Here is a 72,089-nt window from a genome sequence, read left to right as displayed (position 1 = left end):
AGGGTGAACAGCTGTTGAAGTGAAGCTGCTACAAAAAAAAAAAAAAGATCTCACGGGTTTTGACGTTCAGAATGGCAACTTGATGCAACATGGTCAAGTTCACTCCGAGTCTTGTGCTGTAGAAACGGTAAATCATTATACGTGTAGATGTGTAATTAATTTACCTTTAATCATTCCTCATTCCATGCACACTTTTAAAAATTATGTGAAATAAACCTGCACATCTGAAATTAAATACGTCATACCAACTTCTATGGGAGGATAGTTGGAGCTCATGAGTAGAGAACAGTACATATAATGGACACCATGTTTTCCACGTCTCTGTCTATTTCAGTCGGGCTGTAACTCCAAGACAATCCCTCACAACTCTCAATGCAAACTAATATCTGTCGTGGTGCCTTTAGAATCCGGGTTGAAAAACGATGGAGGACCATAAATGAAGCCACAAACCCTGCTTCTCAGTGTTTTGTTTTGGTTTAACAGGTCAGAGTTTGATAGTAATATGAATGGAACTTGGACATAGCTATGTTGTCCCAAAAGTGGCTGCATTAGTGGTGAGGAAAACATCTATTTTGTTTGGCTTTGTCCAGTGGTTTCAGTTAAAGAAACCAGGAATACATTGCATAAGTAAACTGGTATGATTCTTTAAGAAACCCAAAACATTTTAATATGATAATGCATCATGCTATACACCATTTCACATCATGCTCAGCAATAGTTTGAAATAGATAACACCCAGAAAGTGAATCCAACTAATCTTTTCTTAATAGAAGCATCGGTGTTTTCTTCCACCAACAACTGGTAATGACAGAATCCTGTGCTATGGCTAATCGAAAGGTTAGGTTATCCCTTATTCATCTGGGAGTTGTCATTGAAACACAAGCTCTCCATCTCAATGTATGCTCCTCTACTAATGTTTGGTAATATAAGCGTACAGATGAGCACAGATCTTAAATAATATTTCAGAAGAAAGGTAAATCATTATCTTAACAATTCTTTTCCATCATAACTGTTTTACAAATATTCAAAAACCTTCGAAAATATTCAGACTGTCAACTTTGAAAGCCATGTCCATTAACAAGTTAGCATTGGTTTTCATTTTTTACTTCAAAAGAAAGAAACAATGAAGCACCCATAACTGAATATTGCTACACATTTAGCCTACCTTAGTTATATTGTAATTTTAAGGCCACAAGTGAAAGCCTGCAGAAGTAATCACGTCTACAATTCTGCACTCCACAGGGATCAAGGAGCTCCACAAGTGCGTTTCCCACAATTCCTCAAATAAACAGTTTTTTTCAACATTCTGGCTGTTTCCTTAAAAAAAAATCACAACGTTCAAAACCTCACGATTCAGATCTATTATTAAACACGGATGCAAGAAATATTGCGTGTAATTCTAAATGGTTTGTCATTTCCATAAAGTGTATTTCACGAACATGATACGAGATCAGTCGTGCGACCTTTTGACCAGACAACCTAGAACCTGTATTATCACTTATTGTTGTCTGAATTTCTTGTTGATAAGGTTGTAGCTGTGTTGGTATTGTAAAAGAAAAGACTGATTTATTTTTATTCCCTTAAGACATGATTTGTCCTTTGAAGAACGATGTTAAGAGATAGTTTTCTTTGTCTTCATAAGTCTAAAATATACAGACAGTTTTTTTATAATATGTGAAAACAGATATTAAGGTATAAATTGCTCTTAGTTAGGTGTGATTAACTGAAAATATCAGTTTGATGGATGAGCTATACTCGTGTTATATTTGCGAACTAATTTCTAAAGCCAGCTATTTTAATGATGAATTATATCTCCTAAAATTATATATCAATTTATGTTTCATAAACGTAATGACGTTTGTTTGTTTTTGTTTTTCGAATTTCACACAAGGCTAGCCGTCCCTAATTTTGCAGTGTAAGACTAGAGGGAAGGCAGCTAGTTATTATCACTCACCGCTAATTCTTGGGCTACTCTTTTACCAACGAATAGTGGGATTAACCGTCACATTATAACACACCCACGACTGAAAGGATGAGCATGTTTGGTGCGACCGGGCTTCGAACCCGCGACCCTCGGATTACGAGTCGAATGCTTTAATCCACCTGGCCATGCTGAGCCAAATTATTTTGATGTTGTTGTTTTAAATTAAGCACAAAGCTACACCAGCGCTATCTGCGCTAACCGTCCCTAATTTAGCAGTGTAAGACTAGAGGGAAGGCAGCTAACCATCACCACTCACTGCCAACTCTTGGGCTACTCTTTTACCAACGAATAGTGGGATTGACCGTCACATTATAACGCTTCCACAACTGAAAGGACGAGCATGTTTGGTGCGACGTGGATTCAAACCCTCGACCCTTAGATTACGAGTTGAACGTTTTAACCCACGCAGGACCAATAACGTTTGTAAATGGTTTAATTACTTCTCATTCGGCATGACTACTCACATGCTTCAAGCTCATAAAAAATGTATTTTATTTTGAAATGTTGTGGTGTGGCGTAGACAAAATGAAACGAACTGAAGCACTGGCAGGAATATATGTTGTTTAGATTACATGAAACCAATTGAAACACATTGGCAGATATCTATGTGGTGTACACTATATGAAACTAAATGAAACACATTAACAGATATCTATGTGGTGTACACTATATGAAACTAAATGAAACACATTAACAGATATCTATGTGGTGTACACTATATGAAACTAAATGAAACACATTAACAGATATCTATGTGGTGTACACTATATGGAACCAGTTGATACACATTGACAGATATCTATGTGGTGTACACTATATGAAACTAAATGAAACACATAAACAGATATCTATGTGGTGTACACTATATGGAACCAGTTGATACACATTGACAGATATCTATGTGGTGTACACTAAATGAAACCAGTTGATACACATTAACAGATATCTATGTGGTGTACCTGTAAAATAAATACTTCCTTATTTACAAAACACATTGCTCTGCTCACCACGAGTATCGAAACCCGGTTTCTGACAGCGTGTCTGCAGACGTACCACTGTGCTACTAGGGGACACCTTTCTGTCAATAATACAAGTTAAACAACTGTTGTTTTTTTTAAAACACCAGTTTTTATAATACCTTAGTTGTTAGTGTTATACAGTGTCTGATATATTGTTGAAAATTTAGCTATGTGCAACGTTAAACCTAAACAACCGAGTTGTTGACTACAGAACACAGTTTCTTTTCAAACCCTGAACAAGTAAAGTAATAATGAACTCATTATGTTATTTTAAAGTGTCATCTTCTCAGATGATTTCGTGCTCGTGCGAGTAGATTTTTATGTATATATCGTATTGTTATTGTTTGCTTTCGATCAATGATTGAATATTTTAAATACAATTTTAGAGCTTTTAATTTAATAAAACACGAGAAAAAATAAACAATTTTTTCACTTAAGACTTATATCGAAATTCAAACTTATTATAAATTTATTACTGAAATTAGATAAAAAAATAATGTTGACTGAAAGACGTCAGGAAATTTATTTTACCTAACGTTTTACGTGGAAAAACACGGGTTTCAAGCGCAGCCTGTATAAATTGTGTACAACTGGGAAAACTAATAACGTTATTCTTTCAAATAATTGTAAACGCTTTTTCTGGGTTATTAGATGAATCGTAAAAAATTGTATAGAACTCCATGAACACCTATAACTTATAAAATTGTCACCTGTTATGAACCGAGACAAATTACTGACAGTAAGTTCATTCTTAAACTTATTTATTCTTGTTTACTGTTGGGGCTAGATAACTGTCATGGCTGTGTTCTTGTTTATTGTAGGGACTAGGTCAGTTTCATGACTGTATTCTTGTTTTCTGTAGGGGTAGATAAGTTTCATGGCTATTTTAGTGTTTTATGTAGGGCTAGATCAGTTTCATGGCTGTATTCTTGTTTTATGAAGGAATATATCAATTTCATGGCTGTCTTCTTGTTTACTGTACGGACTAGATCCGTTTCATGGGTGTTTTCTTGTTTTCTGTAGGGACTAGAGCAGTTTCATGGCTGTGTTCTTGTTTATTGTAGGGACTAGGTCAGTTTCATGACTGTATTCTTGTTTTCTGTAGGGGTACATAAGTTTCATGGCTATTTTAGTGTTTTATGTAGGGCTAGATCAGTTTCATGGCTGTATTCTTGTTTTATGAAGGAGTAGATCAGTTTCATGGCTGTATTCTAGTTTTCTGGAGTGGTAGATCAGTTTTGTGACTTTATTCTAGTTTTCTGTGGGGGCTAGATCAGTTTCATGGCTGTATTCTTGTTTGCTGTAGGTGCTAGATCAGTTTCATTGCTGTATTCTTGTTTTATGTAGGGGTAGATCACTTTCATGAGTTTATTCTAGTTTTCTGTAGGGGCTGGATCAGTTTCATAGCTGTATTCTTGTTTACTGTAGGGGTAGATCAGTTTCATGGTTGTATTCTTGTTTTATGTAGGGGTAGATCACTTTCATGAGTTTATTCTAGTTTTCTGTAGGGGCTGGATCAGTTTCATAGCTGTATTCTTGTTTACTGTAGGGGTATATCAGTTTCATGGCTGTATTCTTGTTTACTGTAGAGGCTAGATCAGTTTCATGGCTATATTCTAGTTTTCTGCAGTGGTAGATCAGTTTCATGACTTTATTCTAGTTTTCTGTGGGGGGCTAGCTCAGTTTCATAGCTGTATTCTTGTTTTCTGTAGGGGTAGATCAGTTTCATGGCTTTTAACTGAAGGGTTAGATCAGTTTCATTACTGTTCTCTTGTTTTCTGTAGGGTTAGATCAGTTTCTTTAATGAAACGGTTTTTTTAGTTTACCTGATACTGGTGAGAATAATGGTTGTTGTTTTTACTGTAGATACTTTGGTTTTCGTAACCATATGTATGTCCAATGCTAAACTTAAAATTTCTCAACTTTTCTATGAAAATATACAAGTTACACCTCAATTTTGAACTGAAATATGGCAGAAGCTGGAAGTGGGTGAGGTTTTGATATTTTAGAATATTCATAAAAAAATTCTTAGTGAAAGTAAAGAATAATAAATAATAATATATCAAGTACACCATTTCTCCTATATCCAATACTAACGAGACCTTTTACATATTACCAAAGCGTTTCAGATGAGACAATATTTATAGTATCAAATTGTTTGAACAACGTATTCAGGGTGAACTAGATTTAAGTTAAGAAAATATAATATTCATCAACTTTATTTAAATCACTAAAGGCCCGGTATGGTCAGGTTGTTAAAGCTCTCGATTCGTAATCAGAGGGTCGCGGTTTCGATTCCTTGTTACACCAAACATACTCGCTCTTTCAGCCAAGGGGCACTATGCTGTGACAGTCAATCCCACTATTCGTTGGTAAAAGAGTAGCCGAAGTGTTGGCGGTGGGTGGTGATGACTAGCTGCCTTTCCTATAGTTTTACACTGCCAAATTAGGGACGGCTAGCGCAGATAGTCCTCGTGTAGCTTTGCGCGAAATAAAAAACAAACAAAAACAATTAAATCACATTAGGATTCGGTAAATTTTTAAACGTTAATGTATTTTTATTAGCTTAACATTGAATTATTTATTGCAATTATTTATTACCGTTTTTACTTGCTCAATATTCAGCAGAACCAGTGAACCGTCAAAACGAGGCTTTTGGAGGCAGGCTGAGATACAAGAAACGTGTCGATTGTTGGGACACTTTTTATACCATCAATTATTAAGTGACAAATTATTTCGATGTAGTTACTAAACATTACCCAACAAAAAGAAGTGAGAGGCCTTTGTAGTTCTATTCTAAGAAACTTTGAAGCATGGATAATTGAAACACTTTACTTCACCTCCTATGGAGATACTGTCACCCCCCAACAGAGAAAATAAATCTTCCCAACTGAAAACATATTGTTAACGAGTTAAACGAGAACGGAGTGATATAATGATCTTCTTTGAATGGAAGGTAGAGAAAGGACAATTTATAAGAGCTATAAAACATCCTTTCATGTTCGTCTTTAGCATCATAAATCAAGAAAATAGAAAGTAATAAACTGAGATAATCAAATGCTGTTAAAAACATAACTAGACAACTGAATTAGTTGCTTATCACTAAACGCGATTCTATTACTTTACGAATATTACATTTGTTACCACATAGTTCCACCCCTACACCAGTGGATCAAAGATAAGTCTGAAGGTTCATAAAACTAAAATTTTGGCTTGGCTTTGATATTCATTGCAGGTGGCCCGGCACGGCCAAGCGTGTTAAGGCGTGTGACTCGTAATCCGAGGGTCGCGGGTTCGAATCCCCGTAACACCAAACATGCTCGCTCTCTCAGCCATGAGGACGTTATAATGTGATGGTCAATCCCACTGTTCGTTGGTAAAAGAGTAGCCCAAGAGTTGGCGGTGGGCAGTGATGACTAGCTGTCTTCCCTCGAGTCTTACACTGCTAAATTAGGGACGGCTAGCGCAGATAGCTCTCGAGTAGCTTTGCGCGAAACTCCAAACAAACAAAAATCGTTGCAGGTATAGACAGATTGCCCATTGCGTAACTTTCCACTTAACAACAACAACGAGATAATAATAAGTTGTCGTATAAAACAGTTATCACAGATCACAAAATATATCAAGTTTAGCACTGTTTTGATTTTTGTTGCAAAAAAAATAAAGAAATTCTTTGTCAGATTTTTGAAGTGTGAAGTGTATTGTTTGCTTGTTTCAGAATTTCGCGCAAAGCTACACAAGGGCTAACTGCGCTAACCGTCCCTAATTTAGCAGTGTAAGACTACAGGAAAGGCAGCTAGTCATCACCACCCACCGCCAACTCTTGGGCTACTCTTATACCAATGAATAATGTGATTGATCGTCATGTTATAACGCCCCCACGGCTGAAAGGGCTGGCATGTTTTTGTTTCCTGTAGGGGTTCATCAGTTTCATGGCTGTATTTTTGTTTACTGTTGGAGCTTATTTTATACGTAACAGGTTTATCTCACATGTTTACAGAAATATTCGGAGATTATTTTATATGTAACAAGTGTATCTTTCCTGCCTAAAATAATATCCGGAGGCTGCTTTATAAGTATCAAGGTACGTTGTATATTCAATATGCGGTTTCAATATTATTTTAAAGGCTAGTTTTAGATATAAGATTCGAACAAAGAAACTGGGAGATAACCGTTAATTCTTTAAATATTTTGTTTATTTTTATTTATTTTGTTTTTATTTTGTTAATTGAAGTGAAAATATGTTATTTATGATTTTTTTCTTTATTTCTAATGTTTCTTCGCTTCAGTGTTTTGTCATAAACTTAACAATGTAGATATTAGTTTTGTAAACTATTCTATTTTTGGCTTGTTTTAATAAACTAAATAATATAAATAGTAGTTTTGTAAACTATTATATTTTTGGCTTTTTTTAATAAACTAAGTAATATAGATAGTAGTTTTGTAAACTATTATATTTTTGGCTAAATAATATAAATAGTAGTTTTGTAAACTATTTTTTTAATAAACTAAGTAATATAGATAGTACTTTTGTAAACTATTATATTTTTTGTAAACTATTATATTTTTGGCTTTTTTTAATAAACTAAGTAATATAGATAGTAGTTTTATAAACTATTATATTTTTGCCTTTTTTAAATAAACTAAGTAATATAGATAGTAGTTTTGTAAACTTGTATTTTTTGGCTTGTTTTGATAAACTGAATAATATACAGAGCAATTTTGTAAACTATTACATTTGAAATAAAAAACAAAAAAGTTAGACAGTAATTACACTACTTTTGTCAAAGTTCTAAGGAACAATTTATGGCATGTATAATATTTAAGGGTTTTAGTAATTATTTTGGTTTTCCTAGATCTATTTCTGCAGTGTGTTTCCTAAGGCAGATATTTGTTTTAAAGTAACCAACAGTGGCGTTCAATCAATAAAGATATAAACTGGAAAGTAAAAACAGTGTCTGCCTGTTAATGTTGGAAAACAGCAAGTTCTAACGACAGCAGCCTGAGGAAATATGATTGTCTTCGCAAACTTCCGGAAGTTGATTGTAATCTTGGTTTATTGCAAACACACGGATAAATTGTACTTCCAAGTTTTACTGTTAAAATGATTTATGTTTTATTGCCGTTTCGTACAGTCTGAGCAAAAAAATAATAATGGAGCTAGTGCCAGGGAAGGCACCACTTTTGTTGTTGTTTCATACTTGCTTGTCCTGATTGGAGCCCAGAAATAAACAAATAACAACATTTGCAACTCGAAATTTTTTTCATTATTATGTTGTTGTTATCCTTAAATCTACTGCTGGAGTCATTAAAAGAAAGACATTTAATATATTTAAATATTGCGGTTAAACAGCCGTGACAATATGATAATAACTCGTACTTATCTCGATAGGCGTCACGTTGTCCGCATTGGATAAGAAATACATTCTTACCCTCTAAGACAATTCTTTAATTTCAATTTCAAATGTTATTCTTTTTTCTCAGCCATATCGTGAGGTTTTATTAATTGTATATGAATCTCGTTCTACGCAACATGTGTTAGATAGTCTCGTGGTATCTTTGAAGTAAGTCCTTTCTCAGTCATAAATGTATTTTGTTCTTTCTTCTCTGATAACAACTCCAAGTTTGTTAGTTTTAGGAATGAAAGAAAAATCAAATAATAGATGATTTAAAAACTTGTCTTCATTTATAAAGAAACATCCTGTCTCTTGAGTTTGCAAGTTAACTATGTTTGTTTTTTTTTAAAACAGCTTTTCTGATAAACGTCTAGTTGTGAGGTTTAAGGTCCGAGGAAAGATTGGAAGAATTCGTTAGGACTTTAGACACTATATCACTGTCTTGATATTTAGACATAGATGACCACATCGCTGCATTCAAATGGAGGTAGTTGGTTAGAAAGAACTGTGGACAGGTCATAAGTGGATACGCGATAGACATAATAGAATATTCTGGTGGAATTGACATGTGTTTGTTGGTATGGAATTAAGCACAAAGCTATACAATGGACTATCAGCGCTCTGCTCACCACGGGTATCGAACCCGGTTTCCAGCAATGTGAGTCCACAGATATTTCGCTGTGACATTGTGAAGGAGCGTAAATGATACCGTAGTTTAGCGTTTGTAAGTCAGTAAACTTATTGGGGAAATGATAATAGACACTAGATATTTAGAAATTTCAAATTAATGTATTGATGTGCAGATAGGAACTTCTTCATTACTTGCTCAACACTTTAACCTTCGCACAAAGAAAGGAAATGTCACTCTTTCGTTTACAGTGGGAACATCAGCATCTATTGATGATAGCCGCCGTTTGAAGGCTAAACTGAGCTTTTAACTCAAAATTGAACATTCTGTAGCAGACAGCACAAACATCGAACATTCACTAACTCTGAAACATTAGCTTGAAATTATTCAGGTATCGCTTTGTGCGTGTGTGTTTTATTGTTGTTGTTTTAGACGTAATTACTAGACTAAGACAGGAAATGCTCCAATGTTTTTCTTCGTGTATGAAGTTGAACGACATCTAGTGGAGATATGCCATACTTTTAACAGAGTGAGTTTTTTTTACAAAAGTTCCCAGAAATGTTCAATGCTTTTAGTTAAGAGGAATCTGATTAGAACATATTTATGTTACCATGTTCTAACTTTTCAAATCTGTTCCAATATTTTGGACTACTTTCGTCATGTATTTCGAGCAATAACTCGGTTTTATTTCAATATTTCTAGAATTTAGAGAACTTTGTAAGGGTCTGTCGGGTAGTGGCTCTAAGTTTTCATATTTGTATAGAAGAGGTGATGATTTAGTTTTGGGTACACCAAATGCTGTTGTGAACCACGAGTTGTGTGTATAGTTTATAATTTATTTTTACATATGTGCTTTTGGCAACATTGGTCCATGCCGAGCATGCGTACTCTGTAACAGGTATTATGTATGTTTTGTTTATTTTAATAACTTTTATTACTGGTTTTTCTCTGTTGTTTTATCCTTCAGTTCAAATTTAGTTTATACATTTGGTGCACGTAAATGTCGAGTTGTAGGTTAAACCTAAAACTGTTGCTAATGTGACAGCCTAGAGATGTTTGTTTTGTAACTTGGATGGTGTTTATTGTTTTTAGTTGATTTGATAACTTGGATGGTGTTTATTGTTTTCAGCTGATTTGATAACTTGGATGGTGTTTATTTGTTTTAGCTGATTTGATAACTTGGATGGTGTTTATTTTTTTAGCTGATTTGATAACTTGGATGGTGTTTATTGTTTTTAGCTGATTTGGTAAATTGGATAGTGTTTATTGTTTTAAATTGCTTTGATAACTTTGATGGTGTTTATTGTTCTTAGTTGATTTGGTGAACTTGGATTGTTGAGGCAAACGTAAAACACAGGCGTTTCAAGCTCATTCAAAACACACAGTTATCCAAATATGAACAATTAAAACACACAATGATCCAGACACGAACAATTAAAACACACAATGATCCATACATGAACAACCAAAAAACACAATGATCCAGACATGAACAACCAAACCACACAATGATCCAGATATGAACAACTAAACCACACAATGATCCAGACATGAACTGTTATCTTTATAACAGAGTAAACGAACACTTACTAAGCTAAGAACAACGTACCACGACATACAAGCTCTCTTCCTTACAAAAGGTACTCAGCAATTGTTTGAAAGGTTAAGAGTACCTTTTAATTTTTAATTAAACTTTCAGATTTTTGGAAGCAAACGTTCTAGAGTGCTATTTCTCTTAGAGTTTCCAAATAAACTACAGACATGTAGTTGATCAGAGGCGTATATTCAGTAAAAAAAATAAACATCGCTGTCAGATACATTCTCTAGACGTGTGTGTGTGTGAATATAAAGATAATCGATTTATGTTTTGTGTAACAATTCTTTTCTACTGTTCTAATTGTCCTTTGGCACATGACTTTCTAGCGAATCATTACTAATGTATTTAACCAATGTTGAAAGTTTTTGCAACACGTAATTACAAAATAAAAAGCAATAAGAAAGAAATAATTTAAAAGTGAAATAACACAATATTCTCTATTTATAAGTGTTAATGATGTACATTTAATAAAGCGAATTTCTTGGAAACATACAACCCGGTCACCACCAAACTAATAATTGGGTGTACTTTATTCAGGACGTATTATTTGTTTGTTTCTTGAATTTCACTCAAAGCAACACGAGAGCTATCTGCACTATCCGTCCCTAATTTAGCAGTGTAAGACTAGATGGAAGTCATCATCACCCACCGCCAACTCTTGGGCTACTCTTTTATAATGAATAGTGGGATTGATCGTCACATTTTAACGCCCCAGTGGCTGAAATGGCGAGCATGTTTGGTAAGACGAGGATTTGAGCCCGCGATCCTCAGATTACGAGTCGAGCTCCCTAACCACCCGGCCACGCCGGGCTGTAGGCTGTACTGACTGTCAGAAAAGTGTGATGTATTATTTTAGGCCCAGCTAAGCCTCTTCATTTTGTTCCTCAGTCTAACAACGTCCGCTGACTATCAAATATTATTTTGAGCGCTCTCTGGCGACTGCCGACATTGAGAAGTGTTGCTACCGAGTGGGTGGACGGCACTCCTAAACTTCGTGACAACTAGGTGGTTTGTTTCGGAAACAATTAGCGACAGAGTTTCGGTTCCTGGCTGGTTGGACAACCTCCATGACTTAACTGAATGGACGTTATTCGTCTGAAAACCTATCAAAATGGTAAGCAGGCGTGGTTTTGGCAAGCCTCTGAAACTTTATTTTTATGAAACCACATCTTAAATAAGAATAGTTATTGTATTAGAAGACACAGCACATACTGTAAAGTGCATTGTACCATAGCTTTTACAACACGTTTCAAGACCAGTTTAAAACCTACTAAGTGTATTAGAAGAATCTAACAGGAGTAAAAAGCCCGCCAACAAGAAGAAATAATAATTGAATGTCTAGTTACTTTATCATAACAGAGACGTTTTTATTTTTTAAACTTTATATTCCACTGTTAACCAACGTTTGCAGGTAGGCCTAAACTCGCAAGTGAACTACGCTTAACATAATATGGAAAATAGATTTGTCAGTTAAAGCATCGATCACTAAAAACACATCAATTAAAGTGCGTTATTCTTAACTGTTTACTCGTTTTCAGACATTCGCACAAAGTTGATACACGAATTAACTGTCTCTAATTTTGAACTGAATTACGCCACATTTCGTTAGTCTTAAATAGACAACTGAAATTTATATTAAGAAAACAAATAGCGTCTTTCAATGTAATTTTCAAGTTATTAGTGAGGTCTTTAAGCCTTACCGCTTGAACAAATGTTATTAATATTTATGAATTAAATTTGGGCACCACTTATATTCTCCCTTTTGTTTTATAATGGTTGTTGTAGTTCTCATATATAATGAACAGAACAGCGGTTTCAAGATAAACATGATATCAAGATAACATAAGAGAGATGGCGCCACAATAGTTCAAGTGTCGTTAATTCTGGGTAGGTAGTAAGTGAAATCTTTGCTTAGGGTTTATCCACAATTCTTAGTGAGAATATAAAATACGTATTAGATGTTTTAAAATTTAATAAAACAAGTATGTATCTAAATTCAGTATTTTCGTTGTTGGCCCAGCATGGCCATGTGGTTAAAGCACTCGACTCGTAATCAGAGGGTCGCGGGTTCAAATCTCCGTCACACTAAACATACTCGCCCTTTCAAGGGTGGGGCATCATAATGTTACGGTCAGTCTCACTATTCGTCGGTAAAAGAGTAGCCCAAGAGTTGGCGGTGGGTGGTGATGACTAGTTGCCTTTCCTCTAGCCTTACACTGCTAAATTAAGGACGGCATTGCCCGAAATTCAAACTAACTTTTCTTTGTTTTTATACATGTGTATTCCTGAAGGGGGAAGATAGAGTAGCATTTAACTTACAAACAGAAATGTAAAGGATACATTTACATAAACAAGTTTGAATGAAGTCAAATGTTTTTTTTTCTCAATTTAGTAGTTTCGTTTTTAATTTACTTGCACATTAAGTATATTTTATTATCAGTTACAGATTTGACAGTAAGGAATATTCGTTTTTAAAGTAAGTATGACATATCTGAGGGCCTGGCATGGCCACGTGGATTAAGGCGTTCGACTCGTAATCCGAGAGTCGCGGATTCGAATCCCCCTCGGACCAAACATGCTCATCCTTTCAGCTGTGGGGGCGTTATAATGTGCAGTCAATCCCACTATTCGTTGGCAAAAGAGTTGCCCAAGAGTTGAGAGTGGGTGGTGATGACTAGCTGTCTTCCCTCTAGTCTTACGCTGTTAAATTAGGGACGATTAGCGCAGATAGACCTCGTGTAGCTTTGGGCGAAATTCAAAAAGAAACAAACAATGGCGTATGGATCCCTGGCGTCATCATATTCAAGTACACACGTTTCAACAGTGACGAAGATTTCATAAGTATTAAAGTCAACAGTCTAACATTGTATTCGATATTTAGAATTGACCGTAGTTACTTATGTATGAACGTACGAATCTGTGTGAGTTGATATATCACACTATGTAACACAAATTTTGTTCCTGGATGGTATGTGTTATTTCTTAATTGCTTATCTTGTAAAAGTACAGAAAATGTTCAGTATTACCTTCAAACTTTGCTTTTGTGACCTGGATAGTGAAATTTAGAAATTAACCTATTTTCTATGTAAAAACGGACAAATTTGTACATTTTCATTTACATAAGGTGTGAATAAAACAACATATGAATCAAGATTTACATGTATTTGTACTAAAGTTATACAAAAACGTTTAGAAATGAGTAGTTTTTTGAGATTTCATGTTTTCGTTAGACGCTCTTTGTTTCGAATTACAGGCAATTCCAATTGCCTCACACAGACTGGATACATTGTGGCAGAAGCAGAGCCCATTTTGACGAGTGAGAAGCTTGTAAAATGTCTGTAGCACTTTCCCTAACTTGCGACTTGCACATTTTCATCTAATAAAACCCACTCCTTAAGCTTAGATGTCAAAAGCTCGGTATTCGACTTTGTTAGACTAAGATCTCTGATCAAGTCATTGAGGTCTCTTTGGTTGGGGTAGTATGGGTTTCTCTCACCAGCTGTGCCTCTGAAATTGTAATCTAGATCTTTATCTCTTCTGATTTGCTACTCTCTTCTGAGGATGGCTGCTTTCTCTCTGGCGGAGTAGGTACAGGGAGCTCAGGGCAGTGTGCCAATGGGGCGATGGATAATGGAAGGTCCGGATACATGATAGCAGATGTATTCTTACCAGCTCGACGTTTGGACGGGCCCACCATGCAGAAGTACAGTTGTTTGAGCGGTCAGTGGGTTCACGCCAAATTATTGGAATAGTGAACTTCATGGCTCTCTTTTTCCCCTCTGTACCATCCTGCAAATAAGCAAAATAAAATTGTTATTATGAAGAATAAATTTATTTCATCCACAACTAATGTGAAGAGATTCATACAAAATATTTTATATGTTATATTTTTTCTATACTATTGGAAATTTTTAAAAATTAAAATATATTTAAATTTTAAAAGGTCTAAAATTTGTATAATATAAAACCTTGCTATTCAAGCAAGCAAAAATTGTACATCTTACTTTCTAGAGTTTTTTTTGCAGTGCTTGCAAATAAAATGAGGTGCCCAGGGTTTGTCTTGATCCCCGACAGACATGTTGAAATATGTCTTGTAGGCTTCACACATTTTAACAGATGCAATCACAGAGTACTATTTCGCTCTTGTCTTGATAAACTGGCCACATACATAGCAGAATACATTTGGAGAACGCTTGCAGCTTCTTGATACCATCTGTGATAAAATCAGATAGGTCTATGTGTTCACTTAGGCAGCTAGAACTAAACTGAAGTGGTGAGTGGTGAGCCCCTGTATATATATTACTATGGAAAGTTCTAGAAAATTCTAAAAAGTTCTTGAAAATTCTCGTAAGTTCTACAACATTCTTGAAAGTTCGTGGAAATTCTGGTAAGTTCCTGAAAATTCTCTATCAGCTACTCAGCACTGAATCTACCTGGAATGTTCTGAAAAGTGGGTAAATTTGAAAAGTTCATTACTCAGGTCAAAAGCAAAGTTTGAAAAAAAATAGGTCTCTTCCATTTACGTTAGGCAGAAGCAATTGTGAAATAACACATTCTACCCAGGAACAAAAAAATGTAAAAAATGTGTTACATAGTGTTATTTATGGCTGAACAGAAAATAAGAAACGAATTAATCAACTATTTTTAAAATGTGATATACCTTATGCAAAATATTTGCATAACATTAAAACTGTCTGTAAAAATAACGACTAAATACATAAAGAGATATATCAGGGTACTTGTTCACATTAGGACTGTTTGATTTTATAAATAAAATTTCTTCTGATTTATCAAAAATTCTGACAGACGTATTTTAACACTTTCTCCACGAGGGATAGTGCAAATAATTATGTTTCCTTTATTAAGTGTCTCTTGTCGGTCTTTTTAAAGTCTGTTTAGAGTTCTTATAATTACTTCAGTAGGGAACTCATTAGCGAAAGTAAAACACTCAGTTAAATGTGTAACTTTTTCGTATCTATTTTGTTTAGTGCACATAGGGCAGGTCAAATTTAAACCGCTTTTTAAAATTGCCTGGCTCCTGGTGGACTACACTATTAGAAAACTAGTTTAGGTAGTTTAGTTTAGGTTTTATAATAAAAATTATAGTCAATCTATTGGTCTTTAGTTCTGTCGTTAATAAATACATTATCTTGAGTTATTTTTAAATAAACATTAATTAATCTGATTGAAAATAGGAAGTTAATTAATAATACCAGGTTTCTGGTTGACTTGATATTACTGAGCACCTGTGCATTACAAGGAGTAAATTGTGAGTCAATAGTCACCCACAGTACAAATATTGACTTGTCAGTCAATAGTTTAGTAGTCACCTACAGTACAAGGATTGACTTGTCAGTCAATAGTTTAATAGTCACCCACAATACAAAGATTTAGTTGTAAGTCAAGATTTTAGTAGTCGCTCACAGACAAGAACTGAGTTGCAAGTCAAGGTTTAAGCAGCTACCTAGAGTATAAGGATTTAGTTGTAAGTCAAGATTTTAGTAGTCGCTCACAGACAAGAACTGAGTTGCAAGTCAAGGTTTAAGCAGCTACCTAGAGTATAAGGATTGAGTTGTGAGTCAAGATTTTAGTATTCACCTACAGTACAAGGATTGAGTTGTGAGTCAACAGTTTAGTAGTTACCTACAGTACAGCGATTGAGTTCTGAGTCAACAGTTTAGTATTCACCCACAGTGCAAGGATTGAGATGTTAGTCAACAGTTTAGTATTCATGCAGAGTAGAAGGGCTGGGTTGTAAGTCAATATTTTAGTATTCACCCATAGTACAAGGATTGAGTTGTGAGTCAACAGTTTAGTAGTTAGCTACAGTACAAGAATTGAGTTCTGAGTCAACAGTTTAGTATCCATGCAGAGTAGAAGGGCTGGGTTGTAAGTCAATAGTTTAGTATTCACCTACAGTACAAGGATTGAGTTGTGAGTCAATAGTTTAGTAGTTACCTACAGTACAAGAATTGAGTTCTGAGTCAACAGTTTTGTATTCACCCACAGTACAAGGAATGAGATGTTAGTCAATAGTTTAGTATTCACCCACAGTACAAGGAATGAGATGTTAGTCAATAGTTTAGTAGTCACCCATAGACAAGAACTGAGTCGTAAGTCAAGGTTTTAGTAGATACCCACAGTACAAGGACTGAGTTGTGAGTCAATAATTTAGTAGTCACCCACAGTACAAGGACTGAGTTGTGAATCAATAGTTTAGTAGTCATCTACAATACATGGATTTAATTGTGAGTCAAAAGTTTTTTAGCCACTTACATTACAAGGACTGAGTTGTGAGTCAATAGTTTAGTAGTCGTCTACAGTATGAGGATTCAGCGTTAAAAGAGTAGCAGTCACCTATAATAAGGTAACTCATATATAAATTACAAACGTTGCTCTCACGAAATATTTTTTATACTGTTTGGCAGTAAAAAAAGCAGTAACGTTTCGTGCCAGAATTCTTAACATATTTATTGTTCATGTTATTTTAAAGTTCTTGTGCCATGAAACTCCACAAGGTGGTACAAGACCTCAGTTATTTTGATGATGACATGTCTGTATCTACTGTATCCTATCTTGGAGGTTGTAATGTACTTCATGTACTGTTGAGTGTTATGTCATTTACGACATTTTGATTTAGAAATTTTTCTGCTTGTTCTTGGAAAGTTAAGTCATAATTTCAAACAATTTGCTGCCTTGCTTAATTGTTACCATAATGTTAAAAGTTTAAAGTTTTTCTCAGCGTGTAGAGTCTACCACTTGTGGAGGTGGTAATTAGTAAATCCAATTTGTTTTGTTTTTACTGACAAATTAATATCTCCTTTCTATGCTATGTCTCTACGACATTTAAAAGCAGCCCTTGACTATATTTTGAATATACCTTTCGTGTTATTGTTATTACTATTGTTACATTTCAAACACAGTTAATGGTGTTTCAGCGGTACATCAGGGCTTATAACACAAAAAATCGGGGGTTGATTCACAATAAAACAAAGAAACGACCAAATTAAATATCCTACTGAGAATGCTCTACACCAGATGACAGGCTGTGGCCCAGTCGTTGAGGTGTAGGGCTAAAGAGGGTCCAGGGATCTACATGTAATGTTGCTAAATACGCTCGGATTTTTCAGCCGAGTTATTCAGTTTTAAGAGTCCGACGAAGCTCTGGTCAGTACATAGCTTAAAACTATGGACAGTTGCATCTTAAGTCCTAGAAATCTCCACCAAAGTGGGGCTCGTTATACAAATAAACACAGGGGTTTCTAGAAATTATATATCCATATATATCCAGTTAAAGGATTTTTTCATGGTATAATAATAAAAACAGAGTTGTTTGCCACCAGTAGTTACAAATAATGTTACCGGAAAAGGGTTTATCTATTTAAAAACTTGCACATGACCAAAAATAGAATTAGCGAGGACACATTTACTAAACAATGTTTCGTATCGCCTGTGTGGTCCACACTGAGAAATGTGACGTTTATTCGTTACAGTTATTCAAATTTTAGTTATTTCAGATTTAACTAAATGGTTTTGTAACTTAAAACACGACTGTTCTACACGTGTATATACAGAGAAAAGAACAAAGAGTTACATTCATTAAATACAGTTAACAGAGAAAAGTCCGAACGTTTCATCACCAACGTATACATAAAGGTATATCGGTAGCAATGTGAGAAAAAATACGTTTTCAGTGGTTTTGTATCTGTTTGTTTGTTTGAAGTTATGCACAAAGCTACACAATGGGTTAGTTGTGGCATGCTCACCACGGGTATCGAATCCTGGTTTCTAGCGTTGTAAGTCCGCAGACATTCCACTGTGACACTGGAGGAGCAAGTGTATTTTATACAGAAATACCACTGACTATAGTTGCAGTAAAAATAATAATAACTAATTTCTGTCTTCTATATGTATTACTCAACTCAGTGATGTATTTCCTCTCAGAACTTGGAAGAGTCTCAGTTACTTGTAACTAAATCCCTCCTCCACTTCTCATTGAGGATAATATCATAGAAACAAATGAGATTTATTGAAACATTGAGGGGTATTAATTAAAATAATTAGATTATATTGCATTACTAGTCACACCACTGACATACCTAAAGGCTCGGCGTGGCCAGGTGGTTAAGACACTCGACTCATAATCTGAGTATCGGGAGTCTGAGTCCCCGTCACACCTAACATGCTCGCCCTTTCAGCCGTGGGGGCGTTATAATGTGACGGTCAATCCCACTATTCGTTGGTAAAACAGTAGCCAGCTGCCTTCCCTCTATTCTTATGCTGCTAAATTATAAACGACTAGAGCAGATTGTCCTAATATAGCTGTGTGCGAAAATTTAAAACAAACAGATGTACCTAAGTACTCCACAGTACTATGAATGAAGATAATATCATAGAAGCAGAGGGTATTACTAGTTGCTACACATTGACACACCTAATTACTACACACAGAGACACCTTATTTGTCTATTTCTTCTTCCTTTAACGTTTCTACATCTCTCTTTTTTTTAATCGAATATTTGCATTTCTGATTCTGTGTATCTGATTACGATAGATTTTCGATTCGTCTGTCAAACAATCAGTTCTTTCATCTAATTATTACGTTATCCGTATGTCTGCCCGCTGTCAATTTAATTATCAGCTCGCCTTGTTTGATATGAACTAGACATGCTCAAGTACGGCAGCATTATCTTGTGTCTGGCCGTCTATTCCCAATAATACTTTCTTTTCTTTTTTGCACATGAAAATCTTGCATGTTCTGGTTTCTAAGTCACGCTTATATGTATATAAATATTCATGTTTGTTCTGTTTCATTCAGTAATTGATTCCCTGTCAATATTAGTAAACTAATGACTGTCATCAAGTTATACTACATGTACGAGAGCGGTAAAGATGGGTCAACTATATATACCTGTCGGTCATGCCAGGTTTTGTCTGTCTTATTAATATTTATGCCCTATACACATGTATCTACTGTAGAGGAAACTTAAAATTAATATCCCATAGTCGTTTTTCTCCCGAAGCTTCTAATTAAGTAGCTGATTTGTAGTTTATCATTAATGTTAATAGCCGAGCAGCACACTTTGAGTATTGTTTGAAAGGACCGCCCACGTGGCGAGACTGGCTCCTCGCTTCTCTGTGTTTTTTGCATTACTTTTTCCGATAGATCATCGGTAAGTTTACCGACTTATAACGGTAAAACCCTGAGTTCGAGCCCGGCATAGCCAGATGATTAGGGCGCTGAACTCGTAATGTGAGGGTCACGGATTCGAATCTCCGTCACATCAAACACGATCGCCGTTTCAACTACGAGTGGGTTATAATGTGACGGTTAATCTATTAATCATTGGTAAAAGAGCTGTCCAAAAGTTGGCGGTAGGTTGTGATGACTAGCTGCCTTTCCTCTAGTCTTACACTGTTAAATTAGGGACGACTAGTGCAGATAGTCCTCTTGTAGCTTTACGCGAAATTAAAAAACAAATAAACACTGCATCGTCTTTATTCTAGGATGGGGCCTAGCATGGCCAAGCGTGTTAAGGCGTGCGACTCGTAATCTGAGGGTCGCGGGTTCGCATCCCCGTCGCGCCAAACATGCTCGCCCTTTCAGCCGTGGGGGCGTTATAATGTTACAGTCAATCCCACTATTCGTTGGTAAAAGAGTAGCCCAAGAGTTGGCGGTGGGTGGTGATGACTAGTTGCCTTTCCTCTAGTCCTACACTGCTAAATTAGGGTCGGCTAGCACAGATAACCCTCGAGTAGCTTTGTGCGAAATTCAAAAACAAACAAACAAACAAATTCTAGGATGAATTTTGGACGATTTACATTACGTCTTAACCAGTAGCGCCAGTGTGCAACTCCACCACAATGATCCGTGATTCGAAATTTAGCAGTGTGGTGTGGTTTCTAATTCGCCCTCTAGTGACTGATAACAATCTACCCATTCCACCTAGACTTTATATTTATTAACCTAATTTGTATATAATCTTGGGAGGTACCCCTAGTGCCATTTTCAAAAGCTAATGTAATTTACCTCTTATCACCATAAGTACGTAAACCGACTTCGTAACCAACCGATATTCTCGTTTATTTGTACCTTTTTTACTCTATTCCCACAGTTGTTTGAAGAGTAACAAACGTAATGTCGTCATTATTCCCATCGTGCCTTGCAGCGTTTAGAATTATTTGTTATTAAGCACATAGTTAGGAAAAGAGCTATCTGTGCTATGTCCACCACGGGTATCGAAACCCGCTTTCTAGCAGTATAAGTCCGCAGACATACCGTTGTACTAATGGAAGGCAAGTAGAGTTTAAAAGGAAAAGGTCAGAGTGGTTACCATATTTTTTTATTTTCTTTTTATTAACCTCCGTCTCACCACAGGTATTTTGAAACAGGAAATGTTAGATGTTATAGTGCACTGAAATACAACAGAATTACGCGTTAAAAATTCGACAATTTAAGCTCTTTCCGCTACGTCTGATCGGTTGATACCATTGAATATTAACTGGCTTTAAATATATCTTAGTGTTGACTAGGACTCAAAAGGTTCGTTAATGTTTCTTACACAATAACACTAACAGATAACAGATATTACAAGTGTAGAATTTCAAAGGACACTGTCATTATTTCATAGACGTATGGCACGAAATCACGTTCGTGTTTCAGCCCAGTGTATGCAGGTTTAACTGAAGTCGGCTATTTTGGGAAATCTAAAAATCTGATTGGTTGGTTATCAGTAGGTGAAGTTTACTTTGTCCATCATGCGTATTTTACAATTTTCGTGGGTGGGTTGGCATTGCCATAACAACAGTTAATATCTTACACCTTAACCGCACACCTTACGTGACAAATTGGATAAACTGCCAGATAACAGATCCTGATTCACACACATTCTTAGTTTAGAAGTTAGAAATATTGACCGAAGAGAACCAGTGAGGAAGGGGAATCAGTTAGCTTGGTTTAAAAGTTAGAACTACAGACCTGAGGAAGGAGAATCAGTTAGCTTGGTTTAAAAGTTAGAACAATAGACCTGAGGAAGGGGAATCAGTCAGCTTAGTTTAAAGACGACTTCTACGCTGCTGAATTTTGAACTTTTGACCCCTTGTGCTCTTGTTTTTACAACTAAACACAAAACGTGTTTTTTACCAATACCCCTAAAAATCTTAAACCCCTCAATCAAATTCTTTTCTCCTCTCCAGAAAGAACAACATTAGAGATTTTAGTCTCTCCTCATTGAAGAATCCCACCATTGCAGGTGTCATTCTAGTGGTTCATCCTAGAGTATACATAGCAATGTTTGTCTTCCGGATAACAAAATGTAAAGAAAATCATCGCGGATGTCACTTATTTATGGATGTCAACACTTATAACACATCTTTATTTATGATGGTTACTTTGTCTTTTGTGAAATCTCCAAAATAATATTAATAATAATTCTAAATCATTTCAAAATAACAAAAAAACTCAACTGGAAACACTAAATAATTGTTATTTCAATACTAAAACACTTTGCTTCTCGGTAGCACATTGGTATGTCTGAGGACTCAGTGTGGAGGGTTGGGATTAATTCAAAACACTCTCTTATGCACTCAAACATTTTTATATTCATGATAAAAGAAACTCTAATTAGTAAATACCAGAGATAGATCTATTGTTTTACTTATATTTTTATTAGATTTACAAAATTTGTTTTTAAAAAACCACGGATGAAAAACGAAAGTTTGTTTGTTTGTATTTAAGCACAAAGTTATACAATGAGTTATATCAGTGCTGTACACACTACTAGCTTTGTTTTAGCCCCCCTCTAGTACAGCGGTAAGTCTACGGATTTACAGAGCTAAAATCAGGGGTTCGATTCCCCTCGGTGGGCTCAACAGATAGCCCGATATGGCTTTGTTATAAGAAAAACACACAGATATGTTTTAAATGAAGAATGTTAACTAATTTCTATAATTTGAAATAAATGTCAAAGTTGAACATATAAACAATTTGTCACAGCTATTTATTACAGCCTTCAATATCACCAGTACCTTTCTGTTACCGATTGTGTTTATCTATTTCGTTACTGAGATGCGAATACGGTTTAAATGTAAGCTTGAAAACTGGATGTTGTTCACGTGATTTTCAAATCGTAATATCGAAAATCTGTTTATAAGTTACGTTCTTTTAAGTCAATCGAAATGACATATCTTATAAGAAACAAAGCATCCTTGTGTTAAACTGTAAACTTTATAGTGTAACTTTGAACGTATTTAGCTTCAGTTATGATATGTTTATTACTATACTAAATGGGAGTAGCTCCTTCAGAAGATATCCCGGTGATTCATCGGTAACCTGAGAGCTTAAAATTCTAAAAAACGTGTTTCGATACCCGCAGTTGGCATGACACAAATAAGCACATTGTTTAACTTTATGATGACCAACAAAAAACCAAATCACTCAGGACAAGAAAATGTAAATTAATCAAATAGTTGTCTTTCTCTTTACTACATAATTATTTGAATACTGAATTATATAATTATGTGGTCCGGCATAGCCAGGTGGGTTGAGGTGTTCGACTCGTAATCTGAGGGTCGCGGGTTCGAATCCCCGTCGCATCAAACATGCTCGCTCTTTCAGCCGTGGGGGCGTTATAATGTGACGGTCAATTCCACTATTCGTTGGTAAAAGAGTAGCCCAAGTGTTGGCGGTGGGTGGTGATGACTAGCTGCCTTCCCTCTAATCTTACACTGCTAAATTAAGGACGGCTAGCGCAGACAGCCCTCGTGTAGCTTTGCGTGAAATTCAAAAACAAACAAAACAAAATATAATTATATAATTAAGTTCTCTCGTTGTTTGTCATAAATACACTTTGTAAAAACAATTGTTCATTAAAATGTGATATGAATTTAAAATATGCGTTAAATATATTGAATCGGTAAGCCTAATATAAACAAAAGGCGTTTATTAAGTATATTGAACGGGTAAGCTTAATATAAACTAAATGCTTGTGTTAAGTGTATTGAACCGCTAAGCCTAATATAAACTAAACGTTTGTATTAAGTGTGTGTTAAAGTGGTAAGTCTAATGTAAACTAAATGCTTGTGTTAACTGTATTGAACTGATAAGACCGATTTTGGGCTGTTTGACAACCATACTGTATTTTTTCTTTCTATATTTATTTACCAATATCTTATCTATAAAATGTCCGAGTAGAAGGTTTGTTATACATAGAAGAGTCTGTAGATGAGAGTCAATGGTTGTTGTTGTTATTTTAGCTTAAAGTTACAAAATATGTTACCTGGGTGGGTGTTTTCTTCCGCGAGAAATCGAACCCCATATTTTATTGTTATAACTTCTTAAGCTTACTGCTCAGTCAGTGGGTAGGTATAATTATTCGACCGGATTCTGAAAGCAATGAGACGAACTGGAGTTATTTACGGTCAATAGTTAAGATATTTTTATACATGGTTATACAACTTTCCATGTTTTGGTGTTTACCTGGGGCTCAGAGGTAACTCTCACAGCTTACAACGCTAAAACATTGGGTTTCCACATTTCCTGTGTGCAGAACACAAATGCAAAAATTTGTATTAACAAAAATTTTTTAAAAGTGGTATATTCAACTAAATTCATTTTACATGGATGTAACGTCACTAAAGTGTTGTCCAAGGTGTTATGATGATACGTATCGTATCTTGTGTGCCACACAGTTCACAGTAGTTGTATTGGAAAGGTTTTCACAGTAACTATTAAGTCTGACTAGGTGTTGTTCAGAAACAATGTTGATATAAGTGGCAAAGTTGATATAAGCGACAAAGTTTCCTTTAACGAAGAATGTGTGTGTGTGTGTATGTTATATGATGTTATCTTAACTCAAACTCGTCCACCGTCGGGAATCAAACCTCGGACTTACCGCCGACCCACGGAAGGACCCAACAACGCAAAGTCAGTATTTACGTCATGACTAACACAAGGATGGTCTTGTTTTTATACATTACTGTGCTGCAGCTTTTGAGAATTTTCTACGCGCGTGGTTTCAAATCCCTAGTAAACCATTTTCTGTAATATGTGAATTTATAATACATCCGAAAAAAAATTGAAACGTCAAGAGAAAGAAAAAGCAGTCTTAGAGTTTTAGTGTTGGTAGTCAAGGGTCACTACTTCACTGTCAGTCAAACTAAAAAGAGATATGAGATATAGATCAAAGGTTCCTACCTAGTTTTACATAAAATTAAAAAAGCGAAGAAATTTTATTCAAAGAGTCGAGTCTTATCTCTGGTTAACCTTAAGACTCTAAAGGAAGATTAGAAAACACCATTCTTCAAAACGGACCTGGGAGCTCACGTGATGTTTTATATATGCCATTTAACACTAGGTGGCTTCTAATAGACATAAAATCCAGGTAACATGAAAGACAAATGAGGCTTTCAAAAAATTCTCTCACCGGTTATTTATTTGTAAAATATAGTTCAGTTAACTTAAGCCTTTTCACTTACAGATTTGAATTGGCTTTTGTTTGAATTTTGGTCGCCAGTCTGCTCGAGAGGTACCTGCACTAGCCGTCCATAATTTAAAAGTGACAGATAGACTAGCTGAAAAGCGGTTAAGAAACACTACCCACCCAAGTTATTAGGCTACTCTTTTACCAACAAATATTGGGATTGACCATCACATTACAACGCCCTCACACCTCAAAAGGACGAGCATGTTTGGTGGCAGGATTAAGGCTTGCTAATCGCGTAACTCAGAATAAGAAGAAGAGATTTTGTATCAGTTAACAAGTCACTAGGTAGCAGTAAGTAATTTGTACAGCTCACAAATTATTCCTTAAACAAGCAGAAAAATATTTTATTCAACGAGATCGTTTTATAATACAAAGTGAGAGGTTTAAGTATTTGTTATAAAAGATCCATTTTTGATTAGTGGTTAAGCACAAGGTTACAAAATGGGCTATCTGTGATCTGCCCACCACGAGTATTCAAATCCGGTTTCCAGCTTTGTAAGTCTCTGAGTTATCAGAAAAAACCTTGGAACGCTGCATTAATTTTCTACCCGCCGACAACGCCCCTTTTAATAGGAAAACTGAAAGTGGTAGAAATTTTGGTCTCCAATTATTTCAAACATATCCTCTTATACATATTTTCTAATACTTTCTCATAAGTTCTTTCTTTCTCTTAGTTTTTTACTGTTACTTGACTAATGAACAACACAGTATTAAGAGTTGGCAGCTGGTGTTATTTGCTATATGCCATTTACCACCAGGTGGTTTCTAATAGACATAAAAACTGTGCAGTTAGGCCTTATGCGACTTCGCGCGAAAATTGTGTAAGATAAATAGTTCATTGATTTTATTTTTCGTTACAAACAATTAAACTTTGTGGTTTCGTTTAGAGATGTATCACATGCCTGTCCCCCTATTTAGTTCGTTATTCATTTTGTGTGATAAAATACGTACAAGCTTGTCTTTTAGGAATTATTCAATTTATCGTCTAAAATAATTAGGCCTATCACTTTTTTAACTACCCAATGAGCTATCTTTGCTGCGTCCACCACCGGTTTGTTTTTTGTTTGTTTGTGATTTCGCGCAATCTGTGCTAGCCGTCCCTAATTTAACAAAGTAAAAGTAGAGGGAAGGCAACTAATCATCACCACCTACTGCCAACTCTTGGGTTACTCTTTTATCAACGAATAGTGGGATTTACCGTAACATTATAATGCCCCAACGGCTGAAAGGGCGAGCATGTTTGGTGCTACGGGATTTCAAACTCGCGACCCTCTGATTACGAGTCGAGTGCTTTAACAACTCGGTAATGGCGGGCCTTCCGCCACGTGTATCGAAATCTGGATTTTAGATGTTAGAAGCCTTCAGACTAACTGCTAGACCACTGTGGGGGGAAGGTGGGGGATTTAGGCTTACTAGAATTAGATTTGTAATATAATGGTGTGAATGGATAGTAACTTTTAGTAACCAAAAACATGAACATCTTCCGAAAGTCAGACAACTAGATCCATGTTAAACTATGAAATAAATACCAAACATATAAAACTATTTATTATTTTCAGTTAATCAGTTCTTTTTTTTTTTTTTGCTTTATTTTATAACAATCAGCATTTAGGGCAAGTTTGAGACCATAATTTGAACTTGCTGAACTATAATCAAAGTCGAGTTGCTATAAGTATTCCTCTAAACAGCGACTTTGTCAAAACGTTAAAAAACTGACGCTGTGAGCTTGAGTGTAAGTTCTCGCACTTATTCGCGCCACGCGCTTCTTTACGCGAAATTTGACTTTTAAAGATATCACGAGACCCTTCCACTTCCCTTCCCTCTTTTTTTTTTTTTTTTTTTGCGTGATAAACTAACTATTCGTTCGTGAGAAAGGGATTATTCAACTCTTTATCGCCTATACACGTTAATGCACTCTGTTTTAGTCCTACGAATTTATATGAAATTACCATCAACCTATTGTTAGCTAGAGAGATACATACCCAGCTTCGTTCGTGACGTATAACGAAGGCGTTTTTTTTGTTGTTTTTTTTTCCTTCGTGGAAACTATTTGCATATAGCGGTCGGTTTTTATAGGGTTAACGTTAATTTATTCATAAATCATGAGCACGGACCGATTCGTGGATCGCTTACTGCAGCAGACGTTTGCTCGCAAATCATCGCGTCACTTCAAAAAACGCCACTCGACAGCAAGCTGGTTCCTCTTCTCGTTAACCTCGGCTCTTCGGGAGAATGAAGTCCGGTCAGCGCGCCGTCGTAGGGTGTGGCCCTCATCTGGCAAGGCCTAACTGGCCGTTGACCTCCCAGGCCTGTTTTTGTTCCCTTGTAAAAGTCAGATCGAGATAGTCAGCCAGATATTGTCACGATGAGAGCGTTCGTAATCGAGCTTTCGTTCGTCCAGTCACGTTCCACCGAGGAATGTAGAGTACGATTTTAATTACAAAAGAGTTATTAAGCCCGGCACAGAATCTACCGCCCATCTTTTGTCTCAGAACGCTAGTGTCACGTGGATATCTATCCCCTCGCCGTTATAACAAGGTTTATGTTGTTATTTTTTATTTGCTTGGTGAATATATATGGACTTGAGAAATGGGTTGAGGCGTAATTATATATTAGTTTTACACTAGTGGAAATGCATGAAAGCACCAGTACTTAGGTTTTACACCTTACATAACTGCTAGTTACACTTAGGCGTAAATTACATACTGTAGATATATATATATATTTCCATGATGAAATACTAATGGAAGTCATAATCTGAATTGCTCATTAATTAATAAAATTGACAAACCCCAAACTACTACTGTATGCAGGAGTGGGATGTAAGAGAAAGGTGATTAACCTTCCTCCATAATAGCTATAATATGCCTTACGTACATACAGGGTGTCCAAAAAGTTTGGACCTCATTTTTCAAAAATCGTACCTGGAAAAACAGTTTATAATGTAAACGCATATACTGTTTGTTGCACGTTCAAGAAAACGTTTAAGAATTCTCTGTACAGCACGTGATTACCTGAGAAACATTTTGAAAGTGAAGAAAATCACCCTTTTAACGATAGCACTAGTCAGTTGTTTGCGCGTTTATTTGTTTGTCTGTGTGTGTGTGGAGACAACCACGCAACAAACACTTTGATTTGCTGCAGAACTAAGCTTTGCACCAGCTGGAAACTTTACAACTAACGTGTTCTTCCACTTCAGACAAACCAAACTGGTAAAAAGAGTGAAAATGACATCATATCAATGTAGAATATTGTTTGTTTGAATCATCCGAGATTTTAACTATGAAAGTTGTAGGTTGTTTTTGGTGTGTGTTTTCGAAAAAAACCAAAAACACAGCCCACGTAACGTCGAGTTCATAAGCTGTTGGCTACTTAAAAGTACCCCGAACTATGTCGGAAGTGATACAAACAAGTCAAGAAGCACAACAAAACACTACTGCTGAGTGGTGTACAACCAACCGAAACGTTGCGACCTCAACTGAAACGTTATAATTTCAGCTAAATATCCAACCAATCGAAATGTTACGACTTCATATAAATTTACAACCTAAAATACACTTACAGTAAACCGAGTACTTACAGCCTCAGATAAATTTACAACCAATTGAAACGTTACAACCGAAGGTAATTAAGTTTCTGGTACATTTACAACCAATTGAAACGTTACATCCTAAGATAATTGAGCTTCTGATAAATTTGCAACCAAATAAAACGTTACATCCTGAGGTAATTAAGCTTCTGGTAAATTTACAACCAACTGAAACGTTACAATCTGAGGTAAATTTACATTTATTCTTGAAAATATTACTTCCACGCTTAATGTTATGGATGCAATATGCATTTTGTTTACTGGATGTTTCATAAACCAAAAATTATAGAAAATATTGTAAACAGTTCACACCATGATGTTTATTTTCTTGTAAACAGTTCACACTTTAATGTTTATTTTCTTGTAAGTAGTTCACACTTTAGTGTTTATTTTCTTGTAAACAGTTCACGCTATGGTGTTTATTTTCTTGTAAACAGCTCACACCTTAGTGTTTATTTTCTTGTAAACAGTCCACGCATTGGTGTTTATTTTCTTGTAAACAGTCCACACGTTGGTGTTTATTTTTGTAAACTTTAGTGTTTATTTTCTTGTAATTAGTTCACACCATAGTGTTTATATTCTTCTAAATAGTTCCCACCATAATGTTTATTTTCTTGTAAACAGTTCACACCATAATGTTTATTTTCTTGTAAGCAGTTCACACCATAGTGTTCATTCTTCCTCTCCGAGGACAACGTTATAGTAGAAAACCCTTCCTATAATAACATAACAAGCAACACAAATTAAAAGACTAATTCGTGTTTGTATTAAAAACTACACCACCATATTACATAGAACGTGAATGTCTCCTTAACCATGCTATGCTAGACTCACGTGAAGCACTGGATAAAAATAACATCTTCTTAACCCTTAAACAGCGGGAATATTTTAGGTAGCAGCATCAGTTGACGATGGCTTCTGTTTAAGGGTTAATGAAGGGTAATAGCTTGCTTTTAAACTGCCATTCTGACGTGTTTATCTCCGGTGGGGACAGCGGTACGTTTCCGGGCTTGAAAATTACAATTTCGAGAATGTTACGTGAACGTACGTTCGTACACGTGTTATTTCTGTTGTTTCGAATTTAACGCAAAGCTATCCATAATTTAGCAGTGTAAGACTAGAGGGAAGGCAGATAGCTATAGTCATCACCACCCACCGCCAGCTCTTGGGCTACTCTTTACCAACGAATAGTAGGACTGACCGTCACATTATAACAGCCAACGCCTTAAAGGGCGAGCATGTATGATGTGACGGGGATTCGAACCTGCGACCCTCAGTTTATGAGTCGAGTGTTTTAACCAACTGGCCATGCCGGGCCGAATGTTTGATTGATGGTAGATGTGTTTGTGCTTGGCATATCTTTGTAGAAATCGTACACTTGCTGGACAAAAATGTAAACAAAAAAATCTAATACGATGACCCCCCCTCCTTCTTAAATAATTTTCAATATTGTTTGTGTAACAAAAAAGTCGCTGCAAATACGTTAGAAGAATATAAATTGTTTTAAGAAACAACAACGAAAACGTTTTATTGTCATATGCGATGGACAAGAAGTTCAAATTTAATTAACTGTCAGTCATTTCACTAGGTGTTTTTAAGCGCATTGTTTAAGTTCTGTGTTGCTTAACGATCAGTGTTAGGGTCTTCGTGTCGTAAAGTCTGGGCGCGTTATAAAAGGGAAGCTCTTTCCCTTGATTTCGTTAAGTTTAGCCGTGAAGGCGGCGGATGATGATAACTAATGACCATTCCTTTGGTCAGCAGTTGCCCTCTATGACATGGCTGATTAAACATAAGGTGTGACACAAAGTGCCATTCAGGTAGCCAACACTAAACCACTGATTGTGAACCCAGTCCTAAGACATGCTCCTATCGTTGTTGGCGGTTCTTTGCTTCCCGCTGTCGTAACTCTCACAAACGTCAGTCAAACAGCTTAATTTCTTAATACTGCACTGTTTCAATGAACTATTAAAACTTTCTCCCCTCCGGAAAAATCAATGTCCTCCCTCAAGAGCAGCCCCCTTCCCCTACACACACACAAACATATTGTATAACAACGAGCCTCTCTTTCGCGTTAAAACTAGATTTTTAAGTCATAATTTCTTCTAGGACTGTGTATCCTTTGTTCTTGTATCACCATAGTAACCCCAGGTAACTATGGCAGTGATTATCACAATAAAACGGTGGAATTTCAGACCAATCATTTGGCTCACTGCTTGCATTATGTCTCGGGCTTTCACCCTTGTTCATCGTACGCTGTGGCGATAGGTTTAATAACCTTCCCCACACCTGACGTTAATAGAACATCCCTGCAAGGATTTGCGGCGTCTACATTAAACGCTACCCTAAAGCGTCCAATGTTTTCTGAGATACTCACTTAAATAAAAAAAAAAAAAAAAATCAGGCAAGGTAAAGAACTGGAAAGGAATAAGCAAGGAAAGGCTAAGACTTCGCGGGAAGGAAGTATCCAGTTTTTTAACCTCAATGATTATTTGGATAGACCTAAATATTGTACCCTTATATATATATATAAATTGTGACTGTGAATTATGTTCCTTCAGTATTGGAATTAATTATACCTGATGCTTGCCATGATAAATCAGGCGGGTGTATATAACATGTAACATCAGTCATTACTACATAAATAAAGGTTGGTGATGGTTGGATGATAATGCTGATGGAGTTTCATTCACGTGTCACTAGAGGGCAAATATAATTAGTTACTGCAGGCCTCAGCCAGGAGTTTTAAGTTGAAATGTTTGTTATAAGGCTGTGGATTAGAGGTTCATTTCATCTTCTTGTTTCGTAAATCGAAATTAATATTAATTTAAGAACAGTTTGTTTGTACTTAAGCACAAACTTACACAGTGGGCTATCTGTGAACTGCCCACCATGGGTATCGAAACCCATCTTTTAGCGTTTTAAGTGCGTAGACATACCGCTGTGCCACTGCTGAGAATTTAAGAGCAAAACTAGTTATTTATTTAGAGTATTTTTTTAAAAAATATATAAATATGCTATTCTTACGTTTCTATTGGTAAAGACTTGTCTATTGTTCCATCAGTTGAGTAGCCTCGCTACTAACAGTATTTTTAGCCATAAACCAAATAATATCTCACAACCAGTTTAGGTGATTTAAGTTAGTCCTGAATCCATATACTAAGCTAACAATGATAAATTATCTCCATAATAAAACTATAATGATAATAATAATAATGTCCTCCAGTAAGACAGCGGTAAGCTTACGGACTTATGAAGCTAAAATCTTGGGTTCGATTCCCCGTTGTAGCCACAGAAAATAGTCCAATGTGACTTTGTTCTAAAGAAAACAAAACAAACAATAAAGTTACATATGAAACATTCTGACTAATATGTTATTGAGAATATGATATAGGGAAGAACAGAGTACTAGTTATTTATGTAATACATAATGATTAGTTGCCAGATTCAGGTACTGTAGCAGATTTAATGTTTTGAAAAACTTCATATCGCTATAACTATATACAAGCAAAACTTCATCAACTCTTCCTTAAATTATCTCCCCGTCACACCAAACATCCTTGTCCTTTCAGCCGTGGGAGCGTTATAATGTGACGGTCAATCCCACTATTCGTTGGTAAAAGAGTAGCCCAAGAGTTAGCGGTGGGTGGTGATGTCTAGCTACCTTTCCTTCAGTCTTACACTGCAAAATTAGGAATGGCTAGCGCATAGCAGATTGCCCTCGTGTAGCTCTGAGCGAAATTCAAATCAAACCAAACTTTAAATAGCCAATTAAAGCAGACTAAACGTTAGAGTAGCCTGACATCTGTGATCAATTACTAGCACAAATGTTACTGTTTCGTTTGTCCAGTAATAAGACAGTACCAACAGAAGTGAAAGAAAACCAATTATCATTTATGATGAAACAAAACTGAAAGTAGAATATTGATACTCTAATGAAGAAATAGCCATTTTAAGTGTAACGCAAAATGACATATTCAGTATAGTTTAAAATGTGTCTAACGCAACAAATCTGACTTAATCAGTCTCTGACATGTGAAGCAGGTAAGTGGAGGTAACAAAATGACAAGCTGACTTCTCATTATGAGCCAAAGTTAAATGTGATGACATTCTAGAAATGTCAACTACAACAATAAATAAACATATAAAAGGAAGTGACAAAAATGGTGAATATGACATTTAAAGTAACTATCAAAAATTCATGTAACTGAACTAATGACCTCAAACTATGCTGTAAGGGGAACTGATAGTACAGCTTACACTAATTGTCTATCCGTAATACGAAAATAAGCTAGCAGGGAGTTACAGCGATCAATATACTATAATGGTTCAATATTTATGCTAAGCGAGTTCTAAAGTAGTAAAGTATAAAAGTTTATTACTTGTAAACATTTTAAACTCACAGTTGGTAATAAAAATGTAATTGAATTTCCTCAAGAAAAATGTTGTTTATGAAAATGTAGAGCGGGTTTATGAGTTTTGATTTTGTTTTTAAGATTTATCAATAATGTGATAGAGCCCTCCATTAATTGTGCACTCCGAAATAATAGGTTCAGTGGAGTAAATTACATTGTTTTGTGTTTTGTTTTTTGACGAAAATCAGCTCATGGGTCAATTTTTCTTGCGTCTACCATGGAGATCAAAACTCGAATTTTAACATTTTGAACTCTCAAGCTGAACCACTGAGAAACAAACACTGAGTAAGGGGAGTTTGGTTCACGAGGAGGAAAAAGTGTGGGAATAATTTAAAAAAAACGATGAAGTTTTAAATGTCAACAATAAATTACGTTACACAAAGTTAGTGCTATATTTTTACTTGTAACCAACAGATGGCATTAAAGTAAAAGCTATTATATCTTTAAAATTGTTTCGAATGCAGGTATACAACACTAGTTTAGAACTGTACGTAAGATTTAGTTTCTGAGATGATTTGAAAAAAAAATTCAAAGACGTATATTAACATCAAATTCATTATGAATTTGCCGAAACTTTAATCTAGACTTCTAATTCAACATTATGCATACACCTACCAACAATTTGTTTTGTTGTTAAGTCTAAATCGATACAAAAAGGTATCTAAACTTGACTTTTAGCTTAATAAGACTTCAGAGTTAGTAGTGAGCCACCAGGATGAGCCTTTTCATAATAAACACTAAAACAACGAGTGGAAAAGCAAGGTCCTTATTTAAACATATTCACTTTAGAAAGTTTGGGATTAATTGTAAGTTAAACAACAGATAAATATACAATAAAATATCTTTTTGTATAAAATATATCAAGAGTTTTCGTAGAAAATGTAGATAATTCGGAAAGGTTCAGCGAAGCTAAATATAATCCAGCCTTCTACGTTTCTTATACTTTCATAGCTAACGGGAGTTTCGTAGAATTAAATCTAAAAAACAAAATCAACAACAGGATATTCTTGAATCAATCGACATGTGTAGCACATGTGTGTAAAACATTGCGTATACTTTATATAAATGTATTTTAAACAAATGATTTACAGCTGTCAGTGGTCCCGCCCTGTCTTCACGGTTTTGGCATGTATTCGTGTCTCTTGTACTGGTAATTCATGGACTGTGATTTACGATGGGGAAATACGTGAAGAACTAAAGGAACTCGAGGCAGATCATGACACATACAGAAGACGCACGCAAACTTTACAATGCCATAATATGACACCAGGTAGCGCCCTATTTATACCAAACTTTTATGTTTGTTTGTTTGTTGTTGTTTTTTAATTTCGCACAAAGCTACACGAGGGTTATCTGCACTAGCCGTCCCTAATTTAGCAGTGTAAGACTAGAGGGAAGGCAGCTAGTCATCACCACCCACCGTCAACTCTTTTACCAACGAATAGTGGGATTGACGGTACCATTATAACTTAATGAATAGAAGAACAACTATATTACACGCGCATACCAAAGCATTCTACTTCATTATTTGTTGGATATTATAAATTTATATAAGTAAAATAAAATCGTATCTCTTCAGTCACTCTCTTGTTTTCATTGATTGTTTGTTTTGTTAAAGGTAGGCAGTTTGCCAACGCCACCTACTGCCCAGGCTTGGGATACTCTTTACCAACGAATAGTGGAGTGGCTGTCACATTGTAATGCTCCCACGGGTGAAAGGATTCGAACTCTCGATCCGCAGATTGTGAGTCAAATGCCCTAACCACTAGGCCTTGCTAAGTCGGTTTTTATAGTTACAAAACGAAGCTCATAATTAATATGACTTAGAACGAATTAGAGCAATAACTCTAATGCCAAACGTTGCTCAGTTATGTCGAAAGGTGGTGCTGTTTATACAATAAAACACCAACAAAAATACTGGTGTTCAAATATATAGCATCTTTTTATCCTGTCAAAACTGTATTATAATGTAAGTAATTACAATACATGTATTAGATAAAAATCAGTCGTAAAAAAAATAAAATAGGCCTAAGGAATAATTTAAGTTACATTAAACGAATGTTTAAAAGTTTTACCTGCAGCGAAACATAAACACTCCCTGTACAATGAAAATGCCCACCTCTTGCCCCGAAACCTGAGAAGTGATAAGTTTCGTAAACGTTGGATATAGCAGATATGGTTTGGTTCCTATATCATAACATGAGTTCTAATGGAATATTCTTCCGTTGAAGCTGGGGTTGTTCGACTCTCTCGGGATACAGGAAGACTAGCTCACAGGTTTGCTTAATTCTTAACAGTAAAGTTAGTCCAAATAATGATAAAATAAAATATAACAGTCGGTGTTAAAATTGAAATAAAGAATGTTGTGTTCTTACTTCTGGATTTTAAATTACTTAAATGATAGTTAGTAATAATTATAATTCAGTTTGCTGAATCTTGTTAGATGTTGCTGTTTTCTCAAACTTCTTTATAATAATAACGTCTAGATTAGTACTATGTCTGTTATATTCTAGGCGGTCTGGTGAACCGTAGTGTTGGCGAAAGATCTCGTTGGTACTGGAAGTACATGGCAGGTACAGTGCGATTCACACATTACCTCTCCGAAAGGGGCCGAATGTAGCCTGGAGAGGTCACCTGTTTTCACCGCACGCGAAAACGGTAATTATTTGTCTGTCAGTCAGTAGACACGAAAATGACGTCACATAAGGACGCTTAATATTGCAATTTGCACTGTCTTAACGTCACTAAAGTGTGCGCATATCATGAATTATGAGAAGCATTATGGACCTTGTGGGCTACAACACAGCATGACATGTAAACGTGAACGGCAAAAACTAAAAAAAATGTGTTACTCTTAATTTTCATTTTATTTACTCTTGAGACAAAACACTTTCTTTATTTTCACTGATTGATTAATACAATAATAACCGTTTGATTTTATAAATAATGTGGTTGGTTATTTCATGATTAAAGCAGCCACTTACGTTTGTTTGTAACTAAGCACAAAGCGACACGATGGGCTATCTGTTTTCCGCTCACCACGAGTGTTGAAACCGGATTTCTAGCGGTGAGAGTCCGCGGATATGTCTCTGTGCCACTGGGGGCAAATCAGACATTCTGAATTGACAAAAATACCAGAAGTTCCGAAGGAGAATTCAATTAGACAAGTTGCATTTTATGAAAGCTAGAACTTACTTTGAAACCAATGTAACTTCGATCAGTAAACCAACGATTTCACGTATTTCAATTCAGCCTTAAACTAAAGGCAAGAACTTAAAAAAAATAGTCAAAATATACAGTATTATTTGAAAATAATATTTATTTGTTTGTAATAGTAAAGTAAAGGAAGTGAACTAGTGGAACAGAGACAGTAAAATTAGCTCATTTAAGAACATTTTCACACTACGTTCTACAAATCTCACGTCATAACACACCTACTTCACATCCAATAAGAAACGATTTTTTAAGTAAGATTAAACTTAGTTTTTTTGGTCTTTAGCTTGGATCTTCTGTTAAATTACATCGCTCTACAACTCTGGAAACGATACAGATTACACATTATAATTATGCATACATAATATACATAATATACATATATGATATATGATATAATATACATATATGATATATGATATAATATACAAAACAACATTTCTCTTTCACTTTCGCTCTGGCTTTTTACATACATATATTTAAGGGGGGTATTTTTTAACTGAAGCAAATGTGACGTAATGGTTAAAAACACAAAAGAGAAAATGATCTTAGCGCGTATTCATGTTATAATAACATTGTACACATAATGGTAGGAACATTTGCTAGTTCTCGTGCCGTTTAAGTTCTGGTACGGATATTAACACTTTTTTTTTTTCAAAATAAAGCCGAGAACAACGTTTCGACCTTCCTCAGAAACATTTTTACTCAAGTGGGTTTCTCGTCATCACGAACCGTTTAGTTCTGTTACGTGTAGCCACTTGTGAGAGTGAAATCGAACCAGTGCCCCATGCAGTGAGTGGCCTCACAAGAACGAAAACTGTGGCCTTGGCATTTAACAAGTTTCCCTCAGGGTCTACTAATAGACCAGTGGTGGTGGGGGTATAGGGGAGAAATAATGAAGTCAGACTTCGCTGCTTGAGATGGGGAAATCCCCACTCGAGACGTTGTTTCAGTAGAGGGTGGGGTATGGGTTCAATTGTTGAGACAAAAAAAATCTTTAAATATTACATTCCAGAGATAGAGAAATATTGGTCCCTCTTTAGAAATCTTATGGTACAATAATTACCCAGTCGCCAACGTGTAATAATTTATGCATTTATCTAACGCAGAATCAAAACAAGAATTCTTCTAACTGGACGTTTCTTTGAAAGTGATTTGCGTTTATTATAAACAGCAAAGAAATCATCAGAAGAAGCTAATTTTGTAAAAAAATAACAAAAACTCAGTGATAATCTTAGATAAAGTTTATATATATATATATATATATATATATATATATTTGGTAATACAAAGACAGAAGTGTTTATTTCTGTTTTGGTGTGAACACCTTTTAGAAGGCGAAGTACGATATAATTAATTATATCTTTTACGAGACATTATGTTAGGCCTAATAATTAATTATATTTCTCATAAGACATTATGTTAGGCCTAACAATTAGTTATACTTCTTATATGACACTATGCTAGGCCTAATGAGTAATTATATTTCTCGTATAACATTATGTTAGGCCTAATAATTAATTATATTTATTATTATTATTATATCAGGCCTTTTATATTTCCTGATATAAGTTCCTAATCTAGTCCCTTTTAAGAATTAGAAAAGTCTAAAATTATAGTATTTTCACCACACAAAGTTAGTCATGTTCATTGTTGACGACGCTTTTTGCTCAACAGAGAATTCGATAGGTCGTTTTAGATGCAGTTAAAATACTACTATTGTACAATCTACAAATTCTCAATCACTAACATTCCGCTGTGACGTATTTAAAACATAATTCGCCAATTACTAACAATCAATAAACAGTGATTCTCTAATTTTAAGCCATTTCGTAATTTACTCGAGATAACTCAAGTGCCGTTCACGTTTCAAAAAAATGCCTGTGTTGATTATCGCCGTATTTTTAACTACTATCCCGAATTTATTCGCAAATTATCATATATCACAATCAATGTTCACTAGACGGAATTAATATACTATTTGTGCTAATTTGTATCAAGTTTATTCTGAATTATACATTATAAACATAAGAGAAAAACATTCCTATTCTTTACTGTAGTTTAATGAAAATAATAGACACCACGTATAAGTCCAGGTATTCAATATATACATTTTGTAGAGAAATATAATAACAAATAATAAAAGAACCCTTATCTCATTAATACATAAAGATGGGTGTTCAAAAATCGAAATTAAAAAAGAAACTGATTATTTTGCTTTTGAGTGTGTGTGTTCTTTTATAGCAAACCCACCTAGGGCTATCTCCTGAGTCCACGGCGGGAATCGAATCGTTGATTTCAGCCTCTTAAATCTGTAGACTTACCGCTGTACCGGATGGGTACTTGATTTTGATTGATTATTTGTAATCAATCACAACACTACAAAATGAGTCACGGGTATCAAAACCCGGTTTCTAGCGTTGTGACTATTTTACAGAAATGTAAAAGCTGACAAGAAAAGTTTAAAGTGTTACTTAAAACGTGAAACATTAATTACCTTTGTTTTTCTAGACAATATGACATAAATTCTAACAATAAATGACGGTAACTCTTATTTTCTATCAATTTTCAATATCTAGTTATTATAGGTCTAGTTGTTATATGTCAAGAATTTTATTTTGAATTTAGAAATTATTTGCATTATTTTTGTGACGACAGCGTTCGTCATCAGAAATGAGTTTTCACACATAAAAACATTCTCAGTTATCGAGGTAGCGGGTATAATGACGGATGATGTAACTGTAAACTGTCGTCGTCAGTCATGGGAAGTCTTCACACCTAAGGTTGGTTTTTCACGTTTTAAGATTTATGTTTGTCACGTGTGACTTTAATGAATGAACGAAATTTTTTCGTGTTACCGCACATGGGCTATTTATGTAAGTTGTTCTTGATTTTCAGCTGATAGAATAGAAGGAACGTAGCAAGCTGATCAACAGCACCCATCTCCAACGTTTAGGCTTAGCTAATGTAATCGAATCGTAAGATATGACCGTCTCTCTTATAACGCAGCCACTGCACCAGAGTGCAAAATGCAATTTTATGTAAACAGGACCCGAGCCAAGTATCCTGTGCTTCACAGTCCAACACGTTAGTTACTTGGACACGCACACCCCGCATCATGAACATCATAAAAATGACAAATCTCTGGGCACTTAACTATTTTAATTATAATCTTGAATACCCATAATTCGTTTCAATTTCTTTAGAAATGGGCAAGTAACTTCTATGATGATAAGTAGTCAAATTATTTGAAAAATTCAAGTGGGTGTGTGTGTGAGAGGGTGCAGATCTGTCTCTTTCTCACAACACGCACACAAATGAAAGCGAGGAGTCCGATTCTGTAAACTTTAACGAAATAAAACAAAACATCGGGTAAGTCATCTGACAAACCTTTACCACCATAGCTACTGAAAAATATGTTAAACTTACAGAAACTAAGTTAACCTGTAATCTTTCCAGCATGAAGTTAGACGTCTTAGACATAATGTTTTTCCCGGTATCGTGACATAAAGCACGAGCAAGTGCGTGTTTATTTGTTTTTAAATTTCGCGCAAAAATAAGCGCGGGATATCTGCGCTAGCCGTCCTAAATTTAGCGGTGGAAGACAAAAGGGAAGACAGCTAGTCATCGCCAACTCTTAGGCTACTCTTTTACTAAAGAATCGTGGGACTGACCCTCACATTATAATACCTTCACCACTGAAAGGGCGAGCATGTTTGGTGTGACCGAGAATCGAACCTGAGACCTTCAGATTATAAGTACGGCGCCCTAACAAGCTGGCCTTGCCAGGCCTACAAGCAAGTATTTGATTCTAATATTTATGTATACGTAAAAACAAACACAATGGTTACAACTCCAAAAATTAATTTTCCAAGTAACGTGTTACTGACACTGTTATTAAGCGCAAACCTCTAAAATCGGCTATTTCGGCTGTGACTATCGTAGATAATGAACATGGAGTTTTAGTTCGGTGAGTCATCAAGTTTACCCTTACAGTTGAGTCACGAAGATGAATGTTGTACAATACCTTAATAATGGTGGTAAATATGACATTGTTAGTACGCAATAAACAGGATAGAGATGAAATAGTACAATATACAATATTTTTACTGGAAAACATGTTTTGTTGATATTCTCGTACCACAACATGTGTTACACCTAAATGAGTGTTCAGTCTTTTAAAGATGGCTCCCTAGTGGCATGCCGGTAAGTCTAAAAGCTTATAAGTCTAAGATCCGAGTTTCGATACTCGTTGTTGATACGACACAAATATGCTATTGTGTAGCTTCGTGCTTAACTGCAAGCAAAATATAAACTTATAAAGTAACAAAGAAAAATAAAACTTATCATGAGCGCATTATGAAGTGGAACGACTAAAGGGATGATTTGTATATATACACATATATATTACGTTTTATTTATTTATCAAATTTAATGACAATTTTAGTTCATAAAAAATACACTCTTAGTGGATTAGCGGCATGTCAGATGAATTACTTTGGGTCTCGATACCCCGTGATGAATAAAGCACAAATATTCCACTGAGTGGCATTATGCTTAACCGAAACAAACGTTAACAACAGTCATAAAAAATATTAATATGAATAGAGATCTTCCTAGATTTTTAGCAAACGAATATTATACCTTGGTTCTGGTTACCCGATGTTATATTTACTAGATACTTTCCAACTCTGGTATTAGACGAAAGGCCTTGTCGGCACTTAATATGGCAGATGTAGTGTTTGGTGTATTATTTCACATTCATTTTCAATCTTATATTTATTTTCCCTTTTAAATTTTTTTTCATATATGAAGTTATACTTATAGGTTATAGGTTGTAGTTATAAGTTATAGGTTCAGTTGCTGATGTTTAATAATCGGTTTCAGTTCGTATTTTGTCCACTTTGGATCGATGTTCGAACATACATGGAGCATAAATAATGGGCGTATTATATATACCTTTGTAATAATCAAGGAATAATCCGAATAGAGTGGGAAGAGAATCGCGCTTTGAAAAATCTCTGTTCCAGAAACGAACTGATGTGCAATATTAGAATTATGTTTAATATATTTTTAATTATTACATCATTTATTTAATTTCTTAGGGTTTTTGAAAATTGAAAGAGTATCCGACTATATCACATTCAAGTTATAAATTGTCAACGACATATTTCTCTCAGTTCAGAGCTCTTCAGGTCATCTGAGAGACAGAGGTCTTGTATATATATGTATTAGGGTGCGTCAGCGGATAAAGGATAAAATTTAAATGTCCCAATTTTTTTGCTCAGTTGCTCAGTTGTGCCACTGCATGAGAAAAGAACATAGACAAAGTTTCATTTTAATCGCGAAGTATTTAGGGTCGCGCATCCCTCGCAAAGTTCACTATTTTCCTTAAATTTACCCTACATTACATTGTTAATGGCAATTAAATTATTTAAAGAAATTATTTAATATTTATTGAGTATGCAATTAGCAAAAACATAAAAACTTGAAAGAAAAATTTATTTCATTGAAGTTTTATCTTGCCTGACCCCTTCGCATTATGTTCGCCGATGTTCTTCTGCCACCTGAATCATATACTGAAATTGATCTTCGTTCTTGGTGCGGCGTAAACTGTTAAATTAAAGCTACTCCTCTTTCAGCTGCGTCATTTGTCACAAAAAGTTTCTTTACTCTGTCCTTTCCTTGTTTGTACTCTTCGGAGGCGCTCCACTCTTTCGGTGGTAATGATAAAAATGCGCTACTAATATCCAGATGGTAGAAAATTTTCTTCGTTGCCGAGGTAAAAAAATCTGGAAGTTTTCTGGAAACAGCATTGCTTGCAGCATCAACTGTTAAACGTGGAGTTGGCCTAGGAGATCCTTTCACAGTATTCATATTTGAGACCATCTTGAGTTTGTCGCTATTCGTTACACCGTCATCAAAGAGCGCAAGCCCAACTGCAACCTCAGATAAATACCATAAATGCCGATTCATTGCCTTTGTACCAACTTCTTTAATCATATGATTTTCATGCAATACAAGTTCCTTGAGTAGTGTAAGGTCCTTTCGAGCTGCCACGGAAGCATCCTTAGCTGTAAACCATGAGAGCAAGTAATGTTTAGTTATAAAGACACACAAATCGCCAAGTTTGCTGCAGAAATGTGCGTCAAATTAAACACGAGATGAAGCAGGCCGTGGTTGCAGTTTACCAAACTCCTCTTGGAACATCCAAATTTTTAGAGAATATATTGCTCGAGCCATCCATCGTGCACGATGTACAGCACCAGAAGTGCGGAAAGAAACTGAAGAACGTCCGTGTGGAAGAGATCCAAGAAAAATGACAGCTAATTCCAAGAGCTCTTTATAATCGTCCGGTGGTTGATGAGATTGAAGGAGATTCTGACAAAATTGAATAATATCATCCTTCCAAGGCTGTATTCGGAGTGGCATTGCTTTTACTGCTGTTATGTACTTAATTTTATTAATTTTAGGCCAACAATATCTAAAGTTTAAAAACAAATTAATATATGGACTTTTTGATGTCTCTATCACGAGAGTAGAGAATACAGCGCTCAGAAGAATCTCCAAAATGTGATGTCTACAGGCAAGGTGTAAGAGCTCACGTTCAAGTAACATTTCAATCCTCAGACAGACGCCAGATTTGGATCCTGTATTGGTCGCCGTGGTGTCAAAGCAAAGCAATTTAATTCTGTTTTTTACATTCCATTCTACTAAAACTGATCCGATCTCAGAAGCTACTGAATTTGCATCCCCACTATCAATCTTGGGCACTGAAAGAATCTTCTCTACACCTTCACCTGAAACTAAAATTGCCAAACGTTCGACCTTCTCTCTGCCAACCAAGTCAGGCATCAGCTTACCATCCCAATATAATGTCAAAGGAACGTTTGGAGAAAAACTTTCCTTCAATTCAGCTGCTAGAAGAGTACGGTTAGTAATTCGTTTCCTCCTTATGGAACTTGGGCTAATGGCAAGATCCTCGATATTATGTCCAATATGAGCTGCAAAAGGAAGCAAAATTTGCGCGGCTTTTCGGTCACTGATCTGGGTTCTGACTAAAGCCGAAGCTAGCCTTTCACTAATGCCAACTTTTCGTTTGGTTCCGGAAGCACGTTGTTATTTTGTGCGCATTGCGCAACCCCTAAATATTAATGTATTGGATTGATTTTTACGCTAGCATATTTTTTTCATTGAATGGAATCAAATTATAAGCAAGCGACTGAGTGTCACAACTTTTTGTTTTTTGACGCACCCTAATATGTATAAATTATTGGTTACAATGATAGTTGTTATGCTGTGTATGATTACAGTTATGCTTCTCTAGTTTGTACTGTGAAAGACTCATACCTTATCAACTGTTGCTTATTAAATAAATTATGTAATAATTAAAAATATATTAAACATAATTTTAATATTACACATCAGTTCGTTTCTGGAACAGAGATTTTTTAAAGCGCGATTCTCTTCCCACTCTATTCGGATTATTCCTTGATTATTACAAAGGTATATATAATACGCCCATTATTTATATTCATTGGTATCACATGGGGGTTCTTTGATAAGGGTTTGCACATTACGAAGTGTTCATAGGTCATTCTTTCATTAAACTTTATAATTAATCAATCATATGCATACATATCTATTTTCGTAACGTTTCCCAGCTTCCTTTGAGTTCTTAGGAATACAAAATATCTGGTGGTAAAATGTCATCAATCTCCGTAAAGATAAGAGGTTGTTCATTGGGAGTTACAAAAAGGCCTCTCATTCAATACGAGAGTTCATCATAATTGGGTGGATTACGACCAGCGGAGCAATTTATCTCATGAATTGCGGGAATAATAATCGTTTTGGTGTGAACGAAATTAAATTCGTGAAATATATTTTTATCAATTCTATTTAAACCATTGAAAACCAAATTTCGGTGTCTGGTTATTATTAACATTAAATTATATATATTTGTATAATTTTAGGGCTAGCAAAGTGGTTATAGAGTTGTTTTTACCTCAATAACAGCCACTCCTCATTACACAAGTGTTATTTTACAGATATATAATGTTCACACCAGGGGCTGTGTACATCTTAACGAGTCTTCAAGAAATACTGTTATTCTCGCTCTCAGATTTATTGGTTTTCTATTGCTATAAGAACACTACCCCAGTTTGCCTAATCCCCAGTCTTTTCACCATGTTATAGCCCCATTTATATTGTGATAAGTTTAATTTTTGTTACACGGTCAATCACACTATTCGTTGGTAAAAGAGTAGCCCAAGCGTTAGCAGTGGATGGTGATGACTAGCTGTCTTTCCTATAATCTTACACTGCTAAATTAGGGACGGCTAGCCCTAGTGTAGCTTTACACGAAATTCAAACCAAACCAAACCATAACCATCAATAAACAACACGAGTTTGACCGTACTTCTATGTACAGCTTCAACTGCGTAATTGTCACCATACTTAGGTATATAATCACTAGAGCTCATAACCGTCAGCGTATATAAACACTTGACCACTACTATATAACTACCAGTATATTTGTTACATAACCATAAACTTTATTGAAACGTAGTCACAAGTATATTAGGTACATCAACATTAGCATAATAGAAATATAACATAATTTCTACTATACTAGTAGATAATCACAGGCATAATAGGTAGTTAACCACCAGTACACTAAATAAATAAACGTCAGTACACTAAGCATATAACTAAAAGTACATAAGTTGTAACGGATTTATCACAATGTGTTTATTTTAATATCGATGTTTTTTGAGTTAAATATATATCTAGAAATGCATTTAACTTATTATGTTAAATGTGTATTACAAATTTCCAGCCTATTTACTAAATTTATAGAAAATTCTCGAGTGTAAGAATAGACAATATGTGTTTTACGAAAGTTCTAGCGTATCTTCTGAAACCTCCCCTAACATTTATAAATCAACTGCCAACAAGAGAAAGTTTAATATTATTGGGTTGCTACATTTGGTATACTATATAACTTAGAGGCTATAACCGTAATGAACGCTTATTAATCAGGAAACTACAGATATTTGACCTAGAACACTTATAGATTTCAAACATTACAAACCGTTTAACTTCAGCGGATTAACTTCGGAGGTTAGTATATCTACGAGGACATTGTATAACTTCAGTCGTGAAAAACTCACGTGTGATCAGCGAAGAGCTAGCTAGCTAACCGTTAAGTGAACTGCACTGATATCAATTCGAAATTAATTAACTCATCGTGAACCATCGATAAAATATTCAATTCCAGATCGGATAGAAGACTCAGTATTATTTGAAGGTTTGTAAAACTTTTGTATATAAATCATTGTTTGTGATATTTGTAAAATCCATTATTATAAATCGTATTATTACTTGTATAAAATATACTTTTGTTAGAAAATCTTTTTGGTAAACATCGTAAACTTAATACATCTTTACATTTAATTAACTTCCAAATGTACATTACAATTTAACTTATTTTTAGGCTATTGAAAATTTTAATACGTAACATAATAAATCGGAGACTCGTCGCAGGTAAACTATAATACGTAAAAAACTGTATATAAAACTATCAACGTTCTAGGTATACAACCACTAATATACGAGGCACATACACTTCAGCATGTCAGGTACGTAACCACCATCATACTAGATAGTTAATCACCAGCGTTTTAAGAATATAACGCCACTATAAAAAATTAACCACTACCAAATAAATGATATATAATGACAAGAAAACAAGAAAGACCAGGTATTAGTAATTCTAGTTTTGTGTTCTTGTCAGCCCCTTCTCATTCTTAAGGAGCATCAAAACAGTTTTGGTTGTTTGCTTGTAGCTAGACACAAAACTATTCCTATTCAATGGGCTTGTTATATTGTGCCCAAGATCCGACGGTCTAAAATGATCAGGTAGTTAGGGCGCTCAACTCGCAATCTGAGAGTCGTAGGTTCGAATTCCCGTCACACCAAACACGCTCACCTTTTCAGCTGTGGGAGCGTTATAAGTGACGGTCAATCCCAATATTCGTTAGTAAAAGAGTAGCCCAAGAGTTGGCGGTGGGTGGTGATAACTAACTGCCTTATTTCTAATCATACACTGCTAAATTAGAAGCGGCTAGTGCACATAGCCCACGTGTAGCTTTGCAGGAATTTCAAAAAATAAACAAACACTATAGGAATCAAAGTTTGATCTTTAAGCATTATAAGCCAACATTAGCCACTAGGGGATGAAGGGTAACGTAAATATGCTGTTTGTCTTCTATGTCTTGAATTTATGACTTGTTTATGAACAGTTATGACCCCTTTTATAAAAAGTGTGAAAGAAAACAAGTAAAAATGATTTCATACGAGTGTCGTAAATGTCAGAGTGAATTTTCAGAAATAATCGAGAGGAAACTTATGAACATGGTCTAAATATACCTTCAAAAGAAAGCCTAACTTCAATAAATAATACAGTCCTTACTTTCTGAAGAAATACCAGGTACTCGTTATCATGTGGCTTGTGTATAAACCCTACCAACAAAGCAGGCCGAGGCTGGTGAAGGCTCTCAACTCGTAATCTGAGGGTCGCGAGTTCCAATCACCCTCACACCAAACATGCTTGCCCTTTCACCCGTGGGGGCTTTATAACTTGATAGTCAACCCCACCATTTGTTAGTAAAAGAGTAGCCCAAGAGTGAGTGGTGATGACTAGCTGCCTTCCCTCTAGTCTTTCACTGTAAAATTAGGGACGGCTAGCGTAGACAACTCTCGTGTAGTTTTGCGCGAAATTCAAAAACAAAGAAATAAACCAACAAAGCACTCGCGTAGGAAAATCGAATTGCATTTTGTGACCTTGACATTTAGACGCATGTTGATCTGTATCAGAACCTTTTCACACTCAGTTCTGCTCATTATTTTAGAAATAATTTTCCTACGTTTGAGTTCAAGAAGCTTGGATACGTGGTTTTGTTAAACTATTATCTTTTTCTTTCCGAAATCAAGTCTTTTCCAACCTTGGATATGGTGGTTAAAGAAATGACAAACTAATGGTGACTGAAGGAAACAAAGCACTCGTGGTGGGAAAAGATTATAACAAATTGGTGGTGTCTAGAAGAAAGAACAAATGGTGGTGGTTAAAGGAAACAACAAACCCAAAAGATGAACAGAAAATTGTAACCACTTAGCGTGTTATGTGAAAAAAATCAATTAATATCATTTCTTCTTGGTAAGTATAGATGTATTAAGTTAAATTATGCACATTTTTTGTATTTGTTGTTATACACAAAGCTAAACAAAAGGGTAATGTGTGTTAATGTGTTGTTAGTCCTCATATTTTGCACAGAACCACGTGGGTGGAGGTGTTAGGTACCTAAAAAAGTACAGACTTGCAATGTAGAAGCTGCTACTTATTTTGTATCCATTGCAGAACGCAACTAGGAGATTTCGCGTAGCTTTATAATAAAACACGAATTTGTATATTTACTTGCAAATGTTTGGTTTGTTTTGAATTTCGTGCAAAGCTACTCCATTGCTATCTGGGCTAGCTCTCCCTAATTTAGCAGTGTAAGACTAGAGGGAAGGCAGCCAGTCATCACTACCCACCGCCAACTCTTGGGCTACTCTTTTACTAATGAATAGTGGGATTGACCGTAACTTTATAACGCCCCCACGACTGAGGAGGCGTGCATGTTCGGTGTGATGGGGATTCGAACCCACGATCCTCAGTTTACGAGTTGAGTGCTTTAACCACCTGGCCATGCCGGGCCAGTTGCTAATGTAGACATTAAGATGTCAAATATTCACTTTTTTCTTATAGAACGAAATGACGAAATTAAAGCATTTTTACAACAGAGAACATAAAGAAATGTAAATCGTCTTTATCGATGCTATGAAATGTGTTGTTTTTCGAATATAAAATAAATGCACCGTTTATGTATTTCCTTCAGCTATTTATCGCCCCAAATGGTGAAGGGATACAATCGAGTCGTAAAAGTGGGATTTGCACGTCACTTTTATAACGCATTTACTACCCAAACGCACGTAGTTCGTTTTGGAGGAAGTAAAGGGACACGATCCATAGACTTTCATATTATGGCACGCTAATAATCATTAGGCTACAACTAGCCTAATTGTTTTCCTTCTACAAGTGAATAAAATCAGTAGCTTGTAATTTGTTTTTACACTCTGTGTCTTGCACGTGTCACTCTGAATATTAATCATTATAACAACTTTTAAGATGTTCTATATTTTGAATTATGTCGGACAGAGATCAGAATCGTCGCAGAAATTGGTTTGAAGAATTTCTTAGGCTCTCCGATTACGCGTCAAGTGCCCTAACCACCTATCCTTGCCAGGCCTCTTATTGAGAGAGATGCTACAGCAAAATGAGCTTGAAGATAATTTTATTTGTTTGTGTCTGAAGGGAAGTAGATTAGTAAATAATCTATCAACTAGATGTCGCTCTGTTTTAATTCGGTGTTATTTAGACGGACAAGCTAAGCGAAAACTATAGAATGCCCACGTTAAAAATATACTCAAAAATATTAATGAGTCTCAACTGTATAAAACCGTAATATTTAAAACCTATATGTTTAAACCTCCCAAATTCCACTCCGTGAATAATGTTCGTCGGTGTGAATTAATTAATTATTAAATAACTTGTTAAAAATCAGCTACACGTAAGAAACCAGAAAAAGCGTATTAAGCCTAAAAGTTATTTACTGTTCAACTAAACCACTGTTTATTGTTCGCTATGGATAATTAAAGAGAAGTTGTACTGTTCGAATACGCAGTAACTGTCTAATTTAACGTGACTCTTTGGAGTATTAATCTACGAAAGTTACACAGAAAGAAAGAACGAAGTGCCGAAAGACGGAAGTTGTTGTGTCAATAATGATGTAGATTAGGTTGGTTTATTGCGCCTAACTTTGTTGTTTCGGGTGTTCAACTTAGCCAAACACATCGTTATAGTTACTACGGAATTCACGTGCTTATGGGGTCGTTAATCTTATCTGAAATTGTCTTTGTATTATCGTTGTAATTGTATAGAAACAACTAACTGTGGTTTGGACAATAAATTAATTTCAAATAAAGGGCTTCGATAATTAAGGAAGGTAAACTTTGAAAGCAGCAAATCTTAGTTTATATTCCGCGGAAACATCATACAGCTTTGTGATTAACAACAGAAAGAAACTTTTAGAAAACCTTGTGGATTGCTCTAATGTTGTTAAATGATTGTTATTTTGTATGGTATTCAAGACATATGTATCGCTTATTTTGTGCATTACTTTGGTAATGTGTACATCTGATTTTGCGCGTTTCTTTGACGTATTTAGTACAAGAGTTACGATTTCACATACCTTCGACATGTAATATGATCAGGCAAGGTACCAACGATACTTGAGGGCTTGCGAAAGTCCTATTGTAAAGCAAACCATGTGATGATTGGAAACACAAGTTTCTAAGTGATTTAAAAACATAGTCCCTGTATTTCGTAAACAAAGATATTTAATTACTAATTATAGGGCCTTAACCATGTTGTGATATATCCTTCATTATACTGGGATATTACTCAAACGCATGGCCCGACATGGCCAGGTGGTTAAGGCACTCGACTCGTAATCTGAGGTTCGAATCCCGATCACACCAAACCTGTTCAGCCGTAGGGGCGTTATAATGTAAGGGTTAATCTCCCTATTTGTTGGTAAAAGAGTAGCCCAAGAGTTGGCGGTGGGTGGTGGTGACTAGCTGCCTTCCCTCTAGCCTTACACTGATAAAGTAGGGACGGCTAGCGTAGATAGCCCTCGTGTAGCTTTGTGCAAAATTCAAAGCAAACATAACACGATCAAAAGCCAGTTTTACACATTTATAAAGTTGTAATATTTTAACTACATTATAAGCCCGTTAACAACGTCTGTTGAGGGCTAATCAGTCTGAGATTACTTTTAAATAATTTGATAAGAAAACAACACGTCACAAATAACTTGTTCAATTTTTATCTATTGAAGTTAATGGCTGATAGTTGCAGCCATGTCACGATTGTTAAGGAATTTCGTATTATGATTACATTATGTTAGTCTGCCTGAATAATTTAGGTTATTAACTTGGTTAGTTAATGGCAGTAATGAATATTATAGTAGAATAACAGGTTTTAACACCAAGAGGATATTTTAAACTTTTTTGAAAATGAAATCAAATTTTCTTATTGTATTTATGTCGTAAAGACAAACTACAGTAACAGGCCGTAAATTAGGAATCTGTTTGATGTAGTTGTTCTAATAAAATGCTATCTGCTATTTGCTTTTCTTCTTCCGCTGATACTACAGTCATGATAAGAAACAAAAAATAAATAGTTCATGTGTGATCAGCACGAATTAAATGTTATTAAAAAATATTCATGACCGACTTGTCTGTTACTAAGCGGAAAGCTACTCTATTGACCCTAACTTCGCTGCAAGTTGCATTAGGTTTAGAATGATTATCACATACGAAAAGATAAACATCATACCTCATTGAAGGAGTTTATATAAAACATGGTTTTCAGGTGAAACTGGACCTGAATTCATTGCTCAGAATACTGGGAGGCTTATGTTTAAGATATTGTTCCTTATATAAATCCTCTGACAAGAAAAGGCTCGGCTTGCAGTAGATAGCTTGTAAAACAAATTATAGTTTTACGCGAGATAAACGAATTAATAAACAGCAATATGGCGAAGATGATGCTGATAGATCGCGCCATAAAACTCACAATAACCAACCAAACCAATCAAAAAGAAACCATATTTCCGAGACGAAAATATGACGCACACACCCACACAGATATCAGATTTTGTTTATCTCACATGTGTTTGTCGATCATAAATGAAAAGCCCCACAGTGGCACAGCAGTATATCTGCGGACTTGCAACGCTAGAATTCGGGTTTTGATACCCGTGGTGGGCGCAGCACAACTAGCCCATTATGTAGCTTTGTGCTTAATTGCAAACACAACAAAAATATACTATCAAAATTGAGTTATTCCTTATGAAGGTAAGATAACTTCAAGAGACAGTTACGTACCACATGTTATAGATCTTTTATCATGAAATTAAAGTTTTATCACCTACTTATGTAAACATGTAGTATCCACATTAAAACCTCTACAGTTCAGTGCTTATTTAATATACTCATCTAAGATACTGAAAACAAGATATTTCTGTACTTTTTATTAATATAATAAGTACGGTAGCAATTAGAAAAAACAACTTAATCTGTGGTTAGATAATGTAAATTCTCTCTCATTGTTTATCCCAATAGAGCGAATTCTGGTTGTGTCCGAAAGGCAGTAACAACAAAATATATGTTTGAAGTTATATTTTTACACGACTGTACAATTAAGTTTGAGGTATACAGATTCATTTTAATGTGTCTACTTCAAAACCCTAACTATATTTCCTCTATTCGTTTTTTTGTGTGTGTAGGTTTTGCCTTACTCGTGTATTCTTTTGAATAACACGAAATTTCATATCGATCAGCTATTTTTTTTAATTTGATGAATTTCTTTCTGAATTATGAGTCCTCTTGTAGAAAATTTGAAAAGTAGAATGTATTCTCATTGCGTTATTAAACATTCTCCAATGATAACAAAAATGTGCTGATACTAACAATATATATATTCCTCATTTTGAGGTGCCTCCCTCCAGTGGTACAGTGGTATATATGGACTTATACTGCCAGAAACTAGGTTTTCAATACTCTTGACAGACAGAGCACAGATAGCTCTCTTGTAACTTTGAGTTTAATAACAAAAAAAAACAGAAACACTTGGAGGTCTTGTTTTTCAATTTTTCTTTTTTTTTTTGAGCAAAGTAATAAGTAACTACAAAACACTCTTAGGCCTCGGCAAGTCCAGATGGGTAGGTGGCGCTCGTCTCGTAATCCAAGGGTCCCGGATTCGAATACCCGTCGCACCAAACATGCTCGCCCTTTCAGCTTTGGGGACGTTATAATGTGACGGTCAGTCCCACTATTACTTGGTGAAACAGTGGCTCTAGGTTGGCGGTGGGTGGTGATGACTAGTTGCCGTTCCTCTAGTCTTACACTGTTTAATTAGGTACGGCTAGCGCAGATAGCCCTCTTGTAGCTTTGCGCGAAATTCAAAAGAAACCAATTTAAAATAACGAACGTAGGTGTTGAAGCGTGATGCCTTAATCCATATCGTTGTCAAAACAAAATAATCACAAAACTAAATGTCTTGACGTTTCCCTCGAGCGATCCTTGTAAGAATGTCTTGTTTCATAGCGCTCTTATTAATCTGATATTTATACAATGCCTACTGTGTTGTGAATCTAATGAGTTCGAACATTAAGTTACATCTCCAAACTAGTCATAGTTTCAAAAGCATGGTAACAGGAGTGATGTATCCTTGTTACGTGTTTTGATAAGTTTTTCTTAAAAGTTGCGTCTCACGTTCCTCTGATTGTAGGAAGCGTTGTCACCTTCTCCCTCACAAACACACGCACACCCAACTCCACGAGGGAAATACTATAAAGTTTTGAAGGTAGAGAAAACAAATGGTTATTTCATTAAGAAGTAAATATATCTTAAGAAATCGTATTACTCGTATAAATACCCTGTTGGGACAGCAGTAAGTTTACGAATTTACGACGCTAAAATCAGAAGTTCGATTCCTCTAGGTAAACACAGTAGATAGCCCGATGTGGCTTTGCCATAAGAAATTACACACTCTTAAAATGAGCGATTCTGGAGCTCAAAACAGTAAAGGCATTCCTTGCCAAAACCATCAGTAATAAAGAAATTCCAAAGTTTCATAACTAAAACAATGAATAAAACTCTAAAATGTTTTTCTACGTTTATAATTTTGAGACAAAAAAAATAACGAATTATCCTACAGTGCACCGTATATATTGAGTGTTAATATACGATTTCTAACCTGTTTCATGATAACATTAAGCAAGGCGTTTGTGTTTACCACACATATTCATTCCTTCCACGTAGCTTCAAAAGTATTAAGTGTTTTGAAATGCACCTAGCTGAACACACACCTTGGCCAAATATGGTTAACAGACGTGGTTATAGGCATTTTCTCTCAGCGTCTTCTGTACTGCTAAGCCTTGGGCTGACTCGAACAATCAGCATCAGTTGTAACTACTAAGCCTTACGCCGACACAACCGATCCTCTTACAAAATTCGTCTAATGTCTCAACTATTTCTAGAGTCAACCTCAGATAAAAACACATTGATGAAATTAATATTATTTGTACTTTGCTGTTGTGAATCACATTTTAACGTCTCCTAGAGGGACAGCGATAAATATATATTTTAGGTTCAACCAGTATGGAAATAGGAAGACTGCAAGACCCCCTATGTTTATTAAAATATAAAAGACTGGAAATCGACAGAAATAATACGAGAAAGTGAGAACAAGAGATGTGAGAAAGAAGTAATGAATCAAGTGAGGCGAAGGAAGATAGTAATGTGTTGCCAGTGAAAAGAAAACCTATTTTTAAATGTATGTGTTAATGATTACCAAAAATAAATAGCAACTTGTTATATTCCCACTGTTATGAGTCAGTTTCTGACAGAAATAACGCTACCTAAACAAAATTGTTGGAGATAAGAGAAAGCGAAGTGTAACTACAGTACAATCATAACAATATCTAAAGTAAAGGATGTTTTGATACAAATGTAATCTGTGAAGTCATGGAAACACATTAAATCTAACTGAAAAGCAAATACCAGTATCGTACCTTCATACATTAAGTTAACAAGAAAGAGATATATTGCTGGAGTCGTTTTCTGGCATAATCAGAGATCTCGAAACGATTTTACTTTAGAAAAACAGCAAAAATATGACATATAAACTGAAACTTGTCTTCTCAAAACTCTGAGAAGAAAAAAATACATATTTCAAGATTTGACCTTTCTGGTATTTAATATAAGTGATATTCCTTCCTCACGTGGACTTTTCTTTAGTTCTCGTAATTAATTAACGTATAAATTTATTGTAAAAACCAACTAGTTCACCCGCGGAGATTCGAGCAAGATTTAATTTGCTTAAAAAAATATATTTTGTCATCAGGTGGCGTACCAATCCATCTCTGTAGAACTCCCATCAATTACTGAAACTTGAATATCCATATATAGGAAGGAAAAGTCAGGTTTGACACCAAGAAGAAAGTCTGCCACAGTCTTGTGGTTATCCCCTCGAGCAACTTCTAAGTTGCGAAGACGTTTTTGTGGTTGAACCTTAGATATAGGAAGACTGAACAATTTACCTTTCTGTTAAATAAAGACGCAGGAGAAGGAACAAGATTTTATATAGAAGTGTTTGTAACTATGTATGTGTTCGAATCGTGACTTTTTTTTCCTGGATTCCGAAATTAAGCCCCGTAACAAACATGATCTGGCTACCTCTGAGAGCGTTAAGTTATGACATAATGCGAATGACCTTGGCCAGAAATTTGATCTTGAGTCGTAAGTTCAAATAAATATAAGCGTGTCTTAAATATAAACATGTCAAGAATAGTGTGTGTATGTTAATGCCGACGAAACGGTTTGTAATTAAATACAGAACAAAACGAATAAAAATAAATATTACTGTCACCGAGGTTAAGTTGAGGTAACAAATCTTGCCCAAACCGGCCTTTGTCGATTGGATGCCTAATTACGTAACTGATAAAGAAAAACACCAAACCTTTTATAAGACCAAATGCTGAGCCATTGCTTCAATTAGAAAAGTTTCCCGGACGGTATCCAAGAAGGAAGGATTCCACTTATAAGGGCACCTGTGGGGGCAAAATATTAACGTTACATGCACCAACAGTGTGGTCTTTGCATTAGCAGGGACTCTGGCAGTTAAGACAGTAATTATTTGAAATGAATTCTGTTTAGCTTCAGGTCATTGGAGTAGCCAGTTATGACTTTAAGGTGACGACTGGAATTAGCAATGGATTTTGTTAAAAACACTTCTTATTGTATTCATTTTGTATTAAATTTGATATTGTTTTAGAGTGATTATTGTAATCGCCAATTAACAATTTATGTTTATTAATAGTATTTAAGCTCTTTAGTTTGTTATATATGTAATATAGAGAAATATAGTGTACAAGTAAAAACAAATAATGGCAGAATTCTTAGGATAGGGATTTAATACATTGAAGATTGTTTCATACAAAGATGCATCAAAACTGGTGCACATACTCTTTCATTAATGCACTTCTAATCTTCTACGCCCCAATTAGAGCGCTCGACTCGTAACCTAAGAGTCGGGGGTTCGAATCTCCATCACCGAATACACTCTCCTTTTCAATCCCACAATTTGTTGGTAAAAGAATAGTCCAAGAGTTAGCGGTGGGTGGTTATGACTAGTTGCCCTCCCTCTGGACTTAAACTGGTAAATCAGGGAAGGCTAGCGCAGATAGCCCTCGTGTAGCTTTACGCGAAATTCAAAATAAAGACTTTTCACACGACCACACACAACTTACGTGTGTCTGTGTATAACACTAAAGTTTAATTCATTTCACCTTTCTTATATTTGGCTAATGACTCTGGAGTGGTTGCTGTTATTATAGAAGCAGTTAAAATCAATGGCGCCCCCTACAGTTTTTTGTTTTCGTGGTGGTCTGTTTATATGCAATCATCCAGTTCATTGTAAGCTGGAACAAAGCATACTGACATTCCACATGCAGGTAGAACAGCGATATAAATGGAAAGTTTGCCTTTGGCATGATTTGTGAAGAGATAACTATGGAAGTATTGCCTTTGGCATGATTTGTGAAGAGATAGCTTTGAAAGAAAATAACTTTATCAAGGCTTAGTGAAACTGAAACTCGTGTTAACCCATGGGTTACTAATAAATTTCGTTCTTTTATTTCTTTATGAGTTGAATGGTTCGTGGCTACAATTAGATGTATTTCCAAGTCAAAACATTACAATGTTCAATCGAAAATAGAAAAGAATGAGCAAGGAACATGACAAATAAATCATAAAATATGAATGTAACTTTTCACAACACGTGAGAACTACTTCCTTCACTTTGCAGGGACTCATATCTTCATTAAACTTGTTAATAGAACAACACAAGAGTCAAACTTAAGGAGTTATTCATATCTTTATCAAACTATCAATATTCCAGTTCCATGTTTCATGTCTGTTTATTTGATGATGTTAATGTTTGTATACATCTTTCTTTAGAGATACTTACATAACGTTAATGTTCTATAATCGGATATTATTGAAGATTTGTTTTCTAAATGGTAAGCGAAACGACCTGTTGCCTACAGTTTCAAAAATTAAAACGAACAAGTGCGATACGGAATACAATTTTTCACCTGGACAAACACTAAGGGACCCGGCATGGCCAGGTGGGTTAAGGCTCTCGACTCGTAATATGAGGGTCGCGGGTTCGAATCCCCGTCACACCACACAGGCTCGCCCTTTCAGGCGTGAGCTGTTATAATGTTACACTGTGATCACTGTGTGTGTATAATGTGATCATTCCCACTATTCTTTGGTAAAAGAGTCACCCGATGATTGGTGATGACCAGTCCTTTTCCTTCTAGTCTTACCCTGCAAAATTAGGGACGGCTGGTGCAGATAGCTCTCGTGTAGCTCTGCGCGAAAATCAAAACACAAACAATAAAAAAACTAAGATTCGAGGATAGAGTTCATATAATGTTCAGTTATATACACGAGTAAATTTGTTATTTAATAAATTATTATTGTTTAAGGGAATCGGGATTTGGTGATAAAGCGCGATGCAACAATGGATATTACATATATTTATTACTGTGTGAATGGCAAGCAGTGTCACCAGAGACGGTTCCTCATTATATCAGTTCTGGAAATAGAAGAAAAAACAAATTTTCTCTAAAATATTATGCTATGAATCTTTAATTCTATGGCATTGTTTGTTGTTGTTTTTTGCATTAATACAATAGTGAGAGAAATTCAGTTGGGATAAATATTTTAACTACCTTCAAATGTATGCTGTTGGTGTTGTTGAGTATTAGAAAAATATCAGTTTTTTTACTTTACTAAAACAAAACAAAAAAACATAGGGATTTTTTTTTTAGACCCAGTTCATTTATTCTCTTTCCGGGTAGATTCCACGTAACAGAAAAATTGACAATCTCACGCGATGACCTCAAAAATGACATTTGACGTCACTTCCTTCTTAAGCTGAAAAACTGGACTTATTTTCTTTTTAAGCAAAGCATTGGTATTGTAGATGGGTGTAACGGGTTTGTTTGTTTGTTTGTATTTCGCGCAAAGCTACACGAGAGCTATCTGCGCTAGCCGTTCCTAATTTAGCAGTGTAAGACTACAGGGAAGGCAGCTAGTCATCACCACCCACCGCCAAATATTGAGCTACTCTTTTACCAACGAATAGTGGGATTGACCGCAAATTATAACGCCCCACGGCTGAAAGGGCGAATATGTTTGGTGCTACGAGGGTTTGAACCCGCAACCCTCAGATTACGAGTCTAATGCCTTAACCCACCTGACCCTGCAGGGTCCGGTGTAATAGGTCTGAGTTCTAATACTGTTTAAATGTGTTCTCCTCTGATACATCGCTCTTCATAGACAAACGACTAAATGAAATTCCATGAATGTGAATCATCGTAAACATGAAACCTGTCGAAAGGACACGTCATGAAACGTTCAACTGTCATGGAGTGATTTATCTTATGTGGGAGGAAGCCCTATTATTTTCTTACGAGAGCTATCGTGATTTATAACATATTTGACAAAGGCCCTTTTCTCTTAACGCAATCCGCCCTTTTCACAGCAAAGGGCGGAGCACTTTGAAGCAGCCGCTGTCGTTGAATAATCTCTCTCTATTTATTGTTTTTACTGGTGGTTGTAGCAGTGTTATAACGGTTATTGAATTCTGTCCTTTTAGTACTATTTAACCTGACAATAGCTACTTTGTGTAGGTCAAATAACTTAAACATTATCTTATACATAACAATAAGTTTTACTCATCGAACTGCTTGTGTTATGCCTAAAGTCGGTAGAACTTTATTTTAAATTAAAGACAGTATTCTATAGATTAACCAACAATAATTTCGAACATACAGTGGTATCGTGTAAAAATCTAATGTATACTTTATCTAAAGTCTATAACTAGAAATAAATGGTTGTATTCTGAGAAGTTCACGTTCCTTCTTTTTCTATGAAAAAACAAACAAACTCTGAGAAGGTAATTAGTTTGGGATATAGAAATTTGATTGCATGTTTGTATTAAAAAAGAATTTTCTTTTTATATGAATGTCAGCCGTTGTAAATATATCTTCAAAATGTACGAGTGTTTGAAAGGAGTCTCTACCGTTTCAAGATGTTCGTGGTTTCATGGATTGTAAAAACAATCTCTGGTAAGACACAACTAGATTCTGGACTTCGTTATACTTTGAAATATGTGTGAGGATGAACAAGAAACTTGAAATCGTTTGAAACATTCAGTTTTACACAAAGGTGCAGAAATTTATGGCAAAGTTACTTAATATCTCTCTTTAAAAAAAGGTGTTCATTAACATTTAGAACACATTTGGAGAAGTTGGACTTGTGTCTCTGAATTTTTACTATCATTTTACCGTAATATTTCTCATTCATAAATTTGTCCAGTAAACCTCTAAAGTTGGAAAAACACGCCCTCTCGCGAAAGCTCAGGTCATTAGATACTTTTTTTTTATATACATAAGTTAATATAATGAACATGGTTATAAACCTTAAAACTTACAGCCCTATATTTGAGGGGTTTGTGTTATGAAAGTTGGATATTCATTACAGTTATTGTACGGGTGTGTGTTTTCTTATCGCAAAGCCACATGGGGTCATCCGCATAGTCCATCGAGGGGAATCGAACTTATTTTTTAACATTGTAAATCCGTAGACTTGCCGCTGTACCAGCGGGGGGCAGTTATTAAGCTACGTATTTTATAATACTTCATTGAATATAACACAAAATAAGAAAAAAAATTGAAATGTTAATTTAATTTATTACATATTGCCCCCTCCTCTTACCAGTGATACAGGGGTAACTCTGGGAACTCACACCACTAGAAACCCGTTTCGATACACTTGGTGGGCACAACACAGATAACCCATAATGTAGCTTCGTGCTCAGTAACAAACAAATAATAACTAAATACTGAAAAATGGGGAATAATTATCTGAAACAGACTTATTAAGATTTATGGAAATTTTCACGCGTGAAGACATGTCGGTGTAAACAAATGGTGTTACAATCATATTTTAATGGGATATATAATATAGTAAGAATGTGCTTAGCTTTCCATATTTTTACTCTTTTTTTTTTTAAATAAAATGCAAGGAGTTAACGAGGGTTTAGATTATTTCTTCCAGGTTGTAGGTCTGGCATGGCCAGATGTTTGAGGTGCCCAACTCGCAATCTGAGGAACTCAGGTTCGAATCCACGTCACAACAAGCTTGCTCACCATTTCAGTCGTGGAGGTATTATAAATAGTCAATCCCACTATTCGTTGGCAAAAGAGTAGCCCAAGAGTTGGCGGTGGGTAGTGATGACTAGCTGCCTTTCCTCTAGTCTTACACTGCTATATTAGGAACAGCTAGCGCAGGTATCCCTTGTGAAGCTTTGCGCGAAGTTTAAAAACAAGCTAATAAACCCAGAGGCTATAAAACATCGAGAACAGAAGTGTGACGTCACCTGGTTTACCGTGAGGAGCCTGGGAACACCATAAATGTAAGATATGCTATGATTCCTGACAAAAGGCAACTACACTAATTAAAGACGTGTTTGTGTCCTATCATTTTGGTTCAAAACCTCAATATAGAAACATCTTGTCAGCTTTCCTTACAATAGTGCTGTATTATCAAACTTTCCTGGATAAATTTTAGCTGTTACTTTTTGGAAGATATCGATATATAAAATGCACCTTTTCTACAAAAGCCGGCATGTCCAGTTTGAACAAACCACCGTCTTTAACAACGTATATCAACATACACAGAACTGCGAATAATCAGAAGAAAAAAAATGCCAAAAAATTAAACTATGAAGTTTTGTTGTACCATTGGTTTATTTGTCTTGAATTTCGCGCAAAGCTACTCGAGGGCTATCTGCGCTAGCCGTCCCTAATTTAGCAGTGTAAGACTATAGGAAAGGCAGCTAGTCATTACTACCCACCGCCAACTCTTAGGCTACTCTTTTACAAACGAATATTGGCATTGACCGTCACATTATAACGCACCCACGGCTGAAAGGGCGAGCATGTTTGGCGATAAGGGGATTCGAACCCGCGACCCTCAGATTACAAACGAATATCTGACATATATTTGGAATTTTGCACAAAGCTACTGAGGGCTATCTGTGCTAGCCGTCCCTAATTTAGTGTAAGACGGCTGAAGGCAGCTAGTCATCACCACCCACCGCCAAATCTTGGGCTACTCTTTTACCAACGAATAGTGGGATTGACCGTCACATTATAACGCACCCACGGCTGAAAGGGCGAGTATGTTTGGCGATAAGGGGATTCGAACCCGCGACCCTCAGATTACGAGTCGAGTTCCTTAACCACCTTGCCATGCCGGGCGTATATGAAAAGTAATTACCCATAAGCACCTTATGGGCGTGGCTTATTAATTAGCGTGATAAAATTATCGGAAAAAGGTGCTATGTATTTTGGGGCTGATGTTGACTTACAAGAATAACCGTGAAATTCGGCTATTCGATCAGTCACGAGTAGTTCAAACGTTGGCTCAAAATTAAGGGCGGCTAGCATATATGCCCTTATGTAACGTTGCGCGAATGTCCAAAAAAAACACAACAAAAACAAATTGAAACAGTAGTTTTAGATTTACTGTTCTTAACCCCAAGGGCACAAAGGGATATCTACAGACTTACAACGCTAGAACCCGTGTTTCGATAGTCGTGATGGGCAGGGCATAGATAGCCCCTTGTGTATCTATATGCTTAATTTCCAACCAACAAACAAGTTTAATGTTTTCTCAGAATCAACCACCTTGTTTTCGTTGTATCATTGGTAAAAAGAACAATCTGTTGTAAATCTAACAGAAATATACGTCTTATAAAAAGTGTGAAGTCTTGGATGCAAAATATATTTTTATTGTGAAGAAATAACGATGAAACCTCGATTATGTTTTCTGGTTTTGACCAATACTTTTGTATTTCCTTAAAATATTTATTTTTCTCTAAATTTGTGAACATTCCACTTGCTTCTAAAAAATTAAAATCAATCTTCTCAACTAGATGTCGTTGCTACCAAAGATAAGTTTATTTGATGTTTATTTTTAAAATAACTATAGGTTAAAATAATGGAAATGAAATATATACCAGATTTACTTCCGCAGGGTCCCTAAAAATGTTCTGTTTCAAGGGTAAATCAAATAGAATTACGAGTAGCAAATATTTTTTATTCTTTTGCTTTTGAAACTCATTTGTCATGCCGTGTTGCGGCAAACAGAATGCATAATTCTTCTCGTGATTCATTGCATGTGCACTTATTACTGATGTAACGAAAATTCAGATTATAGAGTTAAGAGTCTCTTATGTGACATCATTTCTTGTGTCTACTGACTGACTGACTGACTGACTGACAAAACACTACTGTGTAGTGGTGCGAGAGGTTGAAACAAGTGACACGTGTTGGGGATTTTAATGGTAACTGTGTATCTGTAGAATAGTATCGTAGTTATTTATTATTTAAGTTCCAATCAGAAATACGGTGTGGAACTGAATGTTTCAACTAGCATATATCGACATCTCTTGGATCATAAATATTACGTTAAATAATAGTATAACTGTTAACATTTTTTTTTTATCCATGCTATTTATTCCTTCAAAATATCTTGTCGTGATGCTTAAGAGTAAGCAACATTAACTATGTGATGCTGTTTCTATTTTTTCTAGTGAAATCGAAATTTGTTTCCAATGCTTAAGCTACAGTGTCTTTGAATATTCCTACATTGCATATAATAATAAAAAGGACACTGTTACAGAATATACAAAAATATAATTGCTTGTATTGTAAACTAGCACAAAATTTGTACGAATTATAACATAAAATATGGTTGTAGCACAAAACACAATTAAAACCTGTGTTTATTTTAATACACCGAGTTCTGAAGTTTGTACATCAACCAGTACAGTTGTCTTCTAGTTTGTTAGCCCACGGTTATGATATTGCTTTAACTTTCAAGGTTATATTGTTCAAACACACACACAATGTCTCCGGATGTTTCTGGTATATAGATATATACGTATATAGTCAGGAAAAATAATTTATTGACATTAAAAACTACAAACCGTCTAAACAGAATGTACCTGAACTTTGATTGTTAATACAGATAGGGGGTGCCAGTATTTTGCTCCTCATTAGCGAAAGTTTATTCTGTAATAACAGCCAATTTGATTTCAGTTATCTTCTGTAGAATGTTAATGAAGGATGAAGGCGAGCTACGAGAAACCATGTGCGTCGTGACTCACGAATACTTTAATTCCAGTCTTCCTATGTACGACTCTTAATGTCGTGACACCTGTGATAAGACCAGGAGTATGGAACTTTCACATTACTTTACCCTACCATCTGAGATTTTGGGCAAATAGTAGTGTATTATTAGCTCTGATTTATACGTCAATTTTTATCAAACAGTAGCGAATGTGATTAATTAGGAACGTTGCAAATAATGGCTTCCAAATCCATTCGCTATTTCATCCGAAACTACACAATCGTGATTTTAAGTTTCTAAAAAAAACAACCAAAAACCTCTTATCTGACCTGCAAGAGTTTGCGTGTTAAACGCAAGAACTACACAACTGTTAATCCGTATTGTGCTCTTCATGGGTATCGAAGCTCAGGTATCGAATTTTAGCCACAAGAGGGCTCCTATAGGATTCTCTTTTCTTTTCTCAATAGAAGAAATTCCGTTTTTGTGTGTTTTAATATTCTATATAAACCTCGAAACCTGTTGTCGTTGATTTAGTGAGACACCATAATATTTACCGTTTTCAGGTTTAAAAAATGGATCACGATTTTCATTTCGATAGCTAAACGAGGAGTTCGATTGTCCTCGGTTGATACAGCAGATAGAGGGACAGTAAAATATCTACTTTTGTACTTCATACGCAGAAATTATCAGCCAGTAAAAACTACAGTTTATATTATATATTTTCATGTAGTAATGAGTTTCTAGGTTGCGTTGTTGTTGTTGTTTCTCTATACATTTAAATGTGGCAACGGTTTGTAGAATTTTTTTCAATTTTTCCTACACAATTCTTTGCACCTTCTACGGTTCATCAGAGATACTTTACTATCTTAACCTCACAGAAGTGATAACGAGAAAGATAATTTATCATTCTAATATCATATAAGATGGAACGTAAAAGAGAGATATTTTACCATTGTGATCTTATATAAATATAAAGCAGAGATATAATCTACCATCTTAACCTCAGAGAAATGACAAACAGGATGTTACGTCACAACTGAGAGGCATTACTTAGTTGCATAAGAAGTGCCGTAATAAAGAGTCGTAATGTATATAATCTACTCACTAACTGAGAATACCTGGTATAAATCTTAACGTATAAGACAGTTATAGTGTAACCTCACATCTTAACTTATATGACATTTATAGTATAACCTCACATGTAAACTTATATGACATTTATAGTATAACCCCACATTTTAACTTATATGAATGTTGTAGCATAACTTCACATGTTGCTTATATAACAATTATAGTATAATCTCACATGTTAATATATGTGACAAGCAAGTTGACTGACGTAACAGTTGTGATGTAAATAAAATGATTAGTTTGTTTTGAATTTCGCGCAAAGCTACACGAGGGCTATCTGCGCTACCCGTACCTAATTTAGCAGTATAAGACTAGATGGAAGGCAGCCAGTCATCATCACTCAACGCTAATTCTTGGGCTACTCTTTTACCAACGAATAGTGGGATTGACCGTCACATTATAACACCCTCACGGCTAAAAGGGCGAGCATGTTCGGTGTGACAGGGATTCGAACCCGCGACTTTCAGATTACGAGGCGGGTGCCTTAACTACCTCGCCTTGCCGGGCCATTAAAATGATAATTTATATGACAGTTGTGATATAAATAACGTGATAACTGTCATATCAATTATGATACATTCTCACATGTTTACATACATGACATGGAAAACTTTCAAGTGTGTCTATGTATTTATACATTCACTTACATAAATAAATATTAATTTCTACCTCTTTATGAGGATCTTTTTTTTTCGACAGCAAGAACACCGTTTTTGAAGTTTTCAAACTAGAATTTCTTTTTGAAGATGGAAGATTTGTATTAACAGGCCTCTAGTGATTTAACACTAAAGTTCCGACCTTACAACGCTATGACTGCAGGCAGCTAGCCCATTATGTAGCTTTGAGCTAAAATTCCAGTTACAACAACTGTACCGAGAGCAAATAGTCGATCTCCAATCGGCACGTGTGTGACGAAACAGTAAAATGTGCAAGTTTTGTCAACGAAACTCCTCCTGTAAATCCATCTTCAACCAGAAAAAAACAGGACAGAACTTGCAAACAAGTTTTTAAAACTTTTCAAACGTCTGTATCTCGATGCAGAAGAATATATGCAGCCTTGTTCACTGAGCACGTGCCATACTCGAACGAAACAAATATAATTATGTCTATCTCTCTCTCCTTGTAAACGTATATATTTTTAAATACATCAATTTCTGATTAACAAAACATTTTACTTCCTTCGAATCTTTATCGAAGAAGCACTACTGTTTTCTATCACAATTAAGTTTGGTTCACACTTCAAAACAGGTGAAATATAGGCAGCTAGCAGATATATTTTCAAACTTAGTAATACGTGACATTTTAAGAAAACGTAGATATATTCATCTGCCAATAGATGGCACTATATTATACTATAATATTTTCTGTGCGTTGCACATGTAAGGATCTTATTAATATCATTATCAACTAGGTACTTAAGGGATTCTGTTTAATTATCAACTAGGTACTTAAGGGATTCTATTTAATCAATATACTTATCGGAAGATCTCTTTAGTCCAAAACAACTGGGTATTTTTTTTATTTATACTTAGCTCGAAAGTAACATCCAACGTGTCACGTTCTATTTGTTGCGTCCCTCGCGATGCTAAAATCAGGGTTTCGATTCCCCTCGGCGGGCTCAGCAGATAGCCCGATTGCTATATGAAAACACACGCTGTTTGTTGCATAGTCAAATTCCTCCAAAATAATAGAAAATTTTGTTTATTTTCTTCAAAGAAGAAAACATTAGTCAATTGGAAAACGAAAACGGTGTTCAAAATACCCAAACTTGTTAAACGTGTATGATTATTTTTTCTTTCGTCAGCCATAACTAAACAGCTATTATTTCGTCTGTTTCAAACTAACGACATTTGCGTGTTACGTCCACTGTACTCTTCTTGATATCAGCATAAAAGTGTATCTCGTAGTGTTATTTAGTGATATACTTTTTCGGAACGCAGGAATTTCACAAGAAATAATATTAACGCTCGTGTAAAACCTATTCTCGATAAAATATCACTTCTATTTGTCCCCAGCGTTTAGTGAGAAATTTCTCAGAGTTATTGTCATAAACTCTGATTAATCTTTTTGCTTAAACACAATTATCCCGAGGGTGGAAATCGCGTGCGAACGTAGGTCGCCATGGAAACAATGGCCTTCATGGATTAATCAAGTTGAACCACCTTGCCTTCAAACACAGGTCATACACGTGCCTTCTCGTCTCTACGCAGGCGTAGAATCAGTGAATGTTGGATCTAGTCACATATTTCCTGTTTCCTTTCATATATTTTTACATGAGAAAAGGAAACGTCTGGCTATGAAGAATAACTATTGGAACGAAACCTTTGCGAACGAAGATTTAGAAAAGTGTTCAGACGTTTCGGAGCCCTGGACACAAGTTATTTGGAGGCCCTCACCCATATAAAAACATACTCTCACGAATATTTCACTGTTTCAAAGTTTCGTTGAGAACGGTGGAAAGTTTCTTCCTTCAACATTGTAAACTGAGTGTCCAGCCGAGGAAGAGATTTTTTTCTTATGCTGAACATGGATGAAGAACCTAGTTAACTTGTGGCTCGTACGTTAATCATACAATGAGAGTGGTGACTTTTGTCAAGCCTTGTCTCTTGGGGAACATCGCTAAGTCTACAAGCTTACAATGCTGAAATCCGGAATTCGATTCCCAGTGGTGTATGCAACAGATAGGTCATTGTGGGTTTGCTCTAGAACAAACATACACATAAACTCACTTTCAAGCTTCTTGCTCACAGTAAGAGGTGTACTATAGTCTGGTACTTATTGCCCTGTTCTGTCAATCTGGGATTCGCTGTTCGCGTCCCATCGCCGCAAAAAACTCTTCTTCCTCAGGGAGTCTGAATGGGTCACACGAGTGAGAGTAAAAATAATCTATTCGATTAGGGTAGTTTAAGATTAGGGGTTGTTAACTAACGTGTGCCTGTCTAATCTGTCAATTGAAAGTTAGAGACTGCAAACGCAAATATAGCCTTCGTGCGGCTTTACATTAATACCAGCCAGTACCCAGGAGATATGTTGATTCCGTTTGTTTGTTTGTGTTTTCAAATTTCGCACAAAGCTACTCGAGGGCTATCTGTGCTAGCCGTCCCTAATTTAGTAGTGTAAGACTAAAGGGAAGGCAGTTAATCATCATCACCCACCGCCAACTCTTGGGCTACTCTCTTACCAACGAATAGTGGGATTGATTGTGACGTTATAACGCCCCCACGGTTGAAAGGGCGAGCACGCGTAGAGCGACAGGGATGCGAACCCGCGACCCTCAGATTACGAGTCGCACGCCTTAACACGCTTGGCCATGCCGGGCCCCTTTTGATTCCGTATAGCGAAAATAACAGCACGTTTCTCAGTGGATAACACTGTTTCTAACACGAGAGGTCTATTGTTTACTAGGTGTTACAATGTAACCTGATAGTTATCATGCGCAGTACTTATTTACACCATTTTTTTTTATAAAATCAGAAAAATGCAACTGATGAAAACGAATAAATTTAGTTACTTAAAGGTGATACAGTTAGAGCTTTTAAAGCCACAAACGCAAAGCTGAGAAAAGTACTGCACACTTAACGAACGCAACGCTGAGGAAGGTACTGCACACTTAACGAACGCAACGCTGAGAAACGTACTGCACACTTAACGCCTCATGGGACAGGTTCTGAAATTACCCTTTTATTTTTGTTACTTTTTCAGATGAGGAGAGAGGTAATGCCCATAAGTATTTCTCGAGTATGTTTTGTTTTAGTTTAAAGATCCAGCACGGCCTGATGGCTAGGGTACTCAACTCACATTCTGAGTTCGAAACCAGTCACTAAACATGCTCATCTTTTAGCCGTAGGGGCGTTATAATGTAACTGTCAACCCTACTTTTGATGTTAAGTAGTATTGATTCGTTACGTAAAACGTATCAGCTGTTTTATGAATTAGCTTGGTTCAAAGATATCAAGTCCCATTAATCTAATACATTTCTAAAGTTTTTCATGTTTACCGTGTAATAGTAATTCTTACAAAATGTTGATTTTCTTTTTTTTTTGGCAATGAAATAAATATTTTTCTAGTAAATATAGTTCAGAACAGTTACTGGGGCCTGCGTGGCCACATAGTTAGGGCGCTGGGATCGTTGCGGGTTCGAATCCCTGTCGCACCAAACATGCTTGCCCTTTCAGACGTGGAGGGGCTATAATGGGCCGATCAAACGCCCTATTTGTTGGCAAAAGAGCGGACCAAGAGTTGACGGTAGGTGGTGATGCCTTCCCTCTAATCTTGCATTGCTAAATTAGGGACTACTAGCGCAGATAACTTTCGTGTAGCTTTGCGCAAAATCACGTTTTAAAAAGGACGCTCACCTCGAAACAACTAATGAAATTCCATTTAATATTTTAAAAGAAAGCGGTTGTTTTTAGTAGGCTAGAAGGCTTCATAGACCCTTTTACCTTACTAAATACTGTACTTTCTATTAGTCTATAGGCCTAACACACAGGCCTAACACGTTATTAGTTTCGAGGCTTAATTTACTCTTTTTCTTATAAGTAATCAAATAAATATTCCAATAAAATATTACATGAAAGTTTTGTTAAATGGGAATTGGAGTTTTATTTATATTAAAATAAGATATTTAAATAGGAATATAAAGTACCTGTTTCCTATACTGTTTAGTTCATTGTTTGTCAGAGGACTGACACGTAACCATTTATTGTATGCGAAATAAACCGAAGCTTCGAAGATCAAAAAACCTAAACGTCAGACTTTCTAAAAACTACTTTTCCAAATAAGTTGACACCCTCCACACGTTTCTCAAAGGCCCGGCATGACCAGGTGGTTAAGGCACTCGACTCGTAATCTGAGGGTCGCGGGCTCGAATCCCCGTCGCACCAAACATGCTCGCCCTTTCAGCCGTTGGGACGATATAATGTGACGGTCAATCCAATTATTCGTTTGTAAAAGAATAGACCAAGAGTTGGCGGTGGGTGGTGATGACTAGCTGCCTTCCATCTAGTCTTACACTGCTAAAGTAAGGACGGCTAGCGTAGATAGCCCTCGTATAGCTTTGCTCGTAATTCCAAAACAAACAAACTTTTCTCAAACTTTAAAGTATAACATAAACGTCTTAAAGCATGTTGTTGTGTGTTGTACAGTTAGAAATTACCAAGTGATTAGTAATAAAACAAAATTGCAAAGCTTAACTTTGATGTATGGATGGCAATGGCAAAACCTTCAAAAACAAGGTAGAAATTAATACACAAAATCATATCTAAACCACTAGATTAGTAGTCTGTAAGTACTGTGTCAATCTCATAAGCTTATAGTGGTTATTAATCTTTATTTAAGCCTGGATTCGCGCAACTGACATGAATTCAACATCTAATCATAGACACAAGTTATTCTTCGAAATATTTGGCTAATTATGTAGTATTTTTCGTTTGGTTTTGAGTATTCACTTCTACCTTGTTTCTGTAATTTTTGGTAAAAATCATTGATGTAGGTTCGTAAGTGAACATTTCTTTAGCTCTTATAATTCAGTGGTAATATATATTGTTAGTATCATATCAGTTTTGTCAGTTTCTTCATTGTACGAATATAATGACCTTAGAAACTGATATACCATACAGTTAATCATCACTAGTCATAAACTGGGCTTCTTGGGACTTGATGTAGAGGAACTACAATAAGGAAGAACTGATGATAAAAGTGTAGCTTTATCATCCTTATATAATTTTGCTCTCCAACTGAAATTTAGAGTATTATGTGTATTGTTGTTGGGTTTTTTTCTCACTTCATTTTACATATAATAAAGGGGTTGGCTCCCTAAAGACACCGATTGTATAGTGCACAAAGCATTGAGAATTCTACATGTTACAGTCATCTAATGCTAATTTATTATTGGTTGGTAATTCCTGGTTCCCCCTACATTAAGTTGTTTGTTGTTTTTTTGTTTAAGAACACCAGGATTCCGTAATAAAGCCAACTTTAAGGGATAATTATACCTTATTTATCTGTAATTAAGTTTTTTCAAAGCTTATCATAAGCACTACTATGCTTACTGATAGCCTGTTCTCAGTTGCTCTTAAAATGCTTTTCTGTCGTACTAAATCAAGTGCGAAAACTTCACGCATTTTATGCTAGCGTGGGAGCGTATAAAAATAAAAATTAATACTGTTTTTTAGCTAGTTCCCAGATTTCTACTTTGAAAATACCTCTCAATGTAGATGGGAATCTCACAAACCATGAAACACTCGATAATGGTTAAAGCACCAGAGGGCAATAGACTGAATGCGACAGTAATTTTGTTTCTCTATCAACTCATACATACTAAGCACTAGAATGTTTAGTGATAGATTAGAAGGAAGACAGCTAGTCAATACCGTTAGTTTTGTTTTGAATTTCGCGCAAAGCTACTCGAGGGCTATCTGCGCTAGCCGTCCCTAATTTAGCAGTGTAAGACTAGAGGGAAGGCAGCTAGTTATCACTACCCACTGCCAACTCTTTTACCAACGAATAGTGGGATTGACCGCAACATTATAACGCCCCCACGGCTGAAAGGGCGAGCATGTTTGGTGCGACCGAGATTCGAACCCGCGAACCTCGAATTACGAGTCGAACGCCTTAACACACTTGGCCATGCCGGGCCGACAGTACTTTTGGAAACAATAACTTATCGCAGGTTTGCTTACGTAACTGTTTACGAATCATTTATTGGATAGTGTAGTGAATTAACGTCACGTAACTCGAACTTTCTGAATTTTTCTCGTTGGTTTAGATGAGAATTGTTACATCATGACGTCTTTAATTAGTTGTTTGTTATTTCGAATTATGAAAGCCATCATGACTATATTAAAGGCCATTAACCCTTGAATTTGACTAATAACTTCACTGTTGCTCATATGACGCAATAGCTAATTTTTGTCAGCTTTGTTAGAGAAAACGTCCACATTTTAAAAGTAAGAACAGGTTATCCTTAACTTGTGAACAGGCTATGGTTAGCTTATGAACAGGCTATAGTTAACATGCGAACAGTTTATGGCTAATTTATGAACAGGCTATGGTTAACTCAGAAACAGGCCACAGTTAACATGTAAACAAGGTTTAATTAGTTTGTGAACAGGCTATGGTTAGCTAATGAACAGGTTATGGTTAGCTAATGAACAGGCTATGCTTAGCTTATAGCCATGCTATGGTTAGCTAATGAACAGGCTATGGTAAGCTTATGAACAGATTTTGGTTAACTAATGAACATGCTATGGTTAACTAATGAACAGGCTATGGTTAGCTAATGAACAGGTTATGGTTAGCTAATGAACAGGCTATGGTTAGCTTATGAACTGTTTTTGCCAAGAAAAATAAAATTAATGTATATAAGTTCACTGTGTTTCTCAGATATCATGTGTTCTAACTATAGGAAATCTGAATCCATAAATTTAAAGTCATTACTTTTGGTAAGCAATGACTTACCCTGACACCAGTATTATACTGACTAGAACAAAGCTATGAAATGAGGTATACGTGCTCTAGTCATTACGGGTATCGAAACACGAATTTTAGCGATTTAAACCCTTAAACTTACCGTTGAGCTAGCGCACAGCTCAAAGTATTGGGTATTTATTGTTACGATTGTTATTTTTTTAGCGCAAAGCTACACTACGAGGACTCGATCCTTAGATTTTAGATTTTAAGGGTGTGTGAAGCAAAGAAATTGTACAATAGTTTAATTTAAGGCTTAGAAGACATGGAATTGTATTTAAACGTGAATGGCGCCTTTATGAGACAGGTGGTCTAAACAGTTCACTCTCAAAGACCCTGAGCTTCAGGCATAGCTGTCCAAAGTTTTGAATTTCTGATCAGTGAAAGGCCAACCAGTAAGCACACTTGGTGCCTACAATGAACGTAACTGTCAGTTGGGTATTTGTAGCACGTCCATAAGTGAGGGCGCAGAAACTATTCAGTTGTTATTCAATAGCCAATAATGTATTGCTATTCAATAATCGCACCACTCTAGTATTATTTTGTTATATATTTCGTTTATTATATAAACACTAGAGGGAGTACATTAAATGCACAATATCGTTCGTTACTGGAATTATGGAAAAAAAATGGATATTGTATTCTGGATTTACGGGAAAACTACTACGGATATCTGCCACCCTCCGCAATTTTGAACAACTGACTGGATAGAGGGCAGCACCGGGCCA

The sequence above is a fragment of the Tachypleus tridentatus genome, chromosome 7 (assembly GCF_004210375.1).
Source record: "Tachypleus tridentatus isolate NWPU-2018 chromosome 7, ASM421037v1, whole genome shotgun sequence".
NCBI classification, from domain to species: domain Eukaryota; kingdom Metazoa; phylum Arthropoda; class Merostomata; order Xiphosura; family Limulidae; genus Tachypleus; species Tachypleus tridentatus.
The sequence above is the reverse complement of the archived record's forward strand: the minus strand, read 5'-3'. Positions refer to the sequence as shown.